This window comes from Dermochelys coriacea, chromosome 1 (genome assembly GCF_009764565.3).
Source record: "Dermochelys coriacea isolate rDerCor1 chromosome 1, rDerCor1.pri.v4, whole genome shotgun sequence".
NCBI lineage: Eukaryota > Metazoa > Chordata > Testudines > Dermochelyidae > Dermochelys > Dermochelys coriacea.
In genome coordinates, this window is record NC_050068.2 from 316,488,549 (window position 1) to 316,560,637 (window position 72,089).

Sequence of the window (72,089 nt, forward strand, 5' to 3'; positions counted from 1 at the left end):
TGCTTTGAGCAGGGGGTTGGACTAGATGACCTTCTGGGGTCCCTTCCAACCCTGATATTCTATGATTCTATGATTCTATGACTCCTCTCTTTTGAAACAGGAGGTAGCGTAAGAATTTGCAGGACTCTGAAGAAATTATTGCCAGAAAGAAACTATATCTTTTTTTCAAAAAGAAAAGGAGTACTTGTGGCACCTTAGAGACTAACAAATTTATTAGAGCATAAGCTTTCGTGAGCTACAGCTCACTTCATCGGACATCCGATGAAGTGAGCTGTAGCTCACGAAAGCTTATGCTCTAATAAATTTGTTAGTCTCTAAGGTGCCACAAGTACTCCTTTTCTTTTTGACAATACAGACTAACATGGCTGCTACTCTGAAATATATCTTTTTTATCTTCTATATTCTGAAACTGCATTTCTTTTCTAGGCCTCCTATATATTTTGCAGCACTAAAACTAATCTCTCTAATGCCTTCTATTAAGGAGTTCATTAGAAAGCTGTTAGTGAAGTTTTGCATCTCTCTATTACTGCTGCATTCCAGACTCAGAAAGACAATACGTACAGGAGTCTGAAATATGGGGGAAAAATCAGATATGCAAAGCGTGTAAACTTTGTATACTTTCCTGTCTTTTTTATTGCATTGCATGAGTAAAGCCCCTTGATGTTTGAACATATACACTATTTTATTTTTTAATAATGCAACCTAAATGTCACAAATGTCTTACAAAGCTTGTAGTTATAAAATTTATTAGGTAGAGATATGCTAAATTACTCCCAGAAGAGTTGGATATTGCTGAACATCAGAAAACCAATGAAACACGGGTAGAGTTTGTGGAAATCCTGCTATTTACCCACCAAACAGATTCAGACTGAGGACATGCCATCCTTAGATACTACAGAGAAGGACTGAAAAGGTTTGGCGCTGTGCTGTGTAAAATATATATAAGCGAAAAAAAAAAATTATGGTAAAGCTGTTATCAAACTGTCGGGCTTTGATTCAGATAGTTGTAGCTGGTGTCAACAGCGTAAAGGTTTTTCTATCATATTGTTCAGAAATATTAGGGCCCTTCATCAAATAGTTCAGAGAGGCATCATATTAATGTGGCTTAATGAGAGTGGGTAAAATGAAAATGTTTCAGATGGCCACCACCAGATCATACAGCATCTTCTCACCCTTTCTTCTGTCTGTGAAGTAAGATTTGTATGGGTTGAGGGGTAAAAGATGTTGTAATTTGGAAATGATTGAATCTTTTAAGGAACACAGCATGGCTTACACTACATAGCCCATGGGCAAATGGCGAAGTAAGCATGCTCCCCATTGCATACTCATCTTGAGTGGCCTCCTGGGACCTTTCCTGGCATGGAGGAGGGGACAATAGATGCTAGGTGCCCACAATCCCAGAGCAAGGGAGCAGAGCCTTGATTGCGCCCCATCTCTCCCAATGTACTGTACAATGCACTGACACAGTGCAGGAGGGTAGCAGTCTGGCATTAGGAAGGGCGCTTTATCAGTAGCAAATTACTTACCCCTGGGAACATAATTCCTTTACTGAAATCTGAGTCACAATTACTTCTCCAAATTGCTGCAGGCTGAACTGTGCACCACCCAAAAGCACAATCTGGTCCAAAATCAATAAGCGCGAGAACCACAGTTAAAGTACTGTCTACATACCTTTCACATGGAAATCCAGTTACACAACAAATTCAAGAGACCTAGTCCCCAGTCCTGCGAAGACTTGAACCCATTGTAAACAGCTCCACTGAAGTAAAAAAAAATTCACAAAGTATGAGTTCATAGAATCATAGAATATCAGCGTTGGAAGGGACCTCAGGAGGTCATCTAGTCCAACACCCTGCTTAAAGCAGGACCAATTCCCAACTAAATCATCCCAGCCAAGGCTTTACCAAGCCTGACCTTAAAAACTTCTAAGGAAGGAGATTCCACCACCTCGCTAGGTAACGCATTCCAGTGTTTCACCACCCTCCTAGTGAAAATGTTTTTCCTAATATCCAACCTAACCCTCCCCCACTGCAACTTGAGACCATTACTCCTTGTTCTGTCATCTGTTACCACTGAGAACAGTCTAGATCCATCCTCTTTGGAACCCCCTTTCAGGTTAGTTGAAAGCAGCTATCAAATCCCCCCTCATTCTTCTCTTCCACAGACTAAACAATCGCAGTTCCCTCAGCCTCGCCTCATAAGTCATATGTTCCAGTCCCCTAATAATTTTTGTTGCTCTCCGCTGGACTCTTTCTGATTTTTCCACATCCTTCTTGTAGCGTGGGACCCAAAACTGGACACAGTACTCCAGATGAGGCCTCACCAATGTCGAATAGAGGGGAACGATCACGTCCCTCGATCTGCTGACAATGCCCCTACTTATACAGCCCAAAATGCCATTGGCCTTCTTGGCAACAAGGGCACACTGTGGACTCATAACCAGCTTCTCATCCACTGTAACACCTAGGTCCTTTTCTGCAGAACTGCTGCCTAGCCATTCGGTCCCTAGTCTGTAGCGGTGCATGGGATTCTTCCATCCTAAGTGCATTTGTCCTTGTTGAACCTCATCAGATTTCTTTTAGCCCAATCCTCTAATTTGTCTAGGGCCCTCTGTATCCTATTCCTACCCTCCAGCGTATCTACCTCTCCTCCCACTTTAGTGTCATCTGTAAACTTCCTGAGGGTGCAATCCACACCATCCTCCAGATCATTTATGAAGATATTGAACAAAACTGGCCCAAGGACGACCCTTGGGGCACTCCACTTGATACCGGCTGCCAACTAGACATGGAGTTAAACTAAGCATGTGCATGAGTCTTTGCAGCATCAGGGCTTTAGTGATAATTTTACAATTTTCAAAGAGCTTAGGAAAAAGATACTTGTTCTTTAAAAGTTGAGAAGTCAGAAACTTAAATAACACAGACAAAAACTGTGAACACTTGTTATATCTAAGTTCTAGAACTTTGAAAAATGTCTTCAGATTAATATCAAATTCCTCCCTCGCAAAGACCCCCCCAAAAAAACAAAACAAATTTTTTTTTCAAAACCTATATAACATTTTGTAAGCAGAAGGCCTTTAAATTAATTTAGAATTTGGGGCTGAGGGATTAAGCAGGTAGATTTTTTTAATTTGAAAACATAGTGTGTAGGTAAAATAGGATCATAGGGAGCAACACCACAAACCTTGAGACCCAAAATATAATCTAAAGATCTGAATGGATATGAAGGAATCTGCTCGCATAGGTCAGGATTTTCAATATTTCTTTACCATTTATTGGGTTGCTAACATGTTTTTTTATTTCCAGGAATGCTACATCACTTCTAGATGAGGGCATGCCACTACCAGAAAATGCTGAATTACTGGGACTAGTGCCTCAGAGTCTGAGAATGAACAAATCAAATAGTCTGGCAAGGAGAATGGAAGTATATGGGCATTAATAATGCACTTGAATTTAGATGTAGTTGCCAGGAAACTGTACGCACCAATTTCTAGTTCTGGACTACCTTTCACTTTAATGGGAGTGAGTATCATTATAAAAAAAGGAACTCATATTAGTATATAGGATATATAGCCTTAGTAAAATAAATTCAAGCTGAGAAACAAAATTATACAGTATAAGGAAGTATATTAAGAGTTAATATTGTCATGGTGAGGGTGTCCTTAACTCACTCCTTGTGAGATCTTTTACCAGTGTTTAATTGAGCCATTAGTCAGCCAGCATTCAATTGCAGTCTCCCAGTCATTCATAGTGAGACAGATTGAGAACTCAGTAATTTGCTTATTAAAAAATCTTACAAACCCTGTTAACATGTTGTAGGCCAGTGTAAGTACATGTGGAAAATTATGAAGATCTGTGAATGTATCCACTTTTCTGGTACGCCATAATTCTCTGTTCTACTACATTTCATTTCAATTCCTACGTTAATCTTTTCCAGCCTAGTTAAACTTTTTCAAAGCAACAGTTTGAAAAGAAAAGATGGCTCAAAACTACAAATCATTCCCCACCCTCTTGTGTTTGTTAGTCTCCTGGATTCACAGTAAGACTGGAAACCCCCTTGGTCACCCAACCACAGGGGCTAGAAACTTACTCATTTATTTGGGTGAACTGTGTACCACCCAAAAGCACAATCTGGTCCAAAATTAATAAGCGTGAGAACCACAGTTAAATTACTGTCTACATACCTTTCACATGGAAATCCAGTTACACAACAAATCCAAGAGACAGCCCTAGTCCCCAATCCTGCGAAGACTTGAACCCATTGGAAACAGCTCCACTGAAGTAAAAAAGAAATTCACAAAGTATGAGTTCATAGAATCATAGAATCATAGAATATCAGGGTTGGAAGGGACCTCAGGAGGTCATCTAGTCCACTCCCTGCTCAAAGCAGGACCAATTCCCAACTAAATCATCCCAGCCAGGGCTTTACCAAGCCTGACCTTAAAAACTTCTAAGGAAGGAGATTCCACCACCTCCCTAGGTAACGCATTCCAGTGTTTCACCACCCTCCTAGTGAAAACGTTTTTTCCTAATATCCAACCTAAACCTCCCCCACTGCAACTTGAGACCATTACTCCTTGTTCTGTCATCTGCTACCACTGAGAACAGTATAGATCCATCCTCTTTGGAACCCCCTTTCAGGTAGTTCAGCTACCAAAGCAGCTATCAAATCCCCCCTCATTCTTCTCTTCCGCAGACTAAACAATCGCAGTTCCCTCAGCCTCGCCTCATAAGTCATGTGTTCCAGTCCCCTAAACATTTTTTTTGCTCTCCGCTGGACGCTTTACAATTTTTTCACATCCTTCTTGTAGCATGGGGCCCAAAACTGGACACAGTACTCCAAATGAGGCCTCACCAATGTCGAATAGAGGGGAACGATCACGTCCCTCGATCTGCTGGCAATGCCCCTACCTATACAGCCCAAAATACCATTGGCCTTGTTGGCAACAAGGGCGCACTGTGGACTCATATCCAGCTTCTCATCCACTGTAACACCTAGGTCCTTTTCTGCAGAACTGCTGCCTAGCCATTCAGTCCCTAGTCTGTAGCGGTGCATGGGATTCTTCTGTCCTAAGTGCAGCACTTTGCACTTTTCCTTGTTGAACCTCATCAGATTTCTTTTGGCCCAATCCTCTAATTTGTCTAGGTCCTTCTGTATCCTATCCCTCCAGCGTATCTACCTCTCTTCCCAGTTTAGTGTCATCTGCAAACTTCCTGAGGGTGCAATCCATGCCATCTTCCGGATCATTAATGAACATATTGAACAAAATCGGCCCCAGGACTGACCCTTGGGGCACTCCGCTTGATACCGGCTGACAACTAGACATGGAATCATTGATCACTACCTGTTGAGCCTGACGATCTAGCCAGCTTTCTATCCACATTATAGTCCATTCATCCAGCCCATACTTCTTTAACTTGCTGGCAAGAATACTGTGGGAGATCGTATCAAAAGCTTTGCTAAAGTCAAAGAATAACATGTCCACTGCTTTCCCCTCATCCACAGAGCCAGTTATCTCATCACAGAAGGCCATTAGATTAGTCAGGCATGACTTGCCTTTGGTGACTGTTCCTGATCACTTTCCTCTCCTCTAAGTGCTTCAGAATTGATTCTTTGAGGACCTGCTCCATGATTTTTCCAGGGACTGAGGTGAGGCTGACTGGCCTGTAGTTCCCCAAATCCTCCTTCTTCCCTTTTTTAAAGATGGGCACTACATTAGCCTTCTTCCAGTCATCTGGGACCTCCCCTGATCACCATGAGTTTTCAAAGATAATGGCCAATGGCTCTGTACTCACATCCGCCAAGTCCTTTAGCACTCTTGGATGCAGTGCATCCAGCCCCATGGACTTGTGCTCGTCCAGCTTTTCTAAATAGTCCCAAACCACTTCTTTCTCTACAGAGGTTAGGTAACTTCCTCCCCATTCTCTGCTGCCCAGTGAAGTAGTCTGGGAGCTGACCGTGTTCGTGAAGACAGAGGCAAAAAAAGCATTGAGTACATTAGTACATACACATCTTCTGTCACTAGGTTGCCTCCCTCATTCAGTAAGGGGCCCACACTTTCCTTGACTTTTTTCTTGTTGCTAACATACCTGAAGAAACCTTTCTTGTTACTCTTAACGTCTCTTGCTAGCTGCAACTCCAAGGGTGATTTGGCCTTCCTGATTTCATTTTTGCATGCCTGAGCAATATTTTTATACTCCTCCCTGGTCATTTGTCCAATCTTCCACTTCCTGTAAGCTTCTTTTTTGTGTTTAAGATCAGCAAGGATTTCAAGTTAGTCGCCTGCCATATTTACTATTCTTTCTACACATCGTGATGGTTTGTCCCTGTAACCTCAATAAGGATTCTTTAAACTACAGCCAGCTCTCCTGGACTCCTTTCCCCCTCATGTTATTCTCTCAGGGGATCCTGCCCATCAGTTCCCTGAGGGAGTCAAAGTCTGCTTTTCTGAAGTCCAGGGTCCATATTCTGCTACTCTCCTTTCTTCCTTGTGTCAGGATCCTGAACTCGACCATCTCATGGTCACTGCCTCCCATCCACTTTTGCTTCCCTTATTAATTCTTCCTGGTTTGTGAGCAGCAGGTCAAGAAGAATTCTGCCCCTACTTGGTTCCTCCAGCACTTGTACCAGGAAATTGTCCCCTACACTTTCCAAAAACTTTCTGGATTGTCTGTGCACCATTGTATTGCTCTCCCAGCAGATATCAGGGTGATTGAAGTCTGACATGAGAACCAGGGCCTGCGATCTAGTAACTTCCGTTAGTTGCCGGAAGAAAGCCTCGTCCACCTCATCCCCCTGGTCCAGTGGTCTATAGCAGACTCCCACCACGACATCACCCTTGTTGCTCACACTTCTAAACTTAATCCAGAGACTCTCAGGTTTTTCTTCAGTTTCATACCGAAGTTTCTGAACAGTCATACTGCTCCCTTACATACAATGCAACTCCCGCACCTTTTCTGCCCTGCCTGTCCTTCCTGAACAGTTTATATCCATCCGTGATATAAACCAGTTTAAACCAGCTTCTCCCAATTGGCTGCTTTAAATTACCACGCTCAGTTCTACCCGACTGGCAATAAAGTGTTTCAAACAAACAGAACTCAAAACAATACCTTCATAACAAAGTCCTTCCCTCCCAGGCATCTCTGCTGGGGCACAATCCTCCAATCATCTTCTGTCACCTGGAGGCCAGGTGAAAGCACTTCAGCTCCTCTCCCCTAGGCTGGGAAAGGTCAGTAGGCAAGAAGATTTTTCCTTAAGGACTTTCCACTAGGAGGGAAGATTATATGCTGCTTTCCTTCCCAAAGCTTGTTCTGGTTGGCTGAGAGAAACAGAGCTTTGCCCCACCTTACATTACACCTCTCTTGGTCCTGGGCCCTAAATAAACAGTAGCATGGATACTTCCCCAAACACATACTATTCCCCTGGGACCACTTCCTGTTTCCCAGAATCTACTTCTGCCATTCCCTAGGTCATGGTCTGCCCTCAAACTCCTGGAATGGGATAATCGGTCTCCCTCTGGCTTTAAAGGAATGGTATACCCAGTACAGTCTTGTCCCTCTATGTTACTTGTTGGTGTAGGATGCCGAGTAGGAAGATTTTAAATCTCCAGCAGCTGCTCAAACTATATCCCTCAGCTTCCACTTTGCTCCCTTGTGATCTTGGCCCACTTCTCCACATCTTAAGACTGGAATCTCCCCATTCACTTGCCTCTCTCCTTATCCCAAAGTCAGACCCACCAGAATGGAGGCATAAAGGGCAGGAAGGAAGATAATAGTGACCTCTGCTGACTGCCCAACCTAGTAGCTGAAAAACTCTTCTGCATCTGTTGCTTTGTTTGGACTTCTCTTCCACACAGTGACTTCCTATGGAACTGTTAGCCTATCACTGGTAATATTTATAAGCTGATTTACTCATGTACTTGCAGCATTTACACTCTTCCATCTTCCCAACTAGGATATACCTAGGCAGCATATACCAGGTAGAAACATTTGGCTATCTTTATGTTCTTTTTGCTAGCTCTTATTGCAAGACTTATATTGCCCTGTTACTAACAACTATTATCCTAATGGTTTTAAAGCTTTTAACCTCAGATGACAAGAAAAGGTTAAGAGGATTCAGCTAACAAACCCTGGGAAATGATTCTTCTCTGTTTTCAATCAAACGCAGACCATGTCCGTGTTCTCCTAGGTTTCTAGGACCTTTATTGTGTATTAAAGAGGGGGGAAAGGTAAATAAAACAACACTCTGACATTCACCTCTCACACAAAATAGAAAAGGAAGGTCCTTTTGTTCCTTGGCAAATTGAACATTGATGTGTGGTCACTGGGTCACAGTGAGCTCTTGAGAAAAATCAATACAATTGACTTCCCAGGATTTTCTAGGCCTCAGTCTCCAATGGCATCCAAAAATCAAGTCTATGTTGGCTCTTCACTATGAGGAACACCCAGATATAAAAGAATATGTTGACACTTCTTCTATTTAACCTGACAAATCATCATTCAAAGTGTGTAGTCAAACAATGAAAATAGGAAACCTAGCAGTGAAAGCTTTAGACAGTGCCTGATCTCACCAATACAATTAGAAGGAAAATGTGCGGTCTCTTTTTTTCTCTGAAGCAAACATCCTAGAAGTATTCTAAGAAATTGGTTTATAGCTGTTTCACTTGTACTCTGGGATTTTTTAAAGCTTTAGATTGTCTTTGAAGCCTTTCAAAATAAAAGCTGGTGGGAAAATTTTAAGAACTGAAACATAGGAAAAAAGATGAGAAAATCCAGAATACAGTAAAATTAATATAAGTGAAAGTTAATGGACATGATTATCAAATATTTTGAAGAATCCATCTACTCAATAAATTTTCCCTACTGTAATTTACCCATGAAACACACTGTAGATCCAAAAAGTATCAAAATAACTTTAAAGATATTTTAGGATAGATTATGACATTGGCTATATGCCCATGCAGAGGAGTCTTCTGCATGGGCTACGTGGACCTTGAGACTGGGCACAATGGAGTAAGGATTGCATTATGCATGCTGTTAGCCTTCATCCCAGAGGACACAGAATGGGAAGGACAGGGAATGGGGAGAACCAACGCTCTGCTCCCAGAATGCATCAACCAGCAGCGCTGAGCCCACACACTGGGAGTAGTAATTTACTGCTGGTATAAGCCAGCTGTAACAAGGAGGAGAGAAGGAGTTGTGGCTTCTGTATGACATTCCCTTCCCTATGCAGCTCCTAGGCTGGCACACCTATGCACCACAACCTCATAATGGGCTACACCTTTGGGCATCATCAAGCCCTCTACATTTTGCATGTTCTTTATTTACTAATATTATATTATTATAATCATTATATTATTACACTATTGTTATTCAAATCTAGCTACCTTAAATCATGAGTGTAAAGTAGAGCAGAATAAAATGTCTGGCAATTAGCTTACAACTAGAGAACATGGTGGAAGAGAGTTCTTTGCAGATTTCTTTAGCATTTGCAAAGTTTCAGTTTTATATAATTTTCACTGAGCAGGTTAGAAGTTAGAACCCATTAGCGGCTGCTGTGATGTCACAGAACGTAGCCTATATTATCCACAGCAGGTGTTCTGTGTGCACTTTTATGAAAATAGGACACTTATCCAACATCCTGTGTGCTCCAGCATGACACAAAGGGAACTCAAACCTATTGTATATTCCTTTTATAAAAAAGGGTATACTAACTGGTTACAGTAGGTCTTCATACAGATTACAAAATTGTCTAACAAAAATCAGCCTATGAGTTGATGTTATGAATTGGATTTTTTAAAAATTCTGTCAATGTCCTATTAAAAATAATTTGGATCCATTTCTTTATATATAATCCTTGTCACTGCTTTATTCATAGAGTGGAAACCAAGCAACTTGCCCAGATTGCACTCATGTTCACCATAAGGTATTCTGATTGGTATGTTATAGGATTATAATAAAATTAAATAATGCCAATAACAATAATACTACCTCTGCATTTACAACTATGGAGACCCTCTCTGTGTATAAGATATGTCAGTTTTTCTAACTGAACCAGGAGGTGACTCATGCAAACACACTCGCATCTGCTATAGTGACACCCAGATAGACACTGCCCCTAATGTTTTGGTTTCATTCTAGCTGCCATAGCAATAAGACTCCAACTTTTTGGAAAGGAGCCTACGGAGGATGAAATACATTACCAGAGACTTTAGAAACCAATCAAAATCCAGATAATTTCCCCCTCAGGGAGGTTGGAGGCAAAAAGCTGACAGCATTGAGTTTAGGGAACTAGCTCCCTAAAGCCTATACATTAATTCTGCACACACACCCCTCCAGGCCATATCTGTCCTTGCCCCCCAGCACACCTTTTCAAAGCTCCAATTCTGCTACGACTGCTCTTTTTCCTGCTACCTTTCTGGGTCTGCTCCTTACTTCCCTTGTGCAAAAAGAGGGCTCAAGCTGCTCTCCACATGGTACTGGGAAGAATGGCAGTTCCAGATATCTCCTCTCCTTGCTTGTCCTAAGCCTGGGGATAGGGAGTTACAGATCTGGTTGGGGAGCAATAAACCCTCTAGCCCTGGTGTTGCCCCAGTGTTGCCAACTCTTGTGATCTGATTGCATGTCTCGTGATATTTGGTTTTGATGTTAAAGCTCAGCTTTTGGAGTCAGGTGATTACATGAGAATCTTATCTTTCATCAAAAAGATAGTCTTGTGGTTTTGGAGAAAAGCTTGAAAATGTGACCTGAGTGCTCCTCCAGGCACAACAAAACCATTAGGCCAATAAAAATACCTCAAAATTATTATTTTTGAAAATGATCATATTTTTCAGACAGGATCATATTTTTTTCAGAAGGAAGGGGGACAGCTAAGTCCTGATTTTTGAATGCTTGGTGTTGGCAATATTGCAGCTCCAAAATGAAAGTGTTAAATGTTTCAGTAGCACTCCTGGTCCTTTAGGATTGGGCCAGGGGAAGGGAACCCTGCTCAATGCGTTGAGGGAGGAAGCTGCCCCTCAGCAAAAGCAGCAGTTCTGATTGGCTGCTCTTCCCTAGAAAGTGGGCTAATGGGGAGGGCAGTCAATCAGGATTTGCGCACAAACATGTGAATTTTCCCCAGAGAGCTGCATCTGGGTTTGAAAATCCACAGTCTAAGGGAAAAACCCTGGAATTGGCTAATCCAGAGTGGCTGCTCTTACAGCTTCCCTTTAAAAAAAAATTCAAACAAAAAATAACACCAACTATAAATAATCCCCACAAAGTAATAGCCAAATAAAGATGTTAAGGATGGGAGTAAGATTAGACAGCCTGATCCCTCTGACACATGAGGATTATTCTGTCTCTTATTGGACATTTATCAATAACTGTTGTAACTGTTTCTTAATGGCTTTCTGGTCACATGGCTACATCTTGTTCCCAGAATCGATGCTTGAGCCACCAGTGGCCTGTTCAGCTGCTGATATGCTACTCAGAGCCAGTGTTTTTGGCTCATTGTATTTATGTTACAATAGCAGTTTCACTAGTATTTTCTATGTCCTCAAGAAAAAAAGAGCACCAGAATCCTCCTTGGGGTTGGTTAGAGGTCTTCAGTTCCTCAGAGATGGTTATGTCAGATGATCTTGGTGTAGCTGTTACCTTGGCAGGCTTGCAGTCACTTTCTGTTTGAAATCTAGCATTCTCTACACTTGCAGTGGTGGTAACTGCTTGGCCATTTTTGTCCCTGTTTAGTATTTCTGCTAATTTTCCTGGCATATAACTGTTTTGTAACTAATTCAGGGTTACTTCTCTTTCCTCAAGAATCTTATTAGATATTAGTACTTATGCTTGTATCCTTCTGTCCACACCGCTCTCTACTGTGGATCCTGGTAAAGTATTGTGAGTTATGTTGTGGGATATGTTTAAGCGTGGCTACCTTGAATCCACCAGTGCTTTTCATTTAACTGAGCTCCCTTCCCACCTTCCCTTAGAAGCCACAATGATTCTCCATCCGCTGGGAGTAGGAAGTCCCTCTGGCTCTCTTGGAGTCCTGACTCTCCTCAGAATGTAGTCACACTAGTACTGAGCCAGCTCACATGGCTTCAGAGGGCTGACATTCCACTCAATCATATGTAAGTATTCCTCAAATTTGGCCCATAATTCCTCTGTCAACTTGATTATATAAAAACATTTAATAAGCTGTCATAGCAAACCTGTGCTTTGATGTCTGAATTGGTACCTCTCCAACGTCTCCAAAATAGGAGAGAATTGAACAAACAATAAACCAATGTAAAGCTTCAAACATCACACTGCATTAGAAAAAAAGAAAAACTAATTTAGTTCATTAAAGATTTGGGATTGAGCCATGCTAAGTCTGTTTCTTAAATAGTTTTCTGAATGCAGCAGGTATTTGTCACCCTTTAATTTCTGATTTTTTTCATTTTATTTGGTTTTGTCTGGCTGGCAGGTCTTGCCACGTGCTCAGGGTCTAACTGATTGCCATATTTGAGGTCGGGAAGGAATTTTCCCCTGGGTAAAACTAGCAGAGACCCTGCTGGTTTTTCACCTTCTTCTGCAGCATGGAGCTTGCATCACTAGCAGGTTTAAACTAGTGTAAATGGTGGATTCTCTGTAACTTGAAGTCTTTAAATCATGATTTGAAGACTTCAGTTATTCAGACAAAGATTACAGGAGTGAGTGGGTGAGGTTGTATGGCCTGCAATGTGCAGTAGGTCAGACTAGATGATCATGATGGTCCTTTCTGGCCTTAAAGTCTATGAGTCTATGCAATTTCATGAATGGTGGATATAGCAGGCTGTGGCTCAGAGCCAGCCACACCCAGTGGGCTCATTAAATCAATTCCACCCTGCTCATTCCAGCCTAGCGGCAAAGTCTAAAGGATAAAACATCTTGCAATAAAAGTGTATAAACCAAAATGTCCTTTTCCTGGTATGGCATTATGCCCCACATTCTTTATAATAATATGATTATGGCATAACTATGATATATTTTATGCAAGATAGGTCATGTAAGATATTGAAAAAGTTATGATTCACTGAATATGATTATCAGTATTTGTATGCATGTATCATTTTGGTATCTAAAGTTAGGAATATTATCTATGCATTTATTACAAATGTGTTTACACCTGGGGAATGCTCACTAGGCAGAATGCAATCAGTCTAGATGGCTGGCTGGGAAGAGCCATTAGGGAGAACAATAGGTCTTAGAAAATGCTAATCTTACACTGGGGAGCCTTCCTCATGATACTACAAACAGCCTCCAAGTCATAGTTGATGTGTCCCTACAGAGGTATGTGACCAAGTCACCTGGTACTGGACTCCATCATAGAATACCAGTGTTTTTCCACTGAAAGGTGTGGGAACTGAATTTGGAGACAAAGGGTTCCCGCCATATGCAAAAGCTATTTAGGGCAGGGCAGTGACATCATTGTGGTTCTTCACTGACTCCCCACCCAAGAAGATTGCTAGAAAGACCTGAGGAACATGGACTGGACTGGGGGAGAAGGGCTGAACCTAGGATAGAGGGATTTCTAGCCTGTGAAAGGAATACCTTGGGTTTTAAGCTACAAGCAAGTGCAGCTTGCCCTCAAGAATCTTGGCAAACTGCCTAAATCAACCATTAGGGTGAGAATCATAGAATCAAAGAATATTAAGGTTGGAAGATATCTCATGAGGTCATCTAGTCCAATCCCCTGCTGAAAGCATGACCAACACCCACTAAATCATCAGAGTCTGTTACTCATATCCAATCCCTTTAGTTTATTAGGATTAGATTGTGTTTTTGTTTATTTGCTAGGTAATCTGCTTTGCTCTGTTTGCTATCCCTTACAATCACTTAAAATCTATCTTTTGTAGTTAATAAACTTGTTTTTATTTTGTCTAAGACCAGTGTGTGGAAATCATAACTTGGGGAAGAAAGCTGTGTTTATTCTACTCCAAACTGAGAGTGGGGGAGAATTTCATGAGCTTACACTGTATAGTTTCTTTGCAGCACAAGACGGTATAATTTTGGGTTTACTCTCCAAAGGGGGTGTGTGCTCTTGAGTAACTGGGCAGTCCTTAGCTGAGCCTTCCCATGCAGAGCTGATCTCAGCATTTGTTTATAGCTGTAGCTGGGTGTGTCCCTACCTGTAGGTGTGCTTGAGGGGGCTTGAGGGCATGTCACAGAAGTACAGTGTAAAGGGAGCCCTTTAACTCTCCTCTATGGTCTGGAAGCATTGTCTAAGCAGTCGGGTCTCATTCTTATTTTCATCCCCTTCTTAGGTGAGGCTGACAGCCACTCCTGATCCTACCAACAAGTCCCCCTGTAGCTCTCCCCCTACACTACAATAAGATGAACTGTTCCCAAGTCCTAAACAAAACCACAGGATGGAAAGTTTTCCAGACATCAGCTCTTTTGCAGAGACCCCTTCCTCTCCCTCAGCAGTTGTGCCTGCAATTCCCTAGCTCTACTTGTACAGTAGAACTCCTGGAATGAGATAGCAAGGCCCCTGAGACATTTCTTTTTTGGCCAGTATTCTCCACTGACTGGGAATGGGATCAGTGAGAAACAAATAAAACCATAATTTAGGGAAAAAAATTATAGATTTTTCTGCCTTTCTGGAAAAAAAGCAATGAAACAGCAAACTCTTTGATATTTTCTTTATGTGCAAAAGCTTTCACAGGGGATTAATGACATGTGAATCACCTTCTTTTTAATGATAATTTTACAGGGATATTTCTATAGTCCTATTTTTAATTAAAGAATGCTGTTGGTAGGGGGATATGTGGGGGGAGGGGAAGAGATGTGGTGTGGGTTGTATAAAGCATTCCAAACTGCATCCTATTCAATACATACGGGATATAAAAAATTAAAATATATCCTAATAATCTTCCTATAGTATGTGGTTTTACAAAACATTTGCAGTACTTATTACTGAAGTAAACCTATCTTAAATTCTTACCCATTATAGTTTTTAGCAATAAAAAAGGAAATTTGCTGGCCAGCTTGGGTCAGTGGGATATTGAATATTGCTCCTATATTCTGTTGTTTTTTCCCCTCTCTAATAGCCAGTTCCTTCTAAAACGATGGGAACATTCTTAGAATAATCAACATTACTTCAGAGATTGTGAGGCCATTGATTCTAAGCATCTCCCTACAGTAATGAAAATCTTTCAACTTAATTAGTTATCCTATGGATATTTCTCTATAACCTCTCCTCTGTTAAATCCCTCCTGACATCTACAAACGAAACCTCACTGCCTTGGAATGAACCAAAACTGATTCCCTGTGACTGATCTCACCAATAAGCTTTTTTTTAACAAAGGCCCTTAGATATGACAGTGGGTTTGTGCCATGGGGCCTGAAGATAAGTGCAGTTCCCAGGTCAGGGCCCTCTGAAGTATGCAGATGCTTCATCCAGCAATGTCTGTTTAATTAATTTCAGTCTGCTTCACCTATTTATGCCTTTCACTTGCCTGCTGCTTGCTCTACCAATAATAATAAGCACCAGATTATGGAAAAGGGAAATTTTGTAAACAGCAGATATTAATAATTGATGCTAAAAGTTATTAATATATTTTGTCATTACTCATAAAGATTTGACTCTGCAGCTTACTAAACACCTTATTTTTTAAACTCATATATAATGAGTTTAGAACTCTGTCTCTGTCTCCATTCAGTTTATCAGAGCCCTACACTCATTTTTATTCTATTATTCTTCCTTCATTAATTACTAAACTCTCTTGTTGAACCAATTTGTCCAGGAAGACACGGTTCCTGTCTCAAGGAGTTTATATACAGACAATGTGGTTCCAACACATAAAATGATGGTCCACCCTAGTGTTCCCTCTAATTTTTATGTCCATGTGCGGAATGAATTTTGTTATGTGAACCAATATGGAAATGATGTGTGGTGGGGGTGGAGCTGATGGGTTCAGAGTGTGGGAGGGGGCTCAGGGCAGGGGGAAGAGGATTGGGGTGCGGGCAGGTGAGGGCTCTGGCTTGGGGCTTGGGATGAGGGGATTGAGGTGTGGGAGGAGGCTCAGGACTGGGACAGAGGGTTGGGTGCAGTGGGGGAGAGCTCTGGCTGGGGGGGAAGGTTTTGGTTTGGGTCTGGGGCTGGGGGGATTGAGGTGCAGGAAGGGGGCTCAGGGTTAGGGCAGAGGGTTAGGGTGTGGGGGAATGAGGGGTCTGTCTGGGGGTGTAGGCTCTGGGGTGGGGTTGGAGATGAGGGGTTCAGGGTGCATGGGGGGCTCAGGGCTGAGGCAGAGGGTTGGGTGCAGTGGGGGAGGGCTCTGGCTGTGGGGAAAAGGTTTTGGTTTGGGTCTGGGGCTGGGGAATTGAGGTGCAGGGAGGGGGCTCAGAGTTAGGGCAGAGGGTAAGGGTATGGGGGGATGAGGGGTCTGGCTGGGGGTGTAGGCTCTGGGGTGGGGTTGGAGATGAGGGGTTCAGGGTGCAGGAGGGGGCTCAGGGCTGGGGCAGAGGGTTGAGTGTAGGGGGTTGTCATAACCATACAACTAAGGGTAGCCTAGAATTCCAGTGCACCAGCGGAAAGTGGTTCACAGTCAATTGAAACAGCCCCATCCCCTACATCGCTTCCAGAGGGACCAAGCTCAAGTCCATAATCCAATGAGGAACTGATGTCTCCAGCATCAAAGGAACAGTTCCAGACCAAGCAGGAAGCAGAAAGCAGATGAAAGGACGGTGGCATGGAACAACCCACTGCCTCTCAGCTCTTCTAATCAATCCCAGTTTGTTGTAGAAAGAGGACTTTTATACAAGGAAACTCTTTCTGGTGGGCACCAGGAGAACTGTCATCCTCAAAGACAGTTGGTAGTTCCAACTAAGTACCAGGCAAAGCTCTTGAGTTTAGCCCACAATTATCCTAGTGGTCACGCTGGGGTGAACAGGACCAAAGACTGTTTGGGGAAGTCATTCCACTGGGAGGGAATGGGTAAAGACGTTTCTACTTATGTCCAGTCTTGTGAGGTGTGCCAAAGAGTGGGGAAACCCCAAGACCAGGTCACAGCCCCTCTCCAGCCACTCCCCATCATTAAGGTTCCCTTTCAGCAAGTAGCTGTGGATATTCTGGGTCCTTTTCCAAAAAAGACACCCAGAGGAAAGCAGTACATCCTGACTTTCATGGATTTTGCCATCTGATGGCTGGAAGCATTAGCTCTAAGCAACACCAGGGCTAAAAGTGTGTGCCAGGCCTTAACAGACATTTTTGCCAGGGTGGGTTGGCCCTCCGACATCCTTATAGATTTGGGAACTAATTTCCTGGCAGGGACCATGAAAAGCCTGTGGGAAGCTCATTGGGTGAACTACTTGGTTGCCACCCCTTACCATCAGTCAAATGGCCTGGTGGAGAAGTTTAATGGAACTTTGGGGGCCATGGTACGTAAATTCATAAATGAGCACTCCAATGATTGGGATCTAGTGCTGCAGCAGTTGCTCTTTGTCTACCGAGCTGTACCACATCCCAGTTTAGGGTTTTCACCATTTGAACTTATGTATGGCCACAAGGTTAAAGGGCCATTACAGCTGATGAAAAAGCAATTGGAGGGGTTTACACCCTCTCCAGGAACTAACGTTCTGGACTTTGTAAACAACCTACAAAACACCCTCTGAAGCTCTTTAGCCCTTGCTAGAGAAAACCTAAAAGATGCTCAGGAAGAGCAAAAAGCCTGGTATGATAACCATGCCAGAGAGTGTTCCTTCAAAGTAATGGACCAGGTCATGGTCTTGAAAGCGCTCCAGGCACATAAGATGGAAGCGTCATGGGAAGGGTCATTCATGGTCCAAGAGTACCTGGGAGTTGTTAACTATCTCATAGCATCCCCCACCTCAAACCTAAAGCCTAAAGTGTACCAGGTTAATTCTCTAAAGCCCTTTTATTCCAGAGAATTAAAGGTTTGTCAGTTTACAGCCCAGGGAGGAGATGACGCTGAACGGCCTGAAGGTGTCTACTACAAAGAGAAAAGTGATGGTGGCGTGAAAGAGGTGAACCTCTCAATGACCCTTGGATGTATGCAGCGACAGCAGATCGAGGAGCTGTGCACTGAGATTCGCGCCAATGTTCTCAGCCACCCCAGGACAGACTGAACGGGCATACCACTCCATTGACACAGGTAATGCTTGCCCAGTTAGAGCCCAACCATACCGGGTGTCTCCTCAAGCCAAAACTGCTATAGAAAGGGAAATACAGGACATGCTACAGATAGGAGTAAACTGCCCCTCTAATAGTGCATGGGCATCTCCAGTGGTTCTAGTTCCCAAACCAGATGGGGAGATATGCTTTTGCGTGGACTACCGTAAGCTAAATGCTGTAACTCACTCAGACAACTATCCAATGCCACACACAGATGAGCTATTGGAGAAGCTGGGATGTGCCCAGTTCATCTCTACCTTGGACTTAACCAAGGGGTACTGGCAAATACCGCTGGATGAATCTGCCAAGGAAAGGTCAGCCTTCATCACCCATGTAGGGCTATATGAATTTCATGTGCTCCCTTTCGGGCTGCGCAATGCACGTGCCACCTTCCAGAAACTTGTAGATAGTCTCCTAGTGGGACTGGGAGAACCTGCAGTTGCCCATCTTGATGATGTGGCCATATTTTCTGACTCATAGGCAGAACACCTGAGCATCTCTGGAAGCTCTTTGAGTGCATACGAGAGGCAGGACTTTTAAGGCTAAAAAGTGTCAAAAAGTCCTAAAACAGAGTGACTTACCTCGGACACCAGGTGTGTCAAGGAACTATCAATCCCCAACAGGCCAAAATGAATGCTATCCAAAAGTGGCCTATCCCAAAGTCAAAGAAACAGGTCCAATCCTTCTTAAGTTTGGCCAGATATTACAGGTGATTTGTACTGCACTACAGCCAAATTGCTGCCCCACTGACTGACCTAAACAGAAAGAACCAGCCAAATGCAGTTCAGTGGACTGATGAGTGTCAGAAGGCCTTTAACCAGATTAAAACAACACTCATGTCTGACCCTGTGCTCACGGCCCCAGACTTTGACAAACCGTTCCTAGTAACCACACATGCACCCGAGTGTGGTGTGGGAGCAGTTTTAATGCAGGAAGGACCGAATCAAGAATTGCATCCTGTTGTGTTTCTGAGCAAAAAACTGTCTGAGAGGGAAAGCCACTGGTCAATCCCCGAAAAGGAATGTTATACCATTGTGTATGCTCTGGAAAAGCTACGCCCATATGTTTGGGGACCGGGTTTCCACTTGCAAACCAACCATGATGCACTGAAGTGGCTTCATACCGTTAAGGAAAATAACAAAAAACTTCTTCGGTGGAGTTTAGCTCTCAAATGTTTTGATTTTGAAATACAACACATTTCAGGAGCTTCTAAAAAGGTGGCTGATGCACTCTCCCATGAAAGTTTTCCAGAATCAACTGGTTAAAATCGTCCTTGAAATGTGGGACATATTGTTAATTTTTATATAATCAGTAGTATATCGAGCGATGCATGGGTCTTATTAACTCTGTTTTCTTCTAGAGCTCCAGGAAGAAATCACAGCCAGTGTGGAACAGGCTGTCCAGCACTGTCTGTGATTTGGGGGGCGTGACATAACCATATAGCTCAGGGTAGCCTAGAATTCCTCCTTACCTGTAAGGGGTTAAGAAGCTTAAATAACCTGGTTGGCACCTGACCAAAAGGACCAATGGGGAAAGAAGATACTTTCAAATTTGGGGTGGGGGGGAGGCTTTGTTTGTGTGTTCTCTTGGGAAGCAGAGAAGCATCAGGTTAGAAAACTCCTTCTATAAACCATCTTAAAAAGAGTCTCAATATTGCAAAAACAGTAAGTAAATAAGGCAAGGTGTGTTAGATTATCTTTTGTTTTAGCTTGTGAATTTTCCCTGTGCTAAGAGGGAGATTTATCCCTGTTTTTTGTAACTTTAAAGTTTTGCCTAGAGGGGAATTCTCTGTGTTTTGAATCTGATTACCCTGTAAAGTTACCTTCCATCTTGATTTTATAGAGGTGTTTCTTTTACTTTTTTTCTTTAAAATAAAGTTCTGTTTTTTAAGAATCTGGGTTACCTATTTGGTTGGTATATTATTCTCAAGACTTCCCAGGAAGGGGGTGTAGGGCTTGGGGGGAATAGGAATTCCAAGTGGTCCTTTCCCTGATTCTTTGTCTAAATCACTTGGTGGTGGCAGCATACCATCCAAGGACAAAGGATTTGTGCCTTGGGGAAGTTTTTTACCTAAGCTGGTAGAAATAAGCATAGGAGGCTTTCATTCGGGTCCCCACAGCTGTACCCTGGAGTTCAGAGTGGGGAGGGAACCCTGACGGGGTGAAGGCATTTTACTTTACTTTGTAAAGACCGCAGAAACATCACAATTATCCAAACATTTGAAAGAATATTCAATCAAATATTTTGCTATTTGCATATTTTAAATAAACCTGCAGCCTTATTTCTGTGGAAGAGACCTTCAAACATCACAGCATGACAGGTACATTCAGCTACAAAGGATGAGTGCATTGGCAGGATGTTTCTGATAGTACAGTCAACAGTGAAATGGTTAACAATGGTTACCATAATTGGGCTTCAAAATTAACTCCCCAATAATATGAATGGAAGCTGCTTACAATTATTTAAGTCTTATTGTTCCAATCTTTCTGTCTGGATTAATAAAGCCAACAGTTGTATGCACTTATATTGTAAGGCTATCTTCACAACCAAATGTAATTAACATACATAAAAACCTAGGATCTGGGAAAAAGATGTACCAGGAGAATTAAAAGTTCATAGGTTTTTTTCCGATTACAGATTTCTGTTGTCCAGTGTCATCACCTGTGCCATACAACATTTGCATTTGTTCACTACTTAAAAGTGGTCTTTAAAGGTTGAAAAGCAAACCTGCATAGTTACAAAACTGCAGGTAAGAAAAATAGCTATGTATAACAGATGCCCAGGTCTGCTTTTGTCAGCTAGATTAGATTTCTGTAAAGCATACTATATGGGGCTAGATTTTCATTCTATCCAGAAATTGAAGCTAGTGCACAATTTGACAGCTTGTTTGTTACAGGGTACATATTTCTGGGAGCTAATGATATTAGTGATTTTGAGGCTGCAATGGCTACCTATTCTGCACCAGGTAGAATTTAAGATGTTGGTTTGACCTTTAAAGTGGAGAATGGGCACAGCCTTGATCCATTCCCACTCCAATAGTTCCAATCACTGTCCAGGGCAGCTGAGTCAATGTGGAGGGAAGAAAAGTAACTTACTGCTGGTATAGGCCAAAATACATTAGGTACTTCTCTCCTCTTAGAGCAAGGAGGAAGCAGGGAAGGAATTGTGGCTCGGAGGTGCTTGTCTGAATCACAGTGCTCTCAGGGATGAGTCTAAAGTTACATGCTAGCCCTTATATATTGATGGCAGGGGCCATCTCCAAAAATGATTTTGCTCTTTTCTCTTTGTTTCACTTCAGTTCTTAGTGTAGGGGGATATTTTTATTTTAGTCTTCCTTTGTCTGTTCTTCATTTCAGAAGTGGTCTGCATGTGTGTTTCTCTAACTCTGCTGGTGCTGGAATGCATGTTTTATGTTGGCTGTGTTCATTGTTCCATTACTGTCATTAAGGAGAAAATGTCTTATCACCCCCATTAACAATTTTCTTGTTTTCTGTTCTTTTTGTTTCCTTCATTAACCCCAGAGCTGGCTGACACTATTTTATTATGTGTTTTTTATAACTTTTTTTCTCAGTCATATGCAGTCAGAGTATATACATTTCTATTTTATTACTGTATATTTGCCTTTCTTCCACCTGCTACTCCATTTTAGTAGAATCCTCACACCTTGCTTTTGAGGATACAGCTCCCCATTCTGTAAGTATGGCCTCCATTCCTTGTTCCCAGAAGTATAACTTTGCATTGGCTATACCAAAACACATTCTGTTTGAATAGGCCTATTTACCAAGTAATCCAGATCACTCTGTATAACTGCCCCGTCTGACTTGTCATTATTTGCCACTTGGTTAATCTTTGCATCACCCACAAATTTTTATCAGCATTTACATTTACTTTCAAATTATGGATGAAAATGTTGAATAGCACTGGGACTAGTACTGAGCCCTGCGGAGCCCCATTAAAAACACCCCCATTCAAGGGGATGATTCCCTATTGATGGCTAGTTTTTTGAGATTTATTTGTATTACAATAGAACCCAGAGGGCTCAACTAAGATCAGGGCCATTTTGCTAGGGTTTATACCTAAACATGAGAGATCTCCCTGCCTTGAAGAACTGTCAACCTAAATAAACAAGAGAGACAAAGGGTATCCATATTTGACAGATAAAAAACTGAGGCACTTGGAAAGTAAGTGACAGTCACACAGGAATTAATGTTCTTATAAAAAAGGAAACCTACAACTGAAATGACCTTTTATATATATATATATATATATATATATATATATATATATAAAATATTTATATATATATATATTTATATATATATATATAAAATCTTCAGATAGTGAAACAATTATCCACAGCACACAAAACTTTGGAGAATTCAGATAAAAGAATTGCTGGAAATACCCCTGACTGGTCCCCAGTTCTATTATTCAGAGATAATATGATAGCAGCATTCTGCTGAACCACTAGTTAAACCTTCTATTTGTCAGACTTTGGCAAATACATCTAGCACAAGATGGCATTGAAAGTTACTTAGCTTGTCCCTTTTAAGCCATCTGTTCTGCTTCAGTATACTTACAAAAAGAATGGAATTTAAAAAATAATCCTAACTCCGTGGAATTTAATAGGAATGAAACCAATAGGCTGTTGTAGAAATTAAACAGGGGTCTATAGAAATTATCCTTAAAACATGGAAAATTGGAAAGAGTCCAGCGGAGGGCAACAAAAATTATTAGGGGGCTGGAGCACATGATTTATGAGGAGAGGCTGAGGGAACTGGGATTATTTAGTCTGCAGAAAAGAAGAATGAGGGGGGATTTGATAGCTGCTTTCAACTACCTGAAAGGAGGTTCCAGAGAGGGTGGATCTAGACTGTTCTCAGTGGTGGCAGATGACAGAACAAGGAGTAATGGTCTCAAGTTGCAGTGGGGGAGGTTTAGGTTGGATATTAGGAAAAACGTTTTCACTAGGAGGTTGGTGAAGCACTGGAATGCATTACCCAGGGAGGTGGTGGAATCTCCTTCCTTAGAGGTTTTTAAGGTCAGGCTTGACAAAGCCTGGCTGGGATGATTTAGTTGGGGATTGGTCTTGCTTTGAGCAGGGAGTTATACCAGATGACCTTCTGAGGTGCCTTCCAACCCTGATATTCTATGATTCTATCATTCTATGGAAAGTTATAAAGAATGACATCCCTACTATAGATTTCTATAGGGTTATTTAAAAATTCTTCCAAAAGCTTATAATTCTCTACAAAATTCTCTGTCACTTTTCCATTAAGGACTGAGGAGGGAAGAAGAGAAGTGTGTGTAAGAAGTATATCAAAATTAGGTGGTCTAACTGGCGCTACAGATTGCAACTGCATTTAGGATAGATTGTAATGTCTTTGGGGCAGGGACTATGTCCTAATGAATGTTTGTCCAGTGTTTAGTACAATGGGGCCCTGATCCGACTCAGGATTCAGGAAATAAAATATATATTAAAATAAAATAAATATTAAATGATGATAGTAAAAATAATGGTACATGAAAATGGAAGCAATGGAAACAAAAATAATGGAGCAATGATAGATGTGGGACAGCTCTGCATGTCTGTTGGATTTAAGGGGGTCATGCTAGCAGGAGCACAGGTCCTTGAAAGCTAGCATTAACCTCTAAAATTGGGGACATAGGCCTGACCAATAGGCCAGTGGAATCTTCCCTCATTTACCCAATTGCCAAACATTTTTATACAGAAAGTGAGAACAACATTTAAGCTTTAATTATGATTATAGATGCGTTGACATTCCCATTCACCAGGAAAGTCAATTAGGCTGAGGTTATTAAAACCTGGGTGAGAATGGTTTTAATGGGGGAGAGATAGAGAGGAAGACAGATTGAAGGGTATTAAGAAAAGACATGGTGATAGACATGGTGACCTTTAAGCCAAGGTCCCTATCCTGCCACCAGATTCAGGCAGGCAGACACCTGTGGCCATTGAGATGTTAATTTTAGTCAATGTGACTGGAGGGGTTTCCCTGCAGAGACCTACCCTGGACTGTGCTTTAAATATGGATTCACACCAACAATTAGAGGACATCATTGTTTGAATAATCAATACCTAATTCTAGTATTATTATTATTTACCCTTGTGAGTCTCTGTTGTGTCTTATGATTTCATCTTTTGTAATCCTGTTGCAGTCAGGAGACCTCCTGCTGCTAATTTAACACTTCTAAATTCTCAGATTATAGATGTCACCCAAAGACAGTTTAGCTTTCTATAATAGATAAATGTTTGTCTCCTACTGCAAATCTAACGAGTTAAAATCCTGTGGAGGTCATGTCTTCATTAGACATTCTTCATATTTTTTATTCTCACTGTCAAACAGATCACTACATTTTCTCACTTATTTATCTGTGATGTCAAAAATACTCTGCATTTAAGTGAACAGTTTAAATAATTATTTGTTCAAAAAGGAAATCATACAGTAATATTTCTAACCCTTATTAAAAGGTGCATATACATAAATCTCATTACAAGCTAGGGAGCAAACTTTAGTACAAATATGGGGGAGGGGAAGCTTTTCAAAGGCACAAGTGGGCATTAGCACCCAACTTTCAGTGACTTTCAATGGGAACTGAACACTTAAGTCCCATCTGTGCCTCTGAAAGCCTCCCCCATATATTGTAAATTTTATTGTATTCAAATATATGTGGCTTTTATTGGGAAATATATGATGCAAAACTTTTCACATGTTAAAAATGTCAAGGTTACAGAAAAAGAGTAGTTCTGCTACATAAAGGTGTGAAATCTATAGCCAGAGCCAAATTAGTTAAAAAAAAAAAAGATTACATGTTCAAAGTAAACAAACAAAAATACACGCTAAAACTTAAACTCCATCTTGGACCATACAATGTCCTCAATCCACAGTAGAACAGCAACTGAGATGTAAATAAAATTTTCTGGTGTAGCACAAGGGCAGTTTTATATGGCCTTAACTTTTGATCCACTGGCATTTTGCCATCCTTAAAAAAATCCTGGGACAGATTTTCAGCTGGTGTAGATTAGCGCAGTACTATGGAAATCAATGGCGCAACACCAATTTATAACAGTTGAGGATCTGACCCCATGACTCTCCAGATGCTCAGTTTTTACATCTTTTTTTAATACTGAATCCCCCCAAAGAAGTGTGTTTTAACCAACAGTGGAGAGATTTTGAAAAATATTTGGACCCCATCTATACTGTAAGTAAAACCATCTGTACATAATTACAGCATTGCCATTTCCAAATGTTCAAACCTCACAAATCCCCCAAAATGATGAGATTGGCTTAAAAACCATGAGATTTTTTTAAAAATAATAAATATTGGTTTCTTTTATTTGTTTCTTTTTTTTTTTGAGCCTTTCAAGTGCAGTTGGGTCATTTTGTTTAAGCTTTTCTCCATGATAATGAAGGCTAGAAACTTACTTAAAAAAAAAAAGTGGTATTCTCCCATATTCACAAGGCCCCCAGAAATAGGACCTTAAAAAAAAAATCAAACAACATGAGATTCATGAGAGCTGGCAGCACATTAACTAGTCTGTGACACTCATCTGTCCTGCTGACAACAAAATTGTCCAAATAACTGGTTTTTAACATAGCAATATGTCAATTGTCCCCCAGGAACTGCAGAATTCTGTGGGCTCTGGAGTCTTTTTCCTCCACACTAGCTCAAGGTCTCCCTTTCACCCCACTCTAGCTTACTAGCTGCATAGCTTCAATGAAACCACTCTGTCAGGATCTACACTACCTGCCATTGTCCCTCAAATCTCTTTGAAAGGAAGGTTCTCTTTCGTTAGCAAGAAGTCACTGGCAGGCAAGCACAGTTGTAGGAAGGCTGTACTGAGCATGTGTAGAAACCATTGGTATATGTTGAAAGGTCAAAGGTCCTGTCTACACTAATGAGTTTCTGTGCAGTAAAGCAGTCTCAGAGCATTTTTCCAGATGGCCATGCCTGCTCCACTTGGAGCAATGCCAAGCTGCTGGACCTCATCGGCATTTGGGGAGAAAGGCTGTCCAGACCCAGCTGTGCTCCAGCTGTAAGAATTATGATATCTATGGATAGATTTCACGATGCATGATAGAAAGGGGCCATGACCGGGATACATTGCAATGTAGGGTAAAAGTGAAGGAGCTGCGGAATGACTATCAAAGGTGCGGGAGGCAAACCACCGCTCTGGTGCTGCGTCCATGAGCTGCTGGTTCTACAAAGAGCAGGATGCGATACTCAGTGGCAACCCCACCTCCACTGCGAAGGCCCCTGTGGAAACTTTGTTAGCTCGCGTTCCAGTCAAGAGCCACCAGGAGCTCTTTTCTACCCTGGAGGAGGGTAGCCAGTCACAGCTGTCGGATCTTGGAGAAGCACAAACCGGAGAGGAGGCCCATGGTAACTGGAACTGATTTGAGGAATTCCTGAAGCAAGTTGTTGGAGCCAGGGGGGTTGCAGAAAGCAGGCTTGTCTCCCACCGCATGCCTAGTCTGAGCAGTGGAACAGGCTGTTGATTGACTCTCTCACTTCACAGGAATCTCGAGGAATCACAGAGATCTTGAGGAAACTCTCGTGTAGATACTGGGCAATCCGCTGCTGCAGATTCCTTGGCAGAGCTGCTTTGTTTCTTGTCCCATTAATGGTAACTTTCCCGTGCCACTGTGCTGTCATGGGGGAGGGGAGGGAACCATTGCTGCACACAGGCGAGCTGCATAAGGGGCAGGGCAGAAGCCGCAGTCTTGGAGAAGACCCTCCTTTGATTCCCTGTTCACCCCAACAGTGAGATATCTTCCATTATGATCACATCCTGTGGAAAGTGTGGGGACAGAAATGATTACAGTGCTGGCTTTCCCCAAGAGCCACATGCCCAGTGTAAGCAGGGTCCGGGAAGAGTGATTTACCCTGCCCCTGTGGCTACTCACCATTTTGGGGGAGTCTTGTGGCTCACGTGTGCTTGCCTAGAGTCAGCCAGTTAGTGACAGGTGTGTGAGTACTGGCTGTGTTTTAAATCAATGAATCAGTGTTGTCTGTGTTGCAAACAATACTGCATCTGTAAAATGTTGCATTTAAACTTCACAGAGATGACCTTGGGAGCCCAGCCTCCCTCTTCATTATCGGCGGCAGAACAGCTGCACAGAATTAGAAGGCGGCCAAGAAGAGCTAAGGAGGACTTTCTGCGTGAGGTTATGATGCACTCCGTTGCCGAGAAACAGGAACTGAAGGAGTGGCAAGACAGCGAGAAGAGATATCAAAAGGAGAATGTGGCACACCAGTAAGAAGCCACGGAATGGCTCTTAAACATTCTGGAGCACCAAGTGGACATGCTCCAGGTGATACTAGCTCTTCAAACTGAGCAGCTCCACCCCCGCCCTCTCCTGCAGCCGCTGTTGCAAAACTCTTTCCTATGAGCCCCCCCACACACACACAGCCAACACACTCTTATCAACCTCCTGGCTCCACTCTATACCTTAAGCATGCCTCCCTCCTCACAGTCCAGCAGTGTGAACTCCCACTACCCACTGCATTCAACACCGTCCCTCTGCAGTTTGGCCCTGCTGAAGTACAGCATGCGCTGCATTGTACTCCAAAGGAGAAGGTTGGATATGATCCCTGCACATACACAAACATTTAACCTTCCTGGGACCCTTCCTCCTCTTGGTACCTTCCCTTTCCCCATCCCCCTCCCTGCTGATGTATTTTTCCATTTGAGTCTCTCCTCTGGTTGTTGTCTTTTAATGAAATAATTGTATCGATTTGAAAGCAATCTTTATTCTATTAAGTGAAAGCAAAAAGAGCACTGCAAAGCAATATACAATTATGTTAAGCCCCCTTATTGCATCATCTGCACCAATCACCTCCTAGCATTACAAGTACAGCAATCCCGAGCGTAGCAACAAATATTAGTGGCTTTCAGCTTCAAATTGCCTCAAGGCATCCCTGATCCTTATGCTCCCATGCTGTGTCCCTCTAATAGCCCTGGTCTTTGGCTTTTCAAACTCAGCCTCCTGCCGCTGAGCCTTAGCAGTCCAGCCCTGAGAGAACCCTTCCCTTCACAAATATTATGGAGCATACAGCATGCGGCCATAAGTATAGGAATATTGTCATCGGCCAGGTCAGGCTTCCCATAGAGGCAGCGCCAGCGGAGTTTTAAATGGCCAAATGCAAACTCAACAGTCATTCTGCACTTGCTCAGTCTGTTGTTAAACCTCTCCTTTCTGCTATCAAGTTGCCCTGTATATGGCTTCATAAGCCATGGCAGTAAGGGGTAGGTGGGGTCTCCCAGAATCACAATGGGCATTTCAACTTCCCCTACAGTGATGTTCTGGTCCGGGAAGAAAGTCCCTGCTTGCAGCTTCTTGAACAGGCCAGTGTTCTGAAAGATGCGTGCATCATGCACCTTTCCGGACCAGCCTGCATTAATGTCTGTGAAATGCCCACAGTGATCCACAAGCACCTGGAGAACCATTGAGAAATACCCTTGCAATTAATGTACTCAGTAGCTAGGTGGTCTGGTGCCAGAATTGGAATGTGCATGCCATCTATTGTCCCTCCACAGTTAGGGAAGCTCATTTGTGCAAAGCCATCCACAATGTGATGCATGTTGCCCAGAGTCACTATCTTTTGGAGCAGGATGCAATTAATGGCCCTGCACACTTCCATCAACACGAGTCCAACAGCTGACTTTCCCATTCCGAACTGGTTAGCGACTGATCAGTAGTGTTCTGGAGTAGCCAGCTTCCACAGTACAATCGCCATGCGCTTCTCCAACAGCAGGGCAGTTCTCATTCTAGTGTCTTTGCGCTGTAGGGCTGGGGCGAGCTCATCAGACAGTGCCATGAATGTGGCTCATCCAAAAGTTCTGCAGCCACTGCTCATTATCTCAGACATGCATGACGATGTGATCTCACCACTCAGTGCTTCTTTCCCGAGCCAAAAGAGACGTACCACTGTGGTCAGCATCTCCCTGAATGCCACAAGCAATCTCCAGTCATAGTTAGTACGCATGGCGAGATCAATGTTGCACTCCTCTTGCCTTTTTAGTTTAAGGAGTAACTCTACTGCCACTCATGGTGTGTTGCTCAGAGTGATTAGCATACTGGTCAGTAATTCGGGATCCATTCCTGCAGTCCAAAAAAGGAAGGAATACACAAGGGGTGCAGTACGCAAACCATTGAAAGATGGTGCCAAATGCAGACGGAAGCACAGGGATTGCTGTGATGCAAAGCAATGCATCATGGGGCATTGGGACAGGACCCAGGATGCCCCGCAACCCCCTTTGACTTCCCACAAGTCTTAGCAGCAAAAAAGAAAGAGGTGCTCTGTGGGATAGTTGCCCAGAGTGCACTGTTCTGAATACAGCTGCAAGTGCTGCAAGTTTGAACACGCTATTGCACAGGCAACTGACAGTGTGAAGACACAACAGCGATTTCCCTTCAGTGCTTTCTGAGTGGTGGTGTAACTGCTGGCACTGTAACTTTGCCACTGTGGACGTGCCCTATGTTTGGTAGCAAACCTGACTAACTGGGAGGCTTTTAACTAGATTCAGCCAGCCCCTGCTTGGCTTCAGGTGTCCCAATCAACCTCGCTGTCTCCATTGCTTTCTGAAAGGATCTTAATTGGCCCAGATGTCTTGATTAACCTGGAGCAACTGCCATTTGGTTTCCGTGGTGACAGGGATTTGTTTAGCCTAGGGCTAACATACCTGTTTCTCACTACTTTCCTATAGCCATCTGGCCTTGCCCCATCACATAAGATAATATGAAATGTGGGTCTCACAATGGCCTGAAATGATTAAGGTACCAAAGAAAAGCCAGAAATGGGAAAAAGCCCCACCCCCACAACCTCAGAGGTGAGGAAGCTTTGTCTAGGCCAGCAGGGAAAAGAAAACCCTTGGCCTCTTTAAGGTTTATACCCCGCTCCTCTTCTTGTAGAGCCTCTGCCTTGTTGTGGCCTTGAGGAGGGGGCTCCTCCTTGAGGAGGATGATTGGTTGGACAGAAGAATGCCACATAAGCTTATTGGCTTCCATAGTCCCAAGGGGAGGACTTTTTATGCCCTTTCCCTTGCCTGGGGGTGTGCCATTCTACAAACTCAGAAGAAAAGTTGCAAGGAAGAAGGCAGTTTAGTCCATTGAGATGGCTCCCCTGTGTGGGAAGGGGCATACACTCTGGTAAGTGCCATCACAGCCAACAGTCCCAATTTTTCAATAAGGCAGGCTTAAACAAGAGTGGCTGCTCCAATCATGGCACAACTTCTCAAACAAAGCCAATAGAGATAATATTTAAAGGGCAATATACAGAAACAATCTTGTTATGGGAAAGGGAATTGATGATGGAAGTCAGGGCAGAAGGAGAGATAAGGGCAGAGAGACTAATGGATTAATGTGGACCTGTGAAAACAGGCGTGCCACCCACCTGTCATGTGCAGGCAGATTGTTGAACAAATATTTGCCTTTTCCAAAATATAGCAAATCAGTCTGTCAGGCCCACACTCCTTGTAGGGCTATGACATGAGCTCATTTGGAGGAACTTAGATTGCTGGTTGCAATGGGCATGGGAATGAAGCAACCCCAGGTTGATTGCACAGCAAGCTGGAGACCTTATCTTAGCAAGCAACTATGCTAGGCCTTCACTGAGGGCAAATGTTATGCAAATGGAAACAAAGAGGTAAACAAAAAATGGCACCCAAACAGTATACACTTGTCCCAGCCTCAGGGAAGATGACTTCATTAGAATGGGACAGAGGTCTGGCAGGTTCCCCCATCTAGGTACAGGACTGGTAGCAGTAGTATGGGAATGGCTTCATTTGCAGTTGAGCTCAAGATGCTATGGGCACGTCTTTGGGATTGCCATGACAAGGGACAGCATAGTGTGGGAAGGGTGTTCAGTAGGACTTAATATACGAGATAAAGAGGTAGATTTGATAGACTGATTCCAAACTTCAGAGTTCTCAGAGAGTTTAGGCCACTTAGCCAGAGGTAAGATTTATTTGTTTTAAACAAGGTGCAGCTCTTTCAGGATAGCAGCTCTGCGAGACTTTCTTTTGATGCAAGTGCCCAAAAAGGTACCTGGAGAACATCACTTAAGCCACTCACTTCATATGAAGAAGTTGTGAATGATGGAAGAGACATAGAATAATGAGCTCTCTCTTTCTCTCTCTCTTATTCTTACTTCACCCTGCTGTAAATATGGTGACAGCTTGCAAATTAGCAGCCAGGTGCTTTCCAGACAGGTGCTTCCCAGCTACTTGGAAGGGATGCTGATTATACTCAGCCTCTAAGGGTACATCTGCACAGCAAGCAGCAACCCACTTCAGCAAGTCTCAGAGCCTAGGTCTACAGACTTGGGCTTACGGGGTTAAAATTACAGTACTAAAAATAGCTGTGCAGATGTTCAGGCTCAGGCTGTGAAGGCTAGGGAGGAAGCTGGGCTTCAGAGCCTGAGTCCAAACATCTACACAGCTATTTTTAGCACCATAGTGCAAGCCCTATGAACCTGAGTCTGTAGACCCATACTTTGAGACATGCTGCCATGGGTTGCTGCTTGCCATGTAGACATACTCTAAAGTCTCAGTACACTGTCAGAGAGAATAGCGGTACACAGACCAAGTTTGTGTTTTACATGGTATGGGCTACCTGGGTACAGTTTTATTTGCAGCAAGGGTGGATTCAAAATAGGAAACAAACCTGTTGGGCTCATTTCAGGTTGTCTGGTTGCTTTTCCCCAAAAGAAAAATGGAGAGTCCCCTTCCATTAGGCTGGCTTTTCTGGAGACTAAGTTAGATACAGAGGTGTACAGTTACTCACTGCTAAAAAACTGGCAGGATTGTGGGAGTTAACTAAGAGGGCTGGCGTATCCAAGAAGATTTTGTATGTGCTACAAGTATGGCCATCTTCAAGCTCACACCTGGTGCCTTTGGATATTTTGTACCTGGTAGTCAGCTGCCTCCTCATTCATGGTCAGACTTCATTTATTATTGAGGACAAATGGAAGTTTTACTGCATGTCGGACAGTTCCTGAATCAGTGCCGTTTCACTCCCTTTGTAGGGAGGTCTGGATGTCAGAGCCAGACCTGAAAGCTGGCGGGTTGCCAGTTCCCCCTGAAAGTTCACAGCTGGACCTCAGTGTTGGACCTCTGAGTTAACATGAATGGAGGGGCAGCTGGGTGGTCAGCTGATACCCCTCTTATGTTCATTGGCCATAGAAGGGTCATGTGAATGCATCCAGGTTCAGCTTAGGTCTATGATTGGGAGATTTAATAAAGGAGAGGAGTTAAAGAATATGATAAAGAGAGATTTGGGTTGGAGCCAGGTCCTTTTCTTGAGGGTAATCTTGCTTCAGCAGAGGATGTGGCAGTGGAGCTGCCTGGCCTTTGCAGATGGACAAGGCCAACAGAGAGGTAAATAACATGGTGGCTAAATTATGTGAGCGAAAAAGTTTGTGTATTTGCTAATGGCTATTGTACTTAGTGGAGACTGTGAATATAAGGATTTTAGCTCAAATCTTTTCTCCAGCCAGGATAACTAATGCTTTACCCATTTTTATTCATAGCTGTCTTCGCTTATGAAACAGATAGAAAAGCCCCATGTGTGTATCAGCAAGCACTCAGTGAACTGAGTTTATGTGGCATTACCATTTGTACATATGTGAACAACAAGAACAACAGTAGTGCCTAGAGTAATTAATATCCTCTTTCCTCTTAAAATTTCTGAAGAACACCTTCCAGTCAAACATATAGCCAACAGATATTTAAGGAAGCAAATAGGGCATGAAGGCCAAATGAAGTGCATGACCGGCATTAGAACAGTCTTAATACACGATATTTTATGCTTTCTCAAAAGCCATTGTTTAAGATCATGCTCACTAAAGACATATGTATTGTAGCATGATATTTTCTAAACTCAGGCTGATACCTTTTACATTTACTTCAGGTAAAGGACCATATGGAAAAAATGAACACATGCAAATTAGTATGTTCAGGTTATATTTTTCCAGGGGTATTAATGAAATTAACTAATGGCTCTACCAACTACTTTTTTAAAAAACCCACAAAGATTAGCCAATATTTAAAAAAATTACTAGTGGTTTTGAGTGACTAATTTGAGATATCTTAAAGGAGCCTGATTTTCAGAGAGTGTGTGCTAATCACTTTCAGAAAATCAGGGCCCCTCAAAACATCTCAAATTGGGCACTCAAAGCCACCAGTCACTTCTGAAAATGTAGACCAAAATATTTCAGCTTATCTTGTGCAGATGGAGCATTGATTAGTATGTTTTCCCTGACTCAAGGTCTGTTACTTCCAAATCTGGGGATGAAAATAAATTTCAGGGCAGTTATGACTAGAATGCTCTTAAACTGTCTAAAGTTTTGTTAAAGTCTCAGTTGGATTAATATATAAGAAACTGCTGCAAAAGTGGAACAGCTGTTTGAGCAATCTGCTAAAATAACTTGTACACTTTTCAGAGTGTTTTCAGGCCAGCCCATGCCCCAGTGAGCCACTACCATGATAACAAAATGGATATTGGTATGCAAGAATGGTAACAAGTGAATAAAACAGAGTTAGAGACAGAATAAAAGAAACCAGCTCAACAGAAAAATTAAACATTTAAATATAATAAATCATTAAACAGTAAAAGAGAAAGGGTAAAATTTTCAAAAGTGCTTAAATTATATTGACTTTCAGTAGGAATTATGTGCTGTTGAAAACTTTACTCAAAATGTCTAGCAAACTAGTCGCATTTCCACTCTTGTAGGAAGACTACGAGTAAATCCATTTCAAAAAGATGGAGTAAAAGCTGTACTCCATGTGCTCTTGCCAATCGTGATTAAAACCTTTTCAGGTCTATTTGCCACCCAAACTGTCTGGATAGCTCAGTCTATATATCTTGTTTTCACAGTTTGTACTTTTCAAGATCCAAATGAATTTATCAGCTGCTTGGTCTCCTTAATAATTTCTAGAGTAATGACGAATCATGGCCATCATCAGTAACATCCACTTATAAAGCCCTGCATTGAGAGTTAGGTGATCTGAATTCTATTGTCAGATCTATCAAAGACTGGCTGTGTGCCAAACCTAACCTCCTGATCTCTCATTTCTCCATCTGTGAAGTGGAGATAATCAATTTAGTTCTTATATGGCCCCCCATCACCATAGTAGAACCTATCACACAGTGGTGTGATGAAGCTTCAGTAATTAGATATCTGCAATAGAGATAGTCAGCAAATGTTGATGAAAAATCCAATTTTTGACAAGGTCTACTGTATAGTGTTAGCCAATATACTCACAAGGAAGTGCTTCAGAAGTGCAAACACTATGGTATTAATCCCTCCAGCACCAGCATTTTCCTTTTGACATCACACACCTACAGCCCTAACATCTGTCCAATCACCTCCAGAATAGAGTCAAATCTGACATAAATCATTTCTGAAACTTTTAAGATAGTCAAGGACGAGATGCTCTGATGACTCTGGTACATCTAGGAACAGAGAAATCCTTGGCTCAGAAAGCTGACTTTTAGCCAAGGTACAGTACAGTAGGTTTACTTTTGGCATGTTACAAGCACTTCACAAAATGTACGAGGTGATCATACAATATAGATTAAGGAAAGACAAGGGGGAAAAATCAGCAAACAGCTTCCAACAAAAAAATTTGTAGAGTTCTAGCCTGTTGTGAATGTTTTATCCTCAGATGAAGTGCTTAAATATATGCTAGGAAATCTGTTCCTCTTTCTACATTACAGATTGTGCTCAGTGGCACAGATCTCAGTTGTTTGCTTTACAACTGTATGAATGAATTTCAGTAGAAATATTTACATAATAGCTTCACGTGTCTTCCTCCTTTCAGATTTAGATGGTGCTGGTTTTCAGTGCTACCCTCTTCTGTTACAATAATAGAGCTGACCCCACAAATCAGAGCACCTCACAAATCAGAGCACTGCCATGTGAGGCAGGGTAGTATTGGCAGAAGAGGAACTGAGACACGGAGGAAGTCACACTTGAAATTAAAATTCAAATTAACATGTTGTTTATTTTTTTCAGTGTAATTAAACCCAATTCCACAATGAAATGGGGACATTCCAAGTGAAAGTTGGTTTTGAAATTTGAAGTTAATGAGACTATTCATATGAGTCAAGTTAAGCAGGTGCCTGCTTGCAGAATTGTGGCCTAATCTACCTTTTTCTATTTTAGGGTCTGATACAAAGCCCATTTGAATCCAATGGGGGGAAAAAATCTCCTTCTTCATATGTGTATTGTGTCAGATACTAAAATGGTGGGGTCACATAAAGTGGGACTTAATATTCAGTTCATGTTATCATTTGTAACAATTTTTACTTAAACACAATTAGACTTTGATCTTACAGTATTTTATTCATTAATTCTAAGGCAAGAAGGGACCATTGTGATCATCTAATCTGACCTCCTGTATAACACAGGCCATAGAATTTCCTCAAAATAATTCCTAGATCATGTCTTTTAGAAAAAAAATCTAATCTTGATTTTTAAATGGTCAGTGATAGAGAATCAACCATGACCCTTGGTTAGCTGTTCCAATGGGTAATTACCCTCCCTGTCAAAAATTTACACCTTATTTCCTGTCTAAATGGTTTAGCTTCAACTTCCAGCCATTGGATCATGTTATACCTTTTGCTGCTAGCTTGAAGAGCCCATTATTAAGTATTTGTTCCTTATGAAGTTACATAGAGAATAATCAAGTCACCCCTTAACCTTGTCTTTATTAAGTCAAATAGATTGAGCTCTTTGAGTCTTTCACTATAAGCCATGTTTTCTAACCCTTTAATCATTTTCATGGCAACCCATACAAATTTATCTTTCTTGAACTGGACACAGCATTCCAGCAGCAGTCACACCAGTGTCAAATATAGAGGTAAAATAACTCCTTCTCAAAATTCCTGTTTATGCATCCCAAGATCACATTAGCTCTTTGGCTACAGCCACACATTGGGAGCTCATGTTCAACTGATTATCTATCACGTCTTTTTCATAGTCACTGCTTCCCAGGATAGAGTATTCCATCTTGTAAGCATAGCCAGGTCTACACTAAAAGGTTAGGTTGACCCAGCTACATCACTCAGCAGTCTGAAAAATCCCATGGCCTGTGTGAAGTAGTTAAACCAATCTAATCTCCAGCATAGAGAGTGCTAGGTCGATGGAAGAATTCTTCCATCAACCTAGCTACCACTTCTCGGGAGGTGGATTACAGCTCTTGGAGAACCACTATTGTAGGCCTACATTCTTTGTTCCTAGATGTATACATTTACATTTAGCCATATTAAGTGACAAATTGTTTGTCTGAACCCAATTAACAAAGTAATCCAGATTGCTCTGTATCAGTGACTTGTCCTCTTCATTATTTACCACTCCCCAATTTTTGTGTCATCTGCAAATCTTATCAGTAATCATTTAAAGATTTTTTCCAAATCATTGATAAAAGTGTTAAATAGCATAGGGCCAAGAACTGATCCCTGTGGGATGCCACTGGAAACATACCTGCTTGATGACGATTTCACATTTACAGTTACATTTTGAAAACTATCTGTTAGCCAGTTTTTATTCCGTTTAATGTGTGCCTTTTTAATTTTATATTGTTCCAGTTTTTTAATCAAAATGTTGTGTGGTATCAAGTCAAATGCCTTACCGAAGTCTAAGTATACAACATCAACACTACTATGTTTATGAACCAAACTTGAAATCTCATAAAAAAAAGATATCAAGTTAGTTGGACAGGATCTGTTTTCCATAAATCCATGTTGATTTGCATTAATTACATTACCCTTCTTTAATTCTTTACTAATCGAGTCCTGTATCAGCTGCTCCATTATCTTGCCCGGTTTCAATGTCATTATAGGCCTGCCAGACTGACATTGAAACCAGGCAAGATAATGAAGCAGATTCTTGTGAATGGTAATAATGTCTCCCATCTCCAAAACAAATAAGGAGAAAAGGGAACCATTATGACAAATCATGACACAGTCCTTTAACTTCTTCATTTGTGCCATTGACTTCTATGGAACTATGCCAAATTCCCACAGATGAGGATGTGGCCCTTGTATTATGATCAGGAATGAAGTTCCCTTTTCCTGTGGGAGTTAGTAATATATTTTTTGAGAAGACTCAACATGAGTTAAAGCTACAGTGTCATATGTTTTTTCCAATCATCCCTCCTTAATAATCCCTTCATTGTCCTCCAAATCAGGGTTCTCAGACTTTCTTTCTGAGGCGCCCCACAACATACTAGAAAAACTCCAGGGCCCAGGAGGGGGGAGGGTGACTTGGGGCTCCAAGCCAGGGGTGGGAACCTTTTGGGCATAGGCATATTTGACTTCTATTTTGGGCAGGGCAAGGGACGGAGAGCTCTGGCCTGCTCTGCATAGTGGATCCACGGAGGGAGCATCACGTCCTCCCCCTGACGCACTTCAGCAGGCCACCCACCTGTGTGGGGCTGTTTGCTGGTGGCTACTCCCTGAGGGCTCTGCTGGGTCTGCAGCCACCCAGACAGCTCTGACTGGCTGCATGAGCAGTCAAAGGGGGGTGGAAGCTGAGGAGAAACCACAACCCCGAGCACCAGCAGCAGAGGGGGAAATACCACAGCTGCCCACTCCATGGCACCATCAGCTACATTTTCAATTTATTGATTTCAATTACAACACATTTTCTACATTTTCAATTTATTGATTTCAATTACAACACAGAATACAAAGTGTACAGTGCCCCTTTTATATTATTTTTATTACAAATATTTGCACTGTAAAAAAGGTAAACAAAATAAATGGTATTTTTCAATTCATCTCATATAAATACAATAGCGCAATCTCTTTATCATGAAAGTGCAATTTGCAAAGGTAGAATTTATTTTTTTACATAACTGCAGTCAAAATCAAAACATTGTAAAACTTTAGAGCCTATAAGTTTACTCAGTCCAACTTCTTGTTCAACCAATTGCTAAGACAAACAAAGTAGTTTACATTTACGGGAAATTATACTACCCACTTCTTATTTATACTGTTACCCAAAAGTGAGAATAAGTGTTCACATGGCACTGTTGTAGCCAGCTTTGCAAGGTATTTCTGTGCCATATATGCTAAAAATTTGTATGCCTCTTCATACTTTGACTTCTAGATTGCTTTTTTACAGTGCAAATATTTGTAATAAAAATAGTAATATAAAAGGAGCACTCTACACTTTGTATTCTGCATTGTAATTGAAACAAATACATTTGAAAATGTAGAAAACATCCAAAAACATTTATAGTACATTTAAACTGGCTTTCTATTATTGTTTAACAGCAAGACTCAGGACATATTCTGCATTTTTAGAGCCAGAATGTCTCCTAATGCTCCTCCTGAGCAGAGGTCTGTGTATAACTCAAAAGGCCTGAGTTACATACTAACTGCCATTAGTCATGTCCATTGATTTTGCTTGTGCACCCAAACCTAGGACTCATGTCTATGGGAAAATTCATGAGAGTAAAGGGAACAAAACTGGTCCCAAAAATCTTAAATGGGCAGATACCTGTTTCCCAGTCTCATGTGCATATGCTTAAATATTGCCAAAATTTAGGGGGGAAATCCTCAAACATACTTTAAATATATAACAGATAATCAGTTGCAATTTAGGATGAATGTATCTTTCATACACAAATATCATTACTCTCCTCATAGCAAATTTTCATTTGTCCATATGGTCTAAACCTGTGGCTTATTAGCAATACACTCTGTTACATGTGGGATAGCCACACAAATTAATATTATAGCAAGAGTATTAATGAACAGGAACAGAAGGGTTACTAAATTATTTTATGCATGTCTGGACTCTTTGTGTGTCCATTCATTGAGAGTTTTGTGTTTCCTGGGTTCTGGAGTTAGTCAGAATTACCTAAGAGGTTAGGTTACTCTTGTCTTTCCAGATATCCAATTTTATTTGGCCAAAGTCTAAGCTAACCTCTTCTTTCCAAGTAGCACAGGAAAGTTCTTTGCGGGTTATTTATATCTTCCTTTATGCACAGATCTTTGACTGACATCCATGCTAAGCCTTAAACAAACCTACCAGAGAGGGAGAATTTAGCCCTGCACTTGTAAATACATGTAGTTTCTCTAAGCAGAAGCTAAAGGGGACTAAATTTACAGTTTTAATCCGTCATTTGACAACATGAAGCTCAGAAAAGCAATTAACAACATACGAAGCATAGAAAGAGCACACACAATTAGGAAGATAAACAATACAATAAAGACTGTCTCCTCTGGAGGAAAGTAAGCTGTAATTTCCCCGCCACCTGAATTTGGCTCATTACTGAAGAGTGTGTTAAAGATCTCCCTGATGATAGGAAATCATCAGACCGTAAGGAAAATATATAATACTACATCTGCTCCACTAAGAATGGCAGCTACAGTTCTTTTATATATAAATCCAATCAAACAGCTACTTTTTCTCATTTTAAAAATAACCTTACTTCAGTTTTCCTGAGGAGTTTTATCAGTATAAATCTCTCTCTCTCTCTCGCTCTCTCTCTCTCTCACTTTCATTCTCAAAAGTAGCAATGTATAATGACAAAGAATGACCAAAACTAAATTTAAAGAGGAAATCCAAAGGCATATTTATCAGTCCAGGACATGGGCCTGATCCAAAGCTTATTGAAGTTGACTCCCATTGATTTCAGTGAGCTTTTGATCAGTGACCTAGAGATGTTATATCTCTCACTGTGATGATGTGCATAGTATTCAGTCACAACAGCAACTCCACACCAATTCCTCCTCTTAGGCCCAATCTGGCAAACCTTACTAGGCAAAATTCCTATTTACAGCAGTAATGAATGATGGCTGCAAGACTGGGCCTCTTCTCACTGCCCTACAAGACTGTTGGTGGTCCTGTGACAGGCTAGATTGAGCCACTCTTACCCATGTTGCGTAATGTCTAAGCAGAAGAAGTCCCACAGAAAGGAAATTGCTGAATGTCCCCTTCTATCAACATTCGAACATCAATTGTTTTTGCATACCTAGTATAACTTCATCACTTAGGGGAAGATTATGACAGCCCTTATTCATCTTCGATAGCACCTTATACTATGAGTAATCTCATTAAAGTCAGTGATGCTGCTTGTGGAATAAGGGAATCAGAATCTGGCCCTTGATAATAATGGGCTGATCCTGAAATTGCTTTCCCACCCAGCACTCAAGTCTGATTTAGGTGGAGGGGGGATGAATAAATCACAGTTATGGTTCAGCTCACGTCAAATTCAGCCCAACATTAGAAATGTCTCAAACAAATTTACAATGGAAACTTTAGTTTAAAACAACATAATTCTTGTGGTATAAATGTGCTTCAATACTACAATACTTCCTCTTGTGCTTGTCTGAGAAATGTTGTCTGTATTGCTGAACTATTTAGAGTTAGAGCATAGTGTCTTCAAAAAATGAAGAAATCCACCTTTAAAACTTACCTGGAACAACAAGTTTTATCCTTTTCAAATTAACAGACATACCGCAATTGCCTTTGTAGTGCCAGTAACTCTTTGAATTGCCTTTGAATCAAGATCTGACACTTTAATAAGGAGAACTTCTTACAGTGCAGATCTTATAAAACTCTGTCTGAGCTATTTACTCTTAACACGTTGAAAAAAACTTAGATCATTTAATCTTTGGAGCACCAAAAAAAAATGAATGTGTTTTTTGGCTGTCACTTCTCTTTATATACTCGGCTTCTGGGAGTAAAGTACTTCTGGCACCAACATACTTGATTTACTCACAAATATATTGCTCCAGTAGGGCATCTAGGGTGTGTGTGTGTAGATACATATATATATATATATATATACACACACACACACAAGTTTTCATACTCTAGTAAAAAACAAAACCAAAAAATTGTTGTTTATATTTTGCAAGAAAGGAAAATATGGTGTCTTTCCAATTAATTCAGTATGCTTTAAACCAAACCCAAATTTTAGATAAGAAAAATTGCAAGTGTAAAACTAAAGACAAATATAATCTATTCTGCACCCATCTTTCAGTTGTGACATATGTAAAAGGCTTAGCTCTTAGAAATGCTTATTTTTTCCTTTTCAGAGTAGCAGCCGTGTTAGTCTGTATTCGCAAAAAGAAAAGGAGTACTTGTGGCATCTAGAGTCTCTAAGGTGCCACAAGTACTCCTTTTATTTTTTCCTCAGCAGTGTAAATGTTTTGGTGTGTGAAGATCTTTCATGCCCTGTGTATTTTTTCCTTGTGGTCCAATTTGTAGTAAGTTGGGCTGTTACTGTAATTGCAAGAAAGGCCACGTCAGAGAGAGAGAGAAAAAAAAATTAAAGACAGCAGCTTTCCCTTTACTAGAGGTTTCAATGACCTAGTTTCACAGGCAGCCAGACATAACACTGCAAACCATGTGACACATCCTCTCCGTCAAAACAAACCATTAAAAGCAGCAGCTTGAGACTGATTTAGGATCCTCTGGTCTTTAAATGGTGTCTGACTTTTTTGATCTGCTAAGTGATCACAGGTGGATGAAGGGGATCTCTCGGACAATTACTTATGAGAATTTGACAGGTTCACTGTTACAAAGAGTGGAGCTAATATTTCACCTATAAGAACATTACCAAAAAAAACCCCGCATTAGATGATTGCCATGGAGAAGGTATGAATGAAGAACTACAGCTGAAAATCACACACTACTGAATTTCCATATAGGAGTGAAAACAATGCCAAGGGTGACATACTCTCCTGATTATATTCTCCTCTTTCACAACTTAGAAACACTGCATAGGAACAGCACCACATACTCTATAATAAATCCAGGCAAGGCTAAGAATGGCAAGGGAAAAACACTGCATATAAAGATTCTGGCAGTGTCTGGAAAATTCAGCAGTTTCAGTAAAATAAAAAAACTAGTTACTTAATGCTCATTACACCCAGCATCTTCAGAAAAGGAATTCCAAACAAAACAGCTTATACTTCAGATTTTCCTCCCTGCCCTTCTGCATTCTCTCCAACAGATATTATTATTATAGTTCTCTATACCGGGCATTATTATATTTAACACAGATACAACCCTCCACAGCATAGTACCCATGGCAACACTTTCAGGGGTGTCTGGCTGGAATTTCTCTGGCTGGCATTACAAAATTACCATTACTCACTACCCAGTGGTTGTGTAATTATTATTATTATTCATTTTGAATAGCATCAGGTTAAGGATTTTCTGTCCACTAGCCATTGAGATGAGCAAATCCTCCTTGCTCTGCATGGGGGAAGTAGGAAAGCATAATAAAATTAATTTTCTCTTACAGACCAAGGGTTGTTTTATTTATTTATTTATTTCACTGTTGCCAGGATTGGAACAAAGTCACCAGGCAATAAACATCTACTCCTCCTGTACACCAAATCCCTGAATTGATATGACTCCTTAAAGCTCTTTTATATGAGGATCAATAGGTTGGGCTGTGGAGATGACTCCAGATACTTGTGGTGGGCACTGATATATCAGCAAGTTGTAAAGAAGACAAGCTGTACATTATGTTTATTTATATATATCTAAAATGAACAGAAAATACCCATTTTCTGGCTCCAGGAACCCTGACAAAATATTAAAAATACAACCCAAAGCAATAAGACACAGTACATTAAAAACTACAGGAAAAACTACACCAGAGACCACAAAACCCAACACCTGCCACAGAGAACATAATCAAAATCCTCATCTCTCAGCATCTCATACACCTCAGCCTCCCTGGAATGCCTGTCCAAGAACATAATAGAATCATAGTAATGTAGGGCTGGAAGAGACCTCGCTGTGGCAGGAATAAGTATACTTAGACTATCACTGACAGGTGTTTGCCTGAGCCCAGAAGATCAGCAGATACAAGCTACTTTAGACCATGGCAGGGGGAGTCAATTTTAAAGTTGAGGGCCCCTGACAAAGGATGAGCTGCCAGCAAGAACCTCTCATGAACTAAGGGAGCTCCATCTTAAGTGACACTGCTGATCATAATTTTGGCAGTATGGAAAGAGGAGAGAGGCAGTAGTTAGTCAACATAAACCTTTACTGAAACAGTATTAAAATTGTAAGGCCCTCATTCCCTCTATTCCACCAACAATGTCAGTTTTGACTTTTGATTGCCCTATTCATCCACAAACATCTTTCCTCCGTCCTTCCTCTATTTATGGAGTGTCTTTCCTCAACTGATCTGTAAGGCTACCACCTTCTTCTCCTTCCACTGCCATCTCAAGACCTAGGTCTGCCACAATGCCTACAACAAAATAGCCAATATTTAATGGCTATTTTGAGGGAGCAGTTGAAGAAAGTTGATGGTTTTAATTATTTATATAATTAATTAAACTAAAATACTAAATGTACATACACAAATGTATTTATGTAGATACAAATTGCACATATTTTCTTTTCTTTTTCTCAGCAATCCTTTATAAGCTGCTCATCTCCTCTGACTGTAAGCAGTTTGGCTCAGGGACCATGTCTCCCTACATGTTTGCACAGCACTTAACACAATAGGACTTCAGATCCTGATTCAGAACAGCAATTAAGTGTGTGCCTCTGGGCATTACTGCAATATGACTATTAATAATAACTAATGATGTATGCACTTCCATTATCATTTGCTCTAACATAATTCAAAAAAGTTGTATTATTTTTGTGTTATACTTTCAAGTTATGGCCATATTTTCATACATCCTATTAATATTATCGGCACAAAATAAAGGTATTTATTGTATTTGTCACCATTAATTCTTTTGGCAAAATTATTTGTGATGATTGTACTCAGATAGAAAACTTGAATTTCTGTCCACAGTCTTAAAAGAATAAAATGGGCACAGGCTGGCTGACTTTTACCTTAATTTACTAGATGCTTAATGCTATTTATAGCAGGATGAGGGTGGTCGTGCATTTAATATTGTACAACTGTATATTTTCTCTTATTTCCCTATCTAAGATTACAATTGTGTTGCAGTAAAGAATTCAGTAATATCAGAGATGTATTAATTACATACAGCCTAGAATGTTTCACGTTCTTTATTTATTTTGGGAAATGGAAACCTATTTATTTATTAACAGTTATTTGTCCAGTTGGTGTGCTAAGTTGCAAATGTATTACAAGAACATCCTCTTGCATATGGAGGTACAATAATACACTCCAAAAAGATAAAATTACATTTTAAGTAACAGTAATGGATATTCAGGCTTTATTCTTTCACGGTGGCTTCTTTAATTTTTTCTTTTCATATAAAAGCCCTTTGGCCTGCTCTATCTTTTCACCTCTGGGACACTTTTCAAGTCCAGCTTGCAGTTCCAAAGTAAATAACCAAGGCAGTCAGCTTGGTTTCCATCATATTAGGCAAGCCTATGTTCTAAAAAAGTGCAGACCTGAACCAGAACAATAGCTGACTCACTCTACCCATCTCAGGACAGTTCCTATACTTCAGGGTTACAAGCATGAAAGCAGATCTATGAGGTATGTATAAAGATATATAGGCCCCAATACCTGGGGCCTATGCATACAACTTCACCCTGAGGTGTTTATTAATAAATATTTTTTCCCAGGATTTCATGACATGTCCAAGCAAACAGTATCCAAGAAAAACATACATCCAGGAAGCTTACCTAAAGACTTATTGTGGTTTTGCCACAAGCATTAAATAAATAGCTTTGCATAGTTTTACTTCCTCAGAAGCAAACCAAACACCATATTGTGACTGTGCAAGATTTTTATTTATATTTTAAATAATGAAAGAAAATGTGACCAGATGACCACAATGTTCATGTAGAAGGTGCAAATATGCACCTCCAGTAAGAAATGTTCTTAGACACCTGGCTTGAAAGTTGCTACTGGTCACAATCAAGATTAATTTTAATTTTCTTTTTGCCCTCTGACTAGGCAGACACAATCTTTGGACAACTTGAAGGAAACAGTGATTTAACATTCTAAATCTGTTTTGAATGAAGTCAGTAATTTATTGTAATTGCTGCTGAGTATGTGCTAACAAGTTTAGACTGTCTCACTTTGTGTGAGGCTATATTCCAGCATGGCAGATATATATATATATATCTGCACATGTAAGCCCACAAATATGTATGCTTTTATCTTTTATTGTCATATTTCATAGAGAACTCATGGATTGGCTCATGTCTTGACTGCACCAGCCACTCAGTCCCTTGTCTGATTTTCCTTATGTTATTATAATGGAATGTCAACCTGACTTCCTTGTTTTACTGCTTCTAAGCACCAGTCTCAGACACTAATATCTGCCTCTGTTGTTCTAGCCTTTAATTTAGTCTACTGTCCAGGAAGCGGCCTATTTAACACCCTATCCCTTTTAGTTAACTAAACCTAGCCTGAAATTTCTAAAAGGAAACAGCTGCACTTGGGTAAAACACCAAAAACACTGGATACACTTTTTTTTCTTCCTGGGGCTGAGGGGGTGGATGAGTTGTTATAACAAAAACAAAGATCCTGTTTGAGAAGCAGGTGGCTATATTGCCCTTCCATACAAGGTATATTTATTCTGCTATATTCACCAGGCTGTAACTGAGTTTACATTAAAAAAATAGTAATGAAAATTGTTGCATTGGGAGGAACATAAAAACTTTAAACTTCCCTTTTGGCATATACATATTCTTCTTTAAAATGAGATTGGTGGTATATATATTGGCACTATAAAACTGGATGGGTACCATAAAGAAAAAAAAGAGGACAAAATTAAAAAACAATTTTTGAAAAGTTTTATTCTCCCTCATGTGAGAACTAGATCAATGCATATATTTTGCGGTTTGTGAACTACTTGATAATAGTTAATAAGCAATCACAAAGCATTTAAAACTTCAGTTCAAGTTAGGCCGACAAAGGCATGGCTTAGTTTACAATATTGCTAACTATGCTGGGAGAGGAGATGAGTGGAGCCTGATTTTCAGAGGATCATGTTCTGCGCTTTCTGAAAATCAGTCCCCTTTAAGGTGTCTCAAGTTGGGCATCCAAAATCACTAGTCACTTTTGAAAATTTAGGCTTAAAAGAGCATGATCAATAACAATTTTATAAAAAGAAGGGATCCAGTGATATTCTGATATTAAACTGTAGATGAAACATGTAACATTGGCTGAGTGCCTGTATGGATGATCACTAGCAGTCATAGAGAGTTCCAAACTCTATCATTTCCTCCCTTACCAGATTTCCATACACAAGTCAGTTGGGTCTGCAAGACCGAGGGCTATGGAAAGAAGCCAGTACTTTGCTGCTTTTCCTCCTGTCTCTACCCCAATCATGTGGAGCCTCTCAGATTCAGTGGTCCAGTAGAGAAGCTTCTTGGAATAGCGCGATAGAAGAAAAAGTATGCAGATGTGTTGCCATCACCCTGATACTCAGAAGGAGGGAGATCCATCCTTCTAATGCTCATTAATGGTTTCCATAGGGCCTAAGCCAAAGCCCACTGAAGTAAATGGAAGTACTACCATATAGATATTAACATACGGAAGATGTCCCCTATATCCCATTTTGTGCATTGTGTTTAAACAATATTTTGGATGTGTTTTATTCTGAGGGAATTTCATAAATAAAAATGATTCTATGTGATTTCACTCCTAGTCTAGCTGTCAAAAACAATATTTTCCTCTTTCTAAATTACTGTGTTAGCAAGAATGAATATTTGTTCTGTTCAGCCTCATTTAATATCACAAAAATGCAGCTGGAAAAATGTATACAGCTGGTTAAACAATTAGCATGAGAGCAATATTCCCTGATTTGAACACGGGTAGCTAACTTCTCTGGGTAATATCTTGTTATACCTTAACAATCATTTTAGGCCATCTGTAGGAATAAAATATGGGGGGGGGGTACTTTGAAATTTGAAGTCTGAAGTTTTAAGATGTCTCAGTAGTATTTTTTTAATTTTTATTGTATTTAAAATCCAGGACATTTAGTACACATGACACTGGAAAATGCAGTCAACTTTTTGTGCAGAGAACAGATAGGCCATGGCCAACCATGATGCAAGTTTCTCCTTGTTCCCTGGTGTATAGTACATGAGTGGAAGCTGGGAGATACCCTTCTGAAAATTTGGCCTCAAAAGTACATATTACATATTTTTTTCTGAACGCTCCAGCATTTGATCAACCAAGTAGTAGTCCCATTAGCAGAGACAACCAATCAAAGCATGTAGTGCCATATGATAACTTGTTTTTGTATGTCCCACCTGTAGTGTCTCCGAATAGTCAGAAACTTGTCTCTTCAGCAGACTCCCAGTAGATCCACTACATCAATGCCCTCTGCACGTACAGAGCCAGGGGCATGATGTGGCCTGGTTTATGAATGGTTAATAAATGTGTTATCTAAATTCAATGCTAAAAGTAACAGTTTGTAGCACAAATTTATTCATTCACAGAGTGAAATCCTGGCCACACTGAAAGCAATAGCAAAACTCCCATGGATTCAACGAGGATCAGGATTTCATTCATAGACTATATTTACCAGAAATTCGGTATATAAATCTAGCTAAGTAAAGTAATAGGTTTTTTAAATACTTTATAAGGCAATCTCAAAACTGACAGATTTCAGAGTAGCAGCCGTGTTAGTCTGTATTCGCAAAAAGAAAAGGAGTACTTGTGGCACCTTAGAGACTAACAAATTTATTTGAGCATAAGCTTTTGTGAGCTACAGCTCACTTATGCTCAAATAAATGTGTTAGTCTCTAAGGTGCCACAAGTACTCCTTTTCTTTTTTCTATAAATGAGACATAGTAAAAATCCATTTGAACAGAATACTTTTTTGCCATTTTAAAAAAAAAAGTTTACATGGAAAATAGTCTTTAGTGAGTTGCAAAAAGCTAACATTGGATCTAGTGTTCTCAAGGCTGGGCTAGGAATATATCATTGCTAACACAATAGCTGAAATACAATTGTCTGTCTTCAGGGTGGGCAGAAAGCTGTGCACAGCAGCTGGAGCTTTAGAGGAGCTGACAAGTTACATTTTTATGACCTGCTTGAAATGCTCTATTTCAACATTCAGGAATTACCTCAGCTTCTGGGGAAAGCCAAGCAGGCAGTCTAAGCCCAACTGCCAGGATGCTGAGTTGAAGTTTAATTAAGCCACCTACAGAGGAAGCTTCCATAGGGGAGGTTCTTTTCTGAGCATAGGATTTTCAGGCCAGTGGAGGGCATCTGGGGAGACGGTAGTTTCAAAACCCAGTGTATTTGCCTTAGTTCCTATGAATTGTTTGCCTTGGTTCTTATGAATTATGCATACTGAAAGTTCAGTTAGGAACAGTGCTTGTAAATTCATTGGCTACAGTGCTCACATATTCAGTGAAGCACAACAAAACAAAATACAAAATAGAATAAAGATGGGGTTTAAAAAGAAAAAACTTATTATTTAGACTTTTTCACTAGAGTTGCATACTTGGAGTCTGATTACTTTACAGATTTCCATTAGAGGTTTACATCCCTTTTTCTCAGACTCTCTTGATTTAATTTTAAACTATCTGTATCACAGTTAAGTGTCTCATATATTTAAAATGTTTCTTACAGCCCATGAATAGTCTGTCTAATATTCTTTACTATGGTGAATGCACTAGTCAATGTGCAACAAGGAAGAATCCTGCACTACAGGAGGTGAAACTAGATATTCACAATGGCCTTACAATCTCAGAAACAATCAAGGAGCTGAACTAGGTCTTTTTCCATCTGTAGATTGCATGATACAAGCATAAAAAACAAAGTGCCACATCAGAGAACAAAGATCATTCAGTATTCACAATGAAAATAATTGAATATAGGAGATGTCTGTATATATTAAATGACAAAAGGTGGTAATGAAAGTAAGTTGATAAAATATTGAGGCCTGCATTTTCAAAAATTGGATTTTCAAATGTGCCTGGAAAAAAGTTTTTTTCCAGCTGAATCAACACACAAATGAGAAGGTTACAGGAGTTCTGATTCCATTATTGTTCATTACATTTATATCAGTGGGCTAATGCAGTGGTGAGTTGAAGCCGGTTCGCACCGGTTCGCTAGAACCGGTTGTTAAATATAGAAGCCCTTTTAGAACCGGTTGTTCTGCAAGGGTCAACCGGTGCTAAAAGGGCTTCTAAATTTAACCGGCCAGAAGTGACGCCTTAGGCGCCGACTCCACGGGTGCTCCAGCCCTGGAGCACCCAAGGGGAAAATTTGGTGGGTGCAGAGCACCCACCGGCAGCTCCCCACCCCACCCCTGGCCCCAGCTAACCTCACCTCTGCCTCTGCCTCCACCTCCTCCCCTGAATGCGCCACCCCGCTCTGCTTCTCCGCCCCCCCCCCCCGGCTTCCCGCAAATCAGCTATTTGTGCGGGAAGCGAGGGCAAGCTGAGAAGCAGGCGGCAGCTTCCCGCTCAGGCCCAGGGAGGCAGAGCGGAGGTGAGCTTGGGCGGGGGGGGCGTGAGGAGGGCCACCCGCGCTGCTGCAGGTAACCCGGGGGGGTGGGGGGAACGCACAGGGGAACTGCTCCCCGCCCCAGTTCACCTCCGCCATCTTTGGCCTGAGCGGGAAGCCGCCTCCTGCTTCTCAGTCCTCCCCGGCTTCCCGCCGAACAGCTGATTTGTGGGAAGCCGGGGGATGGGGGGCGCAGAGAAGCAGAGCAGGGCGGTGCGTTCGGAGGAGGAGGCGGAGCGAAGGTAAGCTGGGGCCGGGCGTGGGGCGGGGAGCTGCTGGTGGGGGCTCTGCATCCACCAAATTTTCCCCATGGGTGCTCCAGCCCTGGCGCATCCAGGGAGTCAGTGCCTTTTGATGTCATCAGTGTGGGGAGCGGCCGCTCTCCCTGCTTCCCCCTAGCTACTCTCCCCCACTCCTAGGAGCCAGAGGGACCTGCCAGATGCTTCCTGGGAGCTGCCCCATGTAAGTACCGCTGGGACTCCCCATCTCACCCCCTGGCAGGTGCCTCTAGCTCTTAGGGGTGCGGTAGGCACCCACTACGGTGGCCCACGAGACCCTCCTGGCCGCTTCTGGGGGCAGTCAGGGGACAAGAGAGGGGGTGGATGGAGGGGTCAAGGAACACGGGGGGGTTGGATGAGGCAGGAGTCCCAGGGGATGGGGGTGGGCAATGACCCCCTCGTGGGGTGAGGAGGGAACCTGTTGTTAAGATTTTGGCAGCTCATCACTGGGCTAATGCATTTGAGTAAAGGCTTGTAGGATTGGGCCTACATGCACAAGAGAGTATGGAAGCATTCTTAATATTAGATTCAACTTTACTCTTGTAGGGTCTTGGTAGAAATTAGTTTTTAGATAACTGGAGTCATTGAAATGTCTCTTGTGTTCCTGCACTATGTACATTTAGAATCAGCTTTTAGGATCAATTCAACCTGGTCTATCCTTCTGGTTAAAGCATATCCCTTCTTTTTCTTTTATTCTGTTCCCTTCCGCAGTTAATGTTTTTTTTCATAACTAACCCCCATCTGGCATGAGGGACCTGAAGGCCACTTATTTGATTTGCATACCAACAATTCCTTTCTTTCAAAGCACTTTTCTACATTGCACTGTGCATTGATCGTCTTTGTTATTAAAATTGCCCAGCATCCTGATTCACATGATGGGTGCTTTATTAAATGAAATAGTCAATTTAATAAATAAATAGCAATTCTGGAGCAATTGGTTCTTTTTCTAGAGCTTGTTTTTCGCTCCCGTTTTTCTGGCATACCATATATCTGAGAACTGACCTTTATATGACGAATGGTTCTTTATTTTGTGAGAATAGTTTATTCAGGGAAGCATGCTGACTTGGAAATGCTTGGGTTAAATTCCAACAGTGGCATTTCAATTCTGTTTTTTACTGATCAAGTCATATTGAAAGCAACAAATAAAAAATGTATACTGAGCTCAGATCTAATCCCATCCTGACAAAGAGCCTTGAGCAAAGAGAGACACTCTTTCATACAATCTAAATAAACAGACACCATTGTCCAAAAACATACACAGCTCAGAGCTGTAATTTGTCGACCTGAGAAGCAAAAACATTTGAAAGCAGAGATGTTGTACATGATGTAAGGCATATCTGGTCTTTAAGGCAAAGTGCGTTCTTCAGGGAAGGTTTCTGCTGCCTGCCAGTCAAGGAGGAGTGTAAGTGTTGACTATGATGATTGGAGAGTACTGGCAAAATGCATGAAGGCAGGGAAGTTTTCTGGAAATACTATTTTTTTAGAATGGAAAGGAAAGCAAAGATGAACTGTGAACTATTTTCTGTGAGTGCTTGAGTGCTCTTAAGATTGCAATTACATTATCTCTGATGTTCACTTTTAAGACCAGAGCCAAAGCCTACTGAAGTCAAAGGGGAACCTTTTGGTTGACTTTAGTGGACTTTTAAACAGCCTTTCCCTCTTTTTCCAATGTGTTGCTTTACTGTTTTTTCTTATTCTTTAGAATAATTGAAGTAGTCTTTGCTCAGCCTTTGGATCCTTCCCCCAAAATGCCACACACCACATTAAAAAGAGAGGGAATTTACTAACACAGTAGGAGTATTTAAAAACTTGCAAATTAATTTAGATTAATAAATAAGATTTGAAAATTATTTAATCTTAGTATTCACAATTTTACAGGTATTTCTTATAGAAGATGTTAGAAATACAATGGATACTATGCTGTAAAACATAACTAATGCTACCTATGAATCTTATGAAGACTATGCAAGGTTTTAAGTACAGCCAATGTAACTCAGCTATTACTGGAGTTAAAATATTTGGGGACTCCAGTAAGATGATATTGAAATGTGATTCCAAGTGTTTACATGTAAATTACAATAGTTTGTATATGCATTACACATATTGAATCTATTTCCTTAAGTTAAGTATCCTCACACCTTCTTGTCAACTGTCTAAATGGGCCATCTTGATTATCACTACAAAAGTTTTTTTCTCCTGCTGATAATAGCTCATCTTAACTAATTAGCCTCTCACAGTTTGTACATTGGTCAAACTGGACAGTCTCTACATAAAAGAATAAATGGACACAAATCAGATGTCAAGAATTATAACATTCAAAAACCAGTGGGAGAACACTTCAATCTCTCTGGTCACTCGATTACAGACCTAAGAGTGGCTATTCTTCAACAAAAAAACTTCAAAAACAGACTTCAACGAGAGAGTATTGAATTGGAATTAATTTGCAAACTGGATACAATTAACTTAGGCTTGAATAGAGACTGGGAGTGGATGGGTCACTACACAAAGTAAAACTATTTCCCCATGTTATTCCCCTCCACCCCCACCCACCACTGTTCCTCAGACGTTCTTGTCAACTGCTGGAAATGGCCCACCTTGATTATCACTACAAAAGGTTTTCTTCCTCTCCCCCATCCCCCCCACTCTCCTGCTGGTAATAGCTCATCTTAAGTGATCACTCTCCTTACAGTGTGTATGGTAACATCCATTGTTTCATGTTCTCTATGTATATAAATCTCCCCACTGTATTTTCCATTGAATGCATCCGATGAAGTGAGCTGTAGCTCACGAAAGCTTATGCTCAAATAAATTTGTTAGTCTCTAAGGTGCCACAAGTCCTCCTGTTCTTTTTGCAGATACAGACTAACACGGCTGCTACTCTGAAACCTGTATATGCATTGAAAGCTTTCCTGGACTCACAGGTCTCAGGGGCATGGTCAAAACTGGTTATTTTATATATCTGCACGAACTGAAACTGATAAGATTAAGAGGTGCTGAACAGTGGAGCTGAGAGCCAACAGATTCCCTGATTACTTTGGTCCGACAAAAAGAGCATCTTAAAAAGAAGCTGCCTGTAAGCTTAAAAGCCTGAGAGTCCGGTAGCCGTGACAGCACAGGAAAAACATCATAAGATATGAGACTGGTAGGATCTGAGTCACACTTAAATGCCCTAGTAAATGGATCTTTGAAAAGCTGACTTTAGTTTCTGTGGGTTTTATCAAATGTGCCAGGCCAGGCAGGCTGCTGGGATTGGACTGTGGCTAAGGGAGCAGGATACACATTCAAAGAGCCATACATATTCTTGTTGGTCATGTGGCACGCGGCCACAAAAAATGAAGCAATAATATAAGATGAGAATGACAATGTAACTGTACTATCAAAACCCAAGTCCAGTTTCCATGGTGTGTCAGTTGCTGCAGAATCCCAGGTGCCAGGATACAGCAGTTTAGTGTGTGCAGTGTGACAGTATATGTAGTAGGTTTGGTCAAGATAAAAACAGGTGAAATCAGCATCAGCATGCATCCATTACAAAGCAGTGCTATTTTTGCTGCTTACTTAGCATCTTGACCAGAGTAGCAATAATTAGTGACAGTAACCATATACAAATAGTGGGATTACTTAAAGAAAAGAACAATGAGTTAGTGACCAACTTTCTGTTTGTGTTTTGAGATTTAGTTCATGGTAACATCTTTACAGGGGCTCTACACTGCTCCAGCAGCTCAATCATATGACTATATGGCATCTACGGACACTGATTGGATTGATGACTTAATGCCTTCTTACTTGTGACCATGGTGAGGTCTGAGGAATGCATTCTATCCATTTCTCTGATTTACTACAAACAGCATCAATAACTCAGAGTACTATCCTTAAATAACCCGACACTCATGCTGAAAGTTGGATGCATGTTATTTATTATTTATACTACAATATTGAAAACATAAGGGTTACTTCATGTGCCTACACATTCGCTGTTTAGGTTGTGAACCCTGTGCTTTTTTCCAAACACAGAGTCAGGACAGGCTCTCAGATAAACTGGATTATTGTTCTTATGTAGTTTCTAAATAGGGTGTCTATAAATAACATTAAAACTCAGTTCAATTGTTATTTTTATACATTTTAGAATTAGAAGAATAGGACAAGAGTGAGAGTTCAAGGTGAGTATGGGTGTATGTCAAGGAGGGATGTATAAGAAATGAATATTAGAACAATTAAGCTTATTGCATAAAATTTGTTTCATTCTAATGTTCTTTCAGATGCCAGAGTGATGAGCATGGTTTAGGAATATGAAAGAATAGAATATTCTGCGACTTTTCCTCAAGTGGAGTAGTAACTTACTGCAGGAGTAATCCCATTGTGTATGAATAATGGCATCAGTATCTGGACATTGGCCAGTACTCAAATACATAAACAAACATTTTTTTCATTAGGTTTAGATATTTTCTATCTGGGTTCAGACATTGCAAATATTTCAGTAAAGAGATATAAATAACTCCAAACCAGAGAGAAGAGGAAGTAGGACAATTGACAGATCTGTAAGGTTTTTGACTGCTCATTTGTCATGCCCTATCTACAGGACCATGGAAGGGGGATGGCAAAGGAGTACTTATGCAGCAGTGGGATAGTTTTGTGAAGGCATGGAAGGGACGCTTCTTTAGTTGTTTTTTTAGTGAATCCTGACCTTCATAATGCTGCAGCCAGTTCAAAGAAATGGAAATATCAAAGATTAAGCCTCTCTTCATGAAGGTTAGTAATATCAAGAATTAAATGTTATTGTTGTTTGCATGAGTTGCTGTGAGGGGAGGGGAGAAGTGCTGCTACTTTGGATGATTTATATGTTGTGACTTTTATGGCTTTGTGGTTTTAGGTGTACATCAGCATTGCCCATTACCCAAGAGCATTGGATAAAGTGCCCTTTGGTGTGGAGTGTCATTTAGACTCAAATAGAATATACAAAACCCTCTTTTTAAAGGGTTAAAGGATCTGTCATGAAGCAATTCCCTTATGGGTCATGATGACCTGACAACCATGGGTGTGGGGGGGGGGAGGGGTTGGAGGAGGAGAAAAAATAGAGCCTGAGAACGTATACTAATAGTTAGAAAAAGTGCATCAGAATTTATTTTATCATCATCATAAATACCCAAAAGTCTCTAGCCCCATTTCTCCATAGTTCCCTTACCTTGATGTCAAGTCCACAGTTTCCTAGGGAGGCAGGTTCCAGCCTGTTACCCACTCTTCCCAAACTCAGTATTTTTTCCATATCGGATGCTTGTCTCTTCTCCTGCCCCTTTATGATGCTTTTTTTGTTCCCCTAGGCACTGCTTCTAGAGTGCTTCCTTATCCTACTCCTTTCCCTTGGAATGAAATGGGTCTGGCTTATATAGACCGGGATCCCTCCCACTCCCAGCAGCCTCTCAGAACACTGCTTAATTGGAATCAGATGCTTGTTTCTTTCCTCTCCCCCAAGGGACCATTCAGTCTTTCACAGGATCATAGGCACAGTGAAGTTGTACATAGGGCTTTCTTACCAATGGAACTTGGAACTGCTTCTTATATAAGAAGAAGGTGGAACGGTGAAGAGGAGGGTTAGAGTCAAGAAAAGAGGGAGATGGAGCAACAGGGTTGAAGAAGAGCTACTGAAAAAAAGTGGTTTCAGAGTGGTTTTGAAGTTTATATAGAACCACTAACTCAGGAACCTATCTTTGCAACAAAGCCCATTGCCAACTGTGTCCACACATCTATTCAGGGGACACCATCATAGGGCCTAATCACATCAGCCACACTATCAGAGGCTCGTTCACCTGCACATATACCAATGTGATATATGCCATCATGTGCCAGCAATGCCCCTCTGCCATGTACATTGGCCAAACTGGACAGTCTCTACATAAAAGAATAAATAGACACGAATCAGACATCAAGAATTATAATATTCAAAAACCAGTTGGAGAACACTTCAATCTCTTTGGTCACAGACCAAAAAGTGGCAATTCTTCAACAAAATAACTTCAAAAACAAACTCCAACGAGAGACTGCAGAATTGGAATTAATTTGCAAACTGGATACAATTAACTTAGGCTTGAATAAAGACTGGGAGTGGATGGGTCATTACACAAAGTAAAACTATTTCCCCATGTTTATTCCTCCCCCCGCTGTTCCTCAGATGTTCTTGTCAACTGCTGGAAATAGCCCACCTTATCACTACAAAAGGTTTCCCCCTCCCCTCCCTCCCCTGCTCTCCTACTGGTAATAGCTCACCTTACCTGATCACTTTCATTACAGTGTGTATGGCAACACCCATTGTTTCATGTTCTCTGTGTATATACATCTCCCCACTGAATTTTCCACTGAATGCATCCGATGAAGTGAGCTGTAGCTCACGAAAACTTATGCTCAAATAAATTTGTTAGTCTCTGAGGTGTCACAAGTCCTCCTTTTCTTTTTGAAAAAAGTGGCAATTCTCTGGGCAATTCTCATTTTTCTTTTTAATGTATTTAAGATTGGGGCCACAGTGGAGCAGCTGGCTACTCCCACTTCTTCCCTTTATAAGAAGCTAATTAATCTTGAAAACACTGAATGACATTAACTATCCATGCAATGAGCTTTTAGTGCAAAACAAAGTTTATGAGGTACAGCTGGTCAGATTTTTTTTTTAATGAAAAAAATTAACAAAATGGGTTGGGGGTTCATTCATATATAAGTGAAAAAGCCTTGGTTCTGATTACAATGTTTGTTTTTCAAAAACATTTTGTGCAAGAAAAATCGGAAAACCCTCTGAAATTTTTCAGTATGACCTTGTCCGCTGTGTATGATCACCCTGTCCTTGTCATTATTTACTACTTTGCCAATCTATATGTGTCATCTGTAAATTTCATCAGCAATAACTTTTATTTACTTCATTACCATGCATGAAAATGTTGAATAGCAGTGGGACTATTATCAATCCCTGCAGAACCCCACTAAAAACACTCCCATTTGACAATGATTTTCAAGTGACAACTACTTTGTGAGATCTGTCACTTTGTCAACTCTTAATCCATTTAATTTGTGCTTAATTGATATAGTATGGGGCCAATTTTTAATCAGAATGTCATGTGGTAGTAATTCATATGCTTTAAAAAAGTCTAATATTATATCTACACAGTTACCTTTATCAACCAAACTTATAATTTCATCAAAGCATGAAATCAGTTTTGTTTGACAAGACCTATTTTCCATAAACCCAGGTAGACTGGCTTTGCTTATATTCCTGTCCTTTAATTCTTTATTAGTTGAATCCTGTATCCATTTTTTGTTTATTTGTTTGTTTATTTTGGCCTAGGATTGATGTTATTCTAAAAGGCTTATAGTTACTAGGTCATACTGCTGCCCTTTTAAAATATTGGCACAATATTAGTACTCTTCAAATCTTCTGGTATTCCAAAATTTATTAAAAAATAACATCAGTGGACCAGAGATCTCCTCAGCAAGCTCATTTTTGAACTAATGGGTATAAGTTATCAGCGCCTGCTAAGATTTTGAAATGTTTATCCCTAACAGAGGCTGTTTAACATCTGCCTGAGTTAGTAATGGGATGGAAAGTACTTCATCATCCTCATAAAGAAAAGGAGTACTTGTGGCACCTTAGAGACTACCAAATTTATTAGAGCATTTGCTCTAATAAATTTGGTAGTCTCTAAGGTGCCACAAGTACTCCTTTTCTTTTTGCGAATACAGACTAACACGGCTGCTACTCTGAAACCTGTCATCATCCTCATGTGAGTCAAGTACATCATCATCCTGCTTCTTTCCAAATACAGAACAGAAATAGTTATTGAAGATTTATTTAGATATTTATTCAGCCTATTCTCCATCTTAACAATGTTATCATCTCCATCTAGTAATAGGCCTATACTATTGCTAGGATTTCTTTTGTTCCTAATATACTTTAAAAACTATATCAGAATTTAAGGTATTCAGCTGTCAAGGTTGTAATGATAGAAATGGCAAAAGAATGAACATGGTGCAAGAGAGCAAATTGCAGAGCACTTTAATGCTTTGGAAAACTGCATTCCTTTTTGTAAGCTAGATGGGTGTGGAGGTGTGAGAAAGAAAATCGAAAAAAAAAAAGACGAGGTTTGTTTAAAATTTTCCATTAAAACGGTTGGGTTTTGACATAAAATTATTTTGATAAAATGAAATTTTGCCATTAAAAGTTTTTTTGACTGTTAGTTGATAAACTAAACTCCCAAAAACTTTTCAGTTGTTTGGGTTTTAGCCCAAAACCCCCAAAAATTCAATTTGAAAATGCCACTGCAGTTCATGGAGTTTTAATTTTGGTATCTTGTGGCCTGTTCTCCTGTATGAACTAGGTTCCTCAAGCAAACTAAATCCCCCATAATGCGTCATGGCAAAGAATTCCCATGATTCACAGTGATGCAAGAGGTGGAACCATGGTGCATGGCTGATGGAGTCTTGCCAGGGAGTTTAACCTATAGTGGCAAGCTGGGGGCATGAGGCACCTGAACTACAACTCCCATAAGGCTCTGCACAAGGCACTTAAACAACAACTCCCATGGGCCATTGCTGAAGTACTTCTGAATAAAATTTTCTGACAAATATATTTCTTTCAGATGAACATTATGGTTTATCATTTTTCACTGATGTGTATTTTTTCCTTGGAAAATTTTAACAATTTTTTCTGAACATTTCATCAACATTTTCCATGAATAATAAAAAAAATCAAGCAGTTCTACTGGAGAGGACAGTACAGTCATGCTCAAACCTTTTAGTGGCTATTTTTATTTGTAAGGCAGATAGAATTCACACACTATTTCTTAACTGAAGGAATGTGACAGGAGAAAATCCTTTATATTAGAAGCTGATAGTAACTGGGAAAACGATGGGGAGAGAGTGAAGAAATGTGTGAACTGAGCAAATCAAATACTGTTCCTGCAAAGTTACATAGATCTGTCTTCATAACATTAGAGCAAAGGATGGATGTGTTTTATTCCCAGCTCTGTCATACTGATTTGCTGTGTAGCCTTGAGGAAGTCACTGACTCTCTCTGCCTCAGTGTTCCTATCTATAAAAGGAGGATAATACTTACCCACATACCAGGGATGTTGTGAGGATTAATTAATTAATGTCTGTACAATGTGTTGAAAATGGAAAATGCTATATAAATGCTAAATATTATAGTAAATTCTTCCAAATTAATGAAAAGCTAAATATTCAGAAGATTTTACAATCCTGTGCCGCCTATACGTGGCTGCTTAAGGGTCAAAATGCTTCGCAGACTCCAGACAGTGAAGAGCCTAAAGAGAGGACTCTACATCCTGTGTGCTGTGGAGGCAAGCTCTGGAGCAGAAATCTGTCCAGGAGTTTGACAAATAGGATTTTGGCTGCCTAAAGTATTGGTGAGGCATTGTCATTGGTCCATAAACAGTGTGAATCCATTGACCCAGAACCAACGGCAGAAGGAAAGTAGCACATATCCTTTAGTCATCCCCATACCATATATAAGTGGAGGCAGCCAAGATGGCTACGGGGTGAAAGTGAAGATTCCCTTCTTCATCCTACTGTGCATTGGTCTGGCACCCATTCCGAGGATTCAGGCTCAGCAAATGAAATCTGCATGACAGAGGGATGTCAGAAATTATATACCAATAACAAGGGTAGGTAGATAGGTAGATAGATAGATAGATAGATAGATATGAGGGGGTACTACAATTAAGTCAGTCAAAGTATTAGGAAAAGAGTTAGCTGAAAGCCAATTTTTCTGTTTGCTAAAATGTTGTTTGTCTCTTTTGTCCTCTAATTTTAGAAACTGCAATTGGCCACATGACTTGATTTTCAAATTTTAGTATACATTTCCCAGAACTGGCATAGCTCTGCTAATTTTCTAATGTGTAGAAGATCACTAACATATCAATAAATCTGCCTAAGTGAAATATATTGGTTTCTCTGAGTCCTGCTCCTTGCCTGTTACAAAGTTTGCTTCACATCCTGCTCTAGGTACTTAAGTTTGTTGACAGTGTAATATTGTTGTTATTGTTTTAGTAACTGATGGTCATCTTAAATCCCACATTGCAAATGATTTAATAAATCTACAAGGTCTAAATAAATAGGTCACAAACTCAGTGTCAACATTTATTAGTTTGTACATTCCTGAATCAAACTGTCACTGCATGATGAGCTCACAGGCAATAGCTTGAAAGGGGGAGGGGGAGATTTCTGTTAACTGTCTGTGGCTTAGTGAGTTAGCAAACAAGATTGAGTAAAAATAGGACAGTTAATCATCTGCACTGCAGACAGAAAAGCTGTTTGTGGCTGGGAGCAAGTTACTCACTATGCCATCATTTCTGAGTTACTATTTGTTGTGTCTGTGTTAGAGCACTATTGCTCCATTGGTAAACTCAGACAAACATTCCACACCAGTCTCACCAGCGTTTTGAATTCTGAACCCTCTTGACCTTCCAGTACCAGCCAAGTTATAAAGTGTCTGGTTCTTTCTCCTCACAGTCAGTAATACAAATGCAGAATTGAGTTGCCTATATTCTAAAATGCATACAGTGTGCGTGATCCATATTGCAGGAAAAACCTCTAAGCACACAAATAGAATTTTATGCACTAAAAAAAAAGGAATGCTGCAGACTAGCAATGAATTAATAGCTTTGAGTATTTTATGTTCGTAAACAAGTAAAATTGTAGATTAGCTGCTTCGTGCAGAAATGATGACCAGCCTTTAGAGGCTGAAGGTTGGCTTCCTGAGCTGGTTAGTTTCCTGCTGATCTCTTTGGGTCTCATTCTGCCAACCTTGCATTATGCTGCCCTGCATTTTGGGAGTGTGTGGTATAAGTGAAGGTGCAGGATCAGTTCCTCACTGAATTCCCTTTGAGTTTGTGTCTTATAAATATAGCCCTACTTTGGGGACAGTACAGAACTGCACTGTCCTTAGGGCACACCAGGAGGCTTTCTGCCTCAAGGCGACAGAATACTCCCTGGAGCTGTCAAGTATGTGCCCGCTACCACTGCCCTAGATGGGGTTCAGCTAACAAAAATCGCCTGACTTTAAATCTCTCCATTGTCTCTTGAACACATTCAATGTGACATGCTTTATCAAAATCAGGCTAGCTTGGGGGTTCTCTTCCCTTCTCCTAGCTCAAGTTGACTGTATGTGTCGCAGATTTCACTGTTTACTTCTTGGCAAAAGCTTAAACTCCCATCATTTAGAAACACAGAACAATAACCTCAAGTCTCTGAAAGGAACAATAAAACTGCAGTAAGTTGTATTATACCAAAAATTAAACAAGTTTCCTTTTTCACTGACAGCGAGACCTCACATGTATGTTTACTGTGGTTGTTGGTACATTCCATCTTTCCCGTGAGATAATCCATTTGATGCTCTTAAAAGGAATATCAACCACTTGACTGGTGGGCCTCCACTGCAGCATATTCACTACTGTGTTCTGTTGCTGTTTCATTGAAAACCGTGATGGGATTTTCCAACATAGCTGATGACATCCACTACTTTAGTGGATTTATCATTTTCCTCCCTGTCATTTTACCCAGATAAGAAGATACCGTTTTTTTTTTTTTCAATTTTCTGTGAATTCTGTAAGCAAATGTGTTATATACTAAGTGAGGAAAAAAGACACCTACAACAGGAATGAGTCAACTGGTTTTGAAAAGATAAGAGGACTCCTATCCCTTCTTCCCCCACACTCCCAAAATCCCTGGTTAACCTTTACCCAAAACTCCAATTGAATTAGTTTTGAGATTCAAGAAAATCTTGGTTGGACTCAGAAGAGGAAATGAAGGAATACCATAGGAAAGGCTATTTCTTTGCTTTATTTTTTGCCAGAACAGAGCTGGAAGTTCTAGAAATCTCATGAGAGACCTACTTTTACAAATGGTCCAACCCCAAATTTGCAGACTGGTGAAGTTCAGATAGTTCAGAAAAACTTTGATAAACATCCAAACTTTTGGGTATTTATCCCTGTAGGAACAAATCTCATAACCAATTATCATTATGGGACACATTCTGATACAAGTATTCTGAATAGCAGCTTCCTCCATATGCAAGAATGATGTTCTTCCTCCATATGCAAGAATGATGCAAGCAGAATTCCTGCTACCGAGTGGGAGTAAGCATATCAGAATTTGGACCTATACAAGTAGAGATGGACCTGATCTATCAAATGATGATCCACTGTCTAGATTCCAAACATCTAAAGTTCAAGGATTCGCATCGGGTGGTTTTGAGAGTTCGATCCCCTATATACATAGGGTCATACATGAAACTTAGATCTGGTTTCACACTATGAACCTTCCCCGACCAAAATTCTGGATTAAATTTAAAAAATGGCTGATTCTGATCTTTGTCACATCATTTTGCATCATTACTGACCTATTTTTTAAGTGGTTTCATGATCTGAAGCTGAAGAAAAGGTTGTCAATGTAGAAATGATCTCTAGTGAGCATGACCAACAACATAACTATCTTGGAGTTATTGGTTTTAATTCATGCATGAAAATGGCCTGATGACTCATAAAAAATAAAACCATGATTGGGTTAATTTTCCTCACAAATTGATTAAAAATAGGACCTCATAAATGCACACTTATAAGTCCTTGTTAAAATTATTAACATGATTAATTTCTCAAACAACGTAGCTAATTCAGAACACGAATTTGCAAATATTCTGCTTGATAAAATTCAGAGCATAATTTATAAAAAAATTAGTTTATTAATGTAGCTAGTACTCACACTTTGCCTTCCAAGAGATTATGATGTAACAATGAGTCTTCATCAGGTTGAAGGCAATGGAGTTCCATGCAGGTGCAAGGTCTGTCCTGGAATATTCAATTACAGGATCAGTGTTTAGGAGAGCGATTGTGTGTTTCAGCAGCATTCTGATCTCTGAATTTACACCCAAGTCAGCTTTATAGGCTGTATTTCTCTTTATGGTGCCTGCCACCATGATATCTAGGGAGCTCACAAACATTAATGGGTTTATTCTCCCAACCTCTCTAAGGTAAGAAAATATTATCCCATTTTACAGATGTATGTCTCCAGAGAATGGAGACACATGGCTAAGCAGTAGTTCTGCAGAAAAGGACCTGGGGATTACAGTGGATGAGAAACTGGATATGAGTCAGCAGCATACCATTGCTGTCAAGAAAGCTAATGTCATATTGGGCTGCATTAGTAGGAGCATTGCCAGCAGATCAAGGGAAGTAATTATTCCCCTTTATTTGGCACTGGTGAGGCCACATCTGGAGTATTGCGTCTAGTTTTGGGGCCCCAACTACAGAAGGGATGTGGACAAATTGGAGAGAATCCAGTGGACGGCAACAAAAATGATCAGTGGACTGGGGCACATGATTTACGAGGAGAGGCTGAGGGAACTGGGCTTGTTTATTCTGCAGAAGAGAAGACTGAGGGGGTATTTGATAGCAGCCTTCAACTATATGAAGGGGGGTTCCAAAGAGAATGGAGACCGGCTGTTCTCAGTGGTGGCAGATGACAGAACAAGGAGCAATGGTCTCAAATTGCAGAGGGGGAAATCTAGGTTGGATATTAGGAAACACTATTTCACTAGGAGGTGAAGCACTGGAACGGGTTACCTAGGGAGGTGGTGGAATCTCCATCCTTAGAGGTTTTTAAGGCCCAGCTTGATAAAGCCCTGACTGGGATGATTTAGTTGGTGTTGGTCCTGCTTTGAGCAGGGAATTGGACTAGATGACCTCCTGAGGTCTCTTCCAACCCTAGTCTTCTATGATTCTATAATTTTAGAGATGCAGTAATTTGTTCAAGGTCACACAGAGACCGTGAAAGAGTGAGAATTAGAACCCACATCTTCTGAGTTCTAGTCAAGTGTAATAACCACATAACCATTCTTATTTTTTAGAATTAATGGTGTCTTTCCAATGAAGTCAGTGCAGTTATCCAGTGGATCACGCTTCTACTCTGGGTAAGCCATGCCTGCTCGGTGTGGTGCTCTGTCCCCTATTTAGTGGTGACTAGTTGTTGCTGAGCGTTTTACAGCCTCAAGTAAAAGAAGTAGGTCTTTTAGCTTAGGTAGTAGAGGCTCATGCATTAAGATTCAGAGGGTCCCAAGTTCAATTCCTGCTGCTTATATCCCAACCACAAGCATCAGTATTACATCTGTATTCCTGAATCTGACACTGACTTGCTTTGTGGTTGTGGGTAAGTCACTTAAGATGTGGATAAATTGGAGAGAGTTCAGAAGAGAGCAACAAAAATGATAAAAAGTTTAGAAAACCTGACCAACGAGAACAGCTTAAACTACTGGGCATGTTTTGTCTTGAGTAAAGAATACTGAGTGGGGACCTAATAATAGTCTTTATGTATGTTAAATTGTTCTCCTTGTCCATTCAGGTAGGCCAAGTAGTAATGGGCTTTTAAGTTAGATATTAGGAAAAAATTCTAACTGTAACGTTAGCTAAATACTAGAATAGGTTACCAAAGGATGTTATGGAATCCCCAGTGTTGGTGGTTTTTAAGAAGAGGTTGGACAAACACCTGTCAGGGATGGTCTAGGTTTACTTGGTCCTGTGTTAGCACAAAGGGCTGGACTTGAGGACTTCTCAAGGTACCTTTCAGCCCTATATTTCTATGATTCTATTATCTCTGCAGTTCAGTTTCTCTGTAAATTGGTCATAATAATATTCTACCCTACAAATAATTTCATAAGACTCAATTGATTAATATTCATAAACTGTTTGAATGAAAGATCTACAGTGCATAATTTTATGAAAATGCCTTCTAACGGGATGAGTCAGGGAGGATGGATTTCTGTGTTCTTCTTTTCCTAGGATGAGACACAAAGCTCTCTGAAGGAGATTTAGGCACTCCATGTTCGCTTCAGTGTCCTCTTCCTCTATCTTTTCTTTCTTTCTTTTTTTGCTATTATGTTGTGAAAGGAAATAAATAAATAAACATACCATTACTATTGAGAAAAACACAATCATTTATAATAAGCCTCATTGCAATTGCCTTACTCATGTTGACTGTATATTACATATTGAGGAGTCCCACTAATTTCAATACAATTACCTGAGGAATAAGTTACCAGACAACATAAAAGTATCACAATCTAGCCCTATGTATTGTTGTACAATGTATATTCCTCTAGCTGCATCAAAGATATGTATTAAGAAGACATGAGCATGTTGAAATAATAAAATAGAGCCTGAAGTCATGTGAAAATCAAAGAAGAGAGAGGGGGAAATGACCACTATTTATTGGACCTGATTCTCCTCTCACTTCCACCAGCTTTACACCAGTGTAACTCCATTATAATCAGTGGAGAAATTCGTAATTTATACTGATCAGCCCCATTAGTTGAACATTTAGCAACTGTTTTCTCAGTGTTGAAACAAAGTATCTACAACTTTCCTCATATTTTCCTTTCAATACCATTATTCAGATGAATCATCATGAAATCAATGCCAAAATCATATGAGAAATAAAGAGAATATCAACCAGGGCTCTACGTAAAGCAGACATAGCAGTAGTTTGTGTGAATTATTCCAACCACTGATGGCGTGCCACAGTGTCTGTTGCTACTGAAGTGGAAACAAAATCAATTGTGTACAATATGTACAGTAGTCTGTACAGTGCAAAGAGGAAGCAGATGGTAGGGAAGCATAAAACTTTAATGTTCGCCAATCTGTTTACTTATTTTAATCACCTATCATAATCATCACCCACTGTGTGCTTTGTTTACAGGGGGAAATGCTGGTGTGATCAAGCAGAAGAAAATCTGGAGAAAGATGTCAGTTCCAAAAACCTGGTTAATTAGAATTACAAAGCTACTGTACAGCTTGAAGTATTAGGACAGACTAGGAGAGAACATGAAGAAATTACCTTCCATTTATGATGACATTCAGGCAATCTAAAGTGGGGTAAAACTGATGCAAAACTCATGTAAGAAAGAGAGTGCCTCTTAAACACCTGAACAGTACATTATATTTGCAGTTTGATGTACAGAGAATTATTCGAGCAACTCCTATTTAAATAGGACTATTATGTTGTATTGTATTAGGGGGAAAGAGCCATATTGGATATGAAAGCTACTTGAAGAGTTAAAACACAAGTCATCTAGCATTTTAAGACTCCATAGTTTGGATTTCAGGAATGGATCTAATGAATATGTTAACATAGAGATACTTGTGTGCTGAATAGGGTAGAGAAAGCCTACAAGTGGATTGCAGCCTATAGTTAGTGTGCATCCCTTTATGGATGGCACATGGTAGTTTACAAGCTTCCTGTCTGGATTTTCATTAGCAATTCTTATTGTGTCTTGAGAAAATTTCAGGGCTGAGACTTGCTATGGAGACCATTTGCCCAGAAAGAGAAAATACACTGGGAGATGGGGTTAAAAACAGTACAAATTGTTTTCTTCAGCTGTTGTTGTGTGTCTGATTTTAAAAGAGAGAGAGAGAGAGAGAGAGAGAGAGAGAGAGAGAGATTAGCTACTAATATTTAAGAAATATTACATAAAAAATGCCTCCATTCACCAATTACACTGTTACAACTCACTGACCAAATAGTACATGATTATATCAGCCTGTGACAGAAGAGGAAGTGTTTTGGGGGAAAGAATTGGTACTATATGCGCATTAATTATGTTGATCAGGGTCCGAAAATCTCACTTCCTACAGCAAGGTCAGTGGAAGTGCCTTCTTCCCCTTCAGTAAATGCAAGGAAATGTAACTGCTATATAAGGACCAGATGTTGGAATATCCTCACCTCTAATAAAATATAACGTATATGAAAATGTAAGAACAATCCAACTGCAAGAAGAGTTAATCTGCAGGGATGTGGCTGTTGCTCTAGATTCTACTCTACCTTACATTGGAACAGCATAGTCATAGACATTATCTGATAGGAAAAGAAGCCCAGGGTGAGATTCACTAGAAGGATCTAAGCGCCTAACTACCATATTAGGTGACTAAATCCAATATTTAGGCACCACTGGTATTCACGAAACCCCGGCCCAATGGCCACCTAATCCTGTAGGTGCCTAAAGTCCCTAGGTGGCTAAGTATCCCACTGTTAAAATCCCAAAGGTTCTTAATTTTTGCCAGCTGGGCATACATACAGCTGCCTCAGTCCTGACACTGCCCAACACCTTGGTACCTAATTCACACGTAAGCCTCTATGGGATTCACAAACTAGGTGTTCCCCTGCCTATCCTGCCTTCAGAGCCTGATCAGTAGGTATGCTCAGAGCATGCCAAAACCTACACAAAGCAGCCAGAGGAGGAGGGGGTCATGGGGTCCCCCTTATAAGCTTTAGTTCAGTGCATGGGTGGGCAATACTTTTTGCAGGGGGGCCACTCCACGAATTTTGGTAAGTCGTCATAGTTAGGATACAGATATTCAGGCCTGTCTAAAAGGCCTATACTCTAAGAATTTAGGTGTATTCTTATCACTTAGCTAGTTCTAGAGGTATAAAAAGAAAGAATCAAAATCACTGTCTGCCCATGTAAGAGCCTTCTCTTACTGTGACAGTCTGAGGCCCTGTGCTTAGGCTAAGGCCTTTGGCTAAGCAGCAGAGGCAGCCCTAAGCTGGGAAGCGACCGGTCACCTCCTCACATTCCAAACTAGTCACACTGAAATCAGGTGCTATTGAGCTGTTAGGATACAATCCTGTCCTGATGATGCCTATTGCCTCCAGAGAAAGGGAAGTGCCTAGAAGACGTAAAAGGAAACTTAGTTTGATAAAAGAAAAGGAATACTTGTGCCTCCTTAGAGGCTAACAAATTTATTTGAGCATAAGCTTTCGTGAGCTACGGCTCACTTCATCGGATGCATCCTGTCTGGCAAGAACTCACTTATCAATAGCTAGAATGTGAAATCCTCACTTCTGTATTGTTTTGTCATTATAGTTCCCACTTTGCTATTGTTTATTTGCATGGTCTCTGTCTGGTTCTGTGATTGTTTCTGTCTGCTGTATAATTAATTTTGCTGGGTGTAAACTAATTAAGGTAGTGGGATATAATTGGTTAATCATGTTACAATAATTTGGATTGGTTAGTTAAATTTCAGTAAAATGATTGGTTAAGGTATAGCTAAGCCGAACTCAAGTTTTACTATATAGTCTGCAGTCAATCAGAAAGTGTGTGTGTGGGGGGGGGGGGCACTGAAATCATGTTTTGCTAACGGGGGGGAATGGGAACAGGGACATAGGTAAGGCTCTGTGGTGTCAGAGCTGGGAAGGGGGACAATAAGGAAGGAAACTGGAATCATGCTTGCTGGAAGTTCACCCCAATAAACATTGAATTGTTTGCACCTTTGGACTTCGGGTATTGTTGCTCTCTGTTCATGCGAAAAGGACCAGGGAAGTAAGCAGGTGAAGGAATAAGCCCCCTAACAGTCATGGGTTGCACATTTATACTATATTAATGGTGTGGGGTGCGGGATCTAGGAGGGAGTTTGAGAGCAGGAGGGAGCTTTGGGCTGGTGCACAGTGTTGGGGTGCAGGAGAGGGTGAGGGGGGTGGGCTTTGGGAGGGAATTTGGTGCAGAAGGGGGCTCCAGGCTGGGGCAGGGGATTGGGGTGCAGGAGGGGGCGCAGGGTCTGGGAGGGAGTTTGGGTGCAGGAAAGGGTTCTGACCTGGGGCAGGGGGTTCGGGTGCAGGAAGGGATGTGAGGTGCAGGCTCTGGCTGGGAGGTGCTTACCACAGGCAGCTCCCAGCCAGCAATGCAGCAGGGCTCAGGCAGGCTGCCTGCCTGCCATAGCCTCACGCCACTCCCAAAAGCAGCTGCGGCCGGCTGCTGCTGGCATGTCTCTGCATGCCCCTTGGGGGGAGGGGCAGTGGGTCTCTGTGCGCTGCCCACACCCACAAGCACCACCCCTGCAGCTCCCATTGGCCGGTTTCCAACCAATGGGAGCTGTGAGGATGGTGCTGGGGGTGGGGGCAGCGCCGCCTCCCTCACCACCACCGGGGCATGCAGAGACATACCAGCAGCAGCCAGCCACTTCTGGAAGTGGCGTGGGGCCATGGCAGGCAGGCAGCCTGCCTGAGCGCCCTGCTGTGCCATGGGACTTTTAGTGGCATGAACTCAGAGATTGCTAGGAGGCAGAGGAGGCCGGACAGAAATGATAGTCATGGTAGGCTAGACAGAAATGTTAGATGGGCCAGATCCAGCCCATGGGCCATATTTTGCCCATCTCTGGTCCAGTGGGTGGTGCACTCACCCAGGAGGTGAGAGAGACAGAGTTACAGGTCCTCCCAAGGCTGATCCTGGGGCAGAACAGGATGTGCCCTTCACCTATGTGCCTCGTGAAATGAAACTGTCTATTTTAGTGGATGAACTATCGCATTTTACATTTTACATCACTAGGGAGGTGGTCTGGGAAAGGAGTAATATCTGGAATGTCTAAAGTGCAAAATGTATTCTCCTTCCCTCATGACTGCAGATGAAGAAACAGATGGAAGGTCGCTCTCAGAAAATCCAGTAAGTCTGCTGATACCAATAGAACTACAGCAAACTGAACTATTGCACCATATCGATGTAGCTCCTGTCAGTGAGGTACGTATCCTTTCAGTAGTTACCAGGTGACTCTGTACATTTTTTTTTCAATTCCAAATGTTACTGGCAACAATAATACTGTCATCTTTGTTTATGGTAAATCTCTCCACTGGGATGCTTTGTTATTTGCCACCATACTATAATCCAGATTCTACCACCCTTACCTAAAATGAATATCAGTTAGGCTCCTTGCCAATGAAGGAGCTCTTCACAATGAGTAAATGTGATGGTCACCATTTTGGCTGACATACTGGAGACTGAACCAGGAACCTCCTGAGCTAAATGTACAAGTTGCTATAGGGTGAGCTAAAGCTCTCTAGATAGGGGTGTAAAAAACTTATATTCTCTGTGTACTGGGCACAGAGAAGGACCATATCCTCACCAGTGGGTTCTCTCAGGATGTCAAAAACTGCCTCAATTAACTTTGTCAGGAATGATGGAATAGTATGATGCACAATGCCTGATGAGTCTAGTGTGTGATGATAATGGAATAATGGCCTGCCAGACAAAGTTTATATTATCCATGTACCAGGCAAGAATGAGCCCGTGCTAATCCCACATACAAATTTTTAAAAATCTTAATTTTGGGGACATGCTGACGGACCTATGCTGACCCCCACCAAACCAAGGCAATCTTGGGAATTGAATGAAAAACATTCATTTGTTTAAAGGGGAACCTCATTCATTATCTAAAGCTGATCCTGCCCTGATTTACGTAGGTATCAGGCCAGGTCTTTTCAAATTCTATTAAGTTTATACACTGAGAAGTTGAAACACAATACAGCTAAATCTCATACACACAAATAAAAACAAATAACATTCAAAAACCAGTTGGAGAACACTTCAATCTCTCTGGTCACTCGATTACAGACCTAAGAGTGGCTATCCTTCAACAAAAAAGCTTCAAAAACAGACTTGAACGAGAGACTGCTGAATTGGAATTAATTTGCAAACTGGATACAATTAATTTAGGCTTGAATAGAGACTGGGAATGGATGAGTCATTACACAAAGTAAAACTATTTCCCCATGTTATTTCTCCCCCCCATCCCACCCCCCACTGTTCCTCTGATATTCTTGTTAACTGCTGGAATTAGCCTACCTTGCTTGTCACCATGAAAGGTTTTCCTCCTTTCCCCCCCCTGCTGCTGGTGATGGCTTATCTTAAGTGATCACTCTCCTTACAGTGTGTATGATAAACCCATTGTTTCATGTTCTCTGTGTGTGTATATAAATCTCTCCTCTGTTTGTTCCACCAAATGCATCCGATGAAGTGAGCTGTAGCTCAGGAAAGCTTATGCTCTAATAAATTTGTTAGTCTCTAAGGTGCCACAAGTACTCCTTTTCTTTTTGCGAATACAGACTAACACGGCTGCTACTCTGAAATAAAAACCTGTAATACTCACCTTCCATGACCTGTTGCCATAGTGTAAAGGCAGCTCACATCAGGACAGGTTTTTGTTTTTTTTATAACAACTTTATATACATTCACAGTGCCTGTAGGAGTGACTAGAACTGACTGGAGACCAAATTGGGGGGTCATGCCTGGTGAAGCTGGCTTTGTTTATTTTTTAATGAAAACAACCATTCAACCATTTACATACAAACCTGTTGAAGCTGATGTTATTCTATTAATCTCAGTTGAGTATCAGGTTTAGATTATAACAAAAAAAATCTTTTGTGTCTTTGTTTTCCTCCCCCTCAGTGTGAATTGGATCTCTGCGCAGTTGTGCCATGGTATTACAGCCATGTGACTGAAATTAAGATATTTACAATGCAGCAGTACTGTACCCTGGCACAACAGGGCATCAAATAAGTTCAGAAATTTCCATGTTAGAAGTCTGAGTTGATTACAGGTCACAAATACTGTGCAAAAAGAAAAGGAGGACTTGTGGCACCTTAGAAACTAACAAATTTATTTGAGCATAAGCTCTCGTGAGCTACAGATGCATTCAGTGGAAAATACAGTGGGGAGATTTATATACACAGAGCAGTGCTGCTATGTTTCAAAAGGGCAAAATTTAGAAATTAAAACAGTGACATAAAAACAGTTAATCTGGGGGTTGGTTTATAATTGTAATACACCCCAGGTGTCTTGCTTTTTGAGAAAAAAGGTTGCAATTTTAGTAAATGGTTATGATATACAGATATTTGGCAAGAGACAGGATCAATGCTATTCTCTACAGCCGTGGCACATGATGCATAATTTAAGATGGAAAAAATATGTGCCTACAGAAATAAATCTTTTGTTGCATTTAGGAGGATTATGATGGATTTCCGTGAAGTGGTGGCAGACACCCTTTGCTTCATTCCCACAATGACGTCAATTTTATGGCGCAGATGGAAAATAGATCACAAATACACTTATCCCTAAATCCCACCCTTCATCTTCTATTTTCCACTGAAGAAGAGTTCATTTTAAAAAAAGGTACAGAAGGAGAATAGAAGAAGTGATCATAGTATTTGTAGAAACATAATTTAGCTGAAAAATGCTGCACTGAAACCTGACAAGGAGGGTATTTCTGCTTGTTTAACAACCTATGCTTCTATCAACAGTTGTTTTACATATACACATATTGCACACACACACAAATAACTTTAAGGTTGCAAAATTAAGTGCTCCAAAGTTAGGAAATACTAGTTTGCAGAATGAATCATGCTCTGGAGATGAATCAGAGGTGTGTTGTGTTTGGAAGGAGGCTGTTGTCTCTAGGACCTCT